Source organism: Eubalaena glacialis, chromosome 13 (assembly GCF_028564815.1).
Source record: "Eubalaena glacialis isolate mEubGla1 chromosome 13, mEubGla1.1.hap2.+ XY, whole genome shotgun sequence".
Taxonomy (NCBI): Eukaryota; Metazoa; Chordata; class Mammalia; order Artiodactyla; family Balaenidae; genus Eubalaena; species Eubalaena glacialis.
Window position 1 is genome coordinate 14,857,722 of NC_083728.1, and position 69,162 is coordinate 14,926,883.

General features: G+C 51.1%; 2 protein-coding genes across 7 annotated transcripts; both read left to right on the top strand.

The window, feature by feature from the left end:
* The first annotated feature begins 9,938 nt into the window (after positions 1 to 9,938).
* On the top strand, positions 9,939 to 48,202 carry ELMO2 (engulfment and cell motility 2). 4 transcript variants are annotated; one of them, XM_061209966.1, is made up of 21 exons: positions 9,939 to 10,015; positions 21,133 to 21,256; positions 21,594 to 21,634; positions 22,100 to 22,172; positions 22,547 to 22,597; positions 26,015 to 26,196; positions 27,758 to 27,857; positions 28,960 to 29,111; positions 31,641 to 31,719; positions 34,871 to 34,921; positions 38,908 to 39,030; positions 39,347 to 39,481; positions 40,078 to 40,182; positions 40,277 to 40,385; positions 40,727 to 40,863; positions 42,283 to 42,446; positions 42,557 to 42,669; positions 42,858 to 42,965; positions 43,721 to 43,803; positions 45,423 to 45,500; positions 46,676 to 48,202. In XM_061209966.1, the coding sequence occupies exons 2-21, from the start codon at positions 21,179 to 21,181 to the stop codon at positions 46,874 to 46,876; spliced, it is 2,163 nt and encodes a 720-aa protein (XP_061065949.1). In that variant the 5' UTR covers positions 9,939 to 10,015; positions 21,133 to 21,178; the 3' UTR covers positions 46,877 to 48,202. The 4 variants fall into 4 exon arrangements, with proteins under 4 accessions (XP_061065949.1, XP_061065950.1, XP_061065951.1 ...); XM_061209967.1 differs by having other exon boundaries at positions 27,764 to 27,857; XM_061209968.1 differs by lacking the exons at positions 21,594 to 21,634; positions 22,100 to 22,172.
* A 1,628-nt stretch (positions 48,203 to 49,830) lies between these two features.
* SLC35C2 (solute carrier family 35 member C2) lies at positions 49,831 to 62,119 on the top strand. 3 transcript variants are annotated; one of them, XM_061208247.1, is made up of 11 exons: positions 49,837 to 49,910; positions 52,883 to 52,962; positions 53,580 to 53,962; positions 54,344 to 54,494; positions 55,456 to 55,519; positions 56,173 to 56,245; positions 56,777 to 56,945; positions 57,022 to 57,105; positions 59,416 to 59,591; positions 60,714 to 60,843; positions 61,180 to 62,119. In XM_061208247.1, the coding sequence occupies exons 3-11, from the start codon at positions 53,843 to 53,845 to the stop codon at positions 61,311 to 61,313; spliced, it is 1,101 nt and encodes a 366-aa protein (XP_061064230.1). In that variant the 5' UTR covers positions 49,837 to 49,910; positions 52,883 to 52,962; positions 53,580 to 53,842; the 3' UTR covers positions 61,314 to 62,119. The 3 variants fall into 3 exon arrangements, with proteins under 3 accessions (XP_061064231.1, XP_061064230.1, XP_061064232.1); XM_061208248.1 differs by lacking the exon at positions 52,883 to 52,962 and having other exon boundaries at positions 49,831 to 49,910; XM_061208249.1 differs by lacking the exon at positions 55,456 to 55,519 and having other exon boundaries at positions 54,415 to 54,494.
* The last annotated feature ends 7,043 nt before the right edge of the window (positions 62,120 to 69,162 follow it).

Here is a 69,162-nt window from a genome sequence, read left to right on the forward strand (position 1 = left end):
AAATGAAGACATAAAATCTCCAATGGAAGTGGGTGAACTTCAAAAGAGGATTGGTCAGCCATTGAAGACTGGACCAGCGAGAGCCAGCAGCACAAACCCCAGCAGGACATCCTCAGCAGTGACAAGAGGACAAACCATCGTCATCTGTAGCCTGGATGACCGTAAAGAGCTCTGTTGGAGGATGAGCCCACCACTCAGTATGGCAACCAGCTAGATTTAGTGCTTCCTTGTGTACAGGAGCACATGGCTGCTCAGCATAGTCTCATGAGCAAAGCAAACGGTTAATCTTACACAGGTTTGGGGAAGAGTTTGCTTTGGGATTGCGTTGGTTCCAAAAGCGGGAGTGGGGTGATGCCAGCCTTAGAAGCATGTTCATTTCAGTGAATCCACTGCAGATTGGCTGGTTTTCAAAGCACAGACTGTCACTGATTGGTTGGTTTCAGAGGCAGGATAAGGGACGTGAGTTGCCCTTGACCTGTTAGACAGGTTGAAGACCAATTCTGTTGTTTATTTATTACTAGGACTATAGAAAAATCAGTCTTTTCCTAGGAGTGTACGGGCTTTTTAATATTCACATCCCATTTGGTCCTCCTGCTTCCATCTTTGAATCCTACCAGCCATTCTCAACACAATCTGATCACAGCACCCAAGAGATCTTTTTGCAAAACTCAAATTGGATCGTGTCATTCCCCTGCTTCCAACCCTCTCATGGATTCCTGTTGCACGTAGAACAAAACTGAAGCTCTCCACAGCAGAGCTGACAAGACCTGCATTAGCTGGCTTCTCCCTGCCCTTCTCTTCCCTTTGTTTGATCTAACGACCCAGTTCAAGTCAGGATCTCTCCTACCTCCAGCGCTTCCCACATTGCTGGCCCTTCTGCCTGGAACACTCTCCCCTTCACCCTTCACCTGGAAAACTCCTATTCATCCATCAAGTCTCAATATAATCATCACCTCCTCAGAGAGGACCTCCATGACTGTGCAGTCCTCCTGCTTTAGTTGCTGAAATGGGAAATGAGCCTAATCATTCTCCTATAACATTTATCCCTGTTTATAATAACACATTTTTAAATTAATTAATTAATTAAGCTAGTTATTTGCTTGTTTGTTTGCTGTCTCTCTCCCCTGCAGGGCTATGAATGCTCTGAGGGCAGAGACCACGTTTGTTTTGCTCACCGCTATACAACCAATGGCTGGCGTACACCAAGCACTCAGCAAATATTTGTGGAAAGAAAAGATAAACTCTCAAGTAGGAAAGTCTTCCTACAATAAACAGGAGCCCCTCCACATGGTCTCCTCCCCCAGCCAGACCTCCACGGCCAGGCCCTCTAGCAAGATTAATTTTCTGGCCACGGCATGCGGGATCTTAGCTCCCGGACCAGGGATCAAACCTGCGACCTCTGTAGTGGAAGCATGGAGTCTTAACCACTGGACCTCTAGGGAAGTCCCAAGAGTGGGTCTTCATTTCTTCTATCATGGCCACCTCAGCTTCTCAAGAAACAGGCACCTGCTCCAGACAAACCAGGCCAGTTCAATAACACTCATGGAGGTGTTTAGGGAGCAAAGGAAGCACCGGCCAATACAGGAACCCTCACCCCACACTCAGGCTCTGATCTCTAGGGCTGGGCTTACAATTAGAGGGATGAAGGCAAGGGATAAAGAGTCAAAGGGGCCCTGGGTCAGCAAGGCTACCTCACTCTCCCCCCACACCCAACACACACACACACCCCACATCTGTTTGGCCATTAATAACAACCCCCAATGACTGAACGCCTACTCAGAGCTACAAGCAGAAACTTTACTTGGCTTTACCTCATATAACTCCCTCACCAGCCCCACGAATCAATTTCTAGTATTATCCCTATTTTACAGATGAGGATAATACATTTCAGAGAGGTCAAGCAAACTGCCTGAGGACCCACGGTAAAGATGGCAATACTCAGCCTGCATAGCCATAGCAATCGTTAAAGTAGTGAAATTCCCACGCATTATTAGCTGGTAAATAGTAGATGCCTCAAACCCCTGAGCGTTTTCTCCACTCCCGCAGCAGCCCTGACCTCTCCTGCCACCTTTAACCCCTTCACCTCCCCACATTCCAGTAACTAAAGGGTTAAAGCAAAGTGGCCCTGGAAGGGGCAGAGAAATCCTCTAGGAATCTTCTCCAGGAGCTGTCTGTTCTGAGCCGGCAGTATTCATGCCTCACTGGCTGCTAAATATTTCACATCATTATTTAGGATGCTCTGCTTCTGTTGTAACTAAGATCTTCCCGCTGGAGAAGTAGATCCAGGGAGCCCAGCTTCGCGTTGGCCAGAGGGCTTATCTCCGGTTCAGAGGGATGCAGTGGGCTGTAAGAGCAGTCCCCCGCCCCCTTCCGCGCCCCCGCTTGAGTCCAGAAAGCAGCAGATTCACCACCAAATCCTAGTATGCTTACCATTTTCTAAGAAATGATTGAGCCATTGCTGTGTGTCCGCTCTCAGTGAAGCCATTTACAGGGTACTTGCCGGGGCGGGGCGGGGGGGGCGGGGAGGGCGCTCCGGATCTAAAGAATGGCCATTTGGTGGTTTCCAGGGCATGGACGCCAAGGTTAGCGTCCACTTGCTCAAGCCCCAGACCTGCCACTGAAGAGCCATAGAGCAAATGACTTAACCTCTCTGTGCTTCAGTTTCCTCTTGTGAAAAATGGGAGTAATAATAATAATAATTCTGACTTCAGCGGGTTGGGGTGAAGGTTCAATTAGATGCAGTATGTAAACGTCCGTAAGACTAAATAAAATTAATGTAAAATCTTTAAAACAGTGCCTGTCCCTACCCTAATGCTATATTGGTAAGTGGTAGCTATTAGTTCTGTTTACTAGGTGTGCTAGCCATTTTGCAAGTCTCACTGAATACACTGAATACGGTCCCCTGATGCCCTGCTGCAACACGCGCCCGCGCGCACACCCACGGAGCTACGGATGCTGGTAGATGATTTCCTACGCCAGCAGAGGGCTCCGGGCTCACACAAGCGGCTGGAGTAGGTCCCTGCTGGGGCTGACAGCTCACAGCTCACCAAGGCCTCCACCTCCCACGCCCTGCTCCGCTTCCACTCACACAGATACAAGATAAGCCCCTCGTTCCTGGAAGAATGATCTTCGCAAATTAAGTTATTGTGAGTTATGTGAACCCCCAACCTGCAAGAGCTGAAGCTAGACTTACTGTCTGCCTCCTGCCCTTTGCTTCCCACTGAAAGAACCAAGTCACCATGACTTCTCTTAATGACGCTTTAGTCGCCTGGTTTAGTCATTTTTCTTCTCTTTCTGAGGCGGAGAGATGTCTTAAGGGAGACAGCGCGATGTTGCAGGAGAGACCCAGGTCTTGAAATTAGAATTGGATTTAAATATTGGCTTCACCACTCCACCAAATAACCCCGGGCAAATGGCTAACTCTCTGTGCCTCAGTTTCTTCATTTGTATAATAAAGGTAATAAGAGTATGTACCTCATAGGAATGTGAGGATCGAAAGAGATAAATCATGAAAAGAACTTAGTGCAAAATCTCATATGTATCTGGGCCTAACAAGTGTTTGACAGAAAGAGTGAAATGCCTAGGTGTATTGTTTTCAGTGATGAGTATAAAGAGAAGGTCATGTACTGTGAGGTCAGACTGACTTGGGTACCAAACAGGCTGTGTGGCAAGTTTCTTTGCATTTCTAAACCTCAGTCTTCCTCATCTGTAAAATGGGCACCCTGGGGCTTCCTTGGTGGTACAGTAGTTAAAAATCCACCTGCCAATGCAGGGGACACGGGTTTGATCCCTGGTCCGGGAAGATCCCACATGCTGCGGAGCAACTAAGCCCGTGTACCACAACTACTGAGCCTGCGCTCTAGAGCCTGCGAGCCACAACTACTGAGGCTGTGTGCCACAACTACTGAAGCCCACACGCCTGAGCCCGTGCTCCGCAACAAGAGAAGCCACCGCAATGAGAAGCCTGCGCACCGCAACTAAGAGTAGGCCCTGCTCGCTGCAATGAGAAAAGCCTGCACACTGCAACGAAGACCCAATGCAGCCAAAAATGAAATAAAAAAATAATAATAATAAATAAAAGGACACCCTAGAGCTCCATTGGAAATTGGCAGTTTTTTTTTTTTATAAATTTATTTATGTATTTATTTTTGGCTGCGTTGGGTCTTCGCTGCTGCACATGGGCTTTCTCTAGTTGCAGTGAGTGGGCTACTCTTCGTTGTGGTGCACGGGCTTCTCATTGCGGTGGCTTTTCTTGCTGCGGAGCACGGGCTCTAGGCCCACGGGCTTCAGTAGTTGTGGCTCATGGGCTTAGTTGCTCCGCGGCATGTGGGATCTCCCTGCACCAGGGCTCGAACCTGTGTCCCCTGCATTGGCAGGCAGATTCTTAACCACTGTGCCACCAGGGAAGTCCCTAAAATTGGCAGTTTTAAATGAGATCATGTATATAACAGTCCCCAACATAAGTCTTGGCACATAGTAGACCCATAATAAATATGGGTTCTATTTCTTTTAGCAGATAAATGTAGGTTTCGATTTTTATGAGCCACCATATCAGAAATCCTTCTGATATGGTGGCAGGAATTGTATTTCAACAGTAATTGTTTGTGAGAAGGGACATGCTTAACTTATGAGTGTTTAGGAAGATTCAAACATAGCATGAGTCAAGTTCATAGAGACCAGTTATCCATGGTGTCTTTTTGTTTATTTGATGGTGCAATACATAAGATATTGACCATGTACTATGTACTAGATATGCTCTAGGTGCTGGGAATATAGCCAGGAACAAGACTATCAACATCCCTGCTGTCATGGAGTCTATAAGTAATGTGGAAGTCAGAAAACAAAGTAATATGACATCAAGTGCAATAAAGGAGATTGGAGCAGGATAAGGAAACAGAGTGGGGTTGGAGGGGCTGGATCAGAGAAGACAGGGTGGTCAGGGAAGACTTGCCTGAGGAGGTACTAGAGCATGACCTATTGAATAAAGTGAAGAAGTAAGCCATGTGATGATTGGGGAAAGAGCATTCCAGGAGAGGGAACAGCAAGTGCAAAGGCACAGAGGTGGGAAGAAACTGTTCAAGGAATGGGAAATTAGACCTGTAAGACTCAAGCAGAGTCAGCTACGGGAAAGTGGAAAGTAGTCAAGTGCCAGATCATCTGAAGTCTTTTAGATGATGGTGACAATTTTGTCTAAGCCCCCCAGCACTCTAAAGATGGACCACAGTACGGCATAGGTAGATGCTGATAGGAATAACCAAAGCATCGATTTGTAGGGGAGAGGGGATGACTGCAGAAGCAAAATTTCTAGGTAGGTGAGAGGAGATGAAATACACCTGCACCTATAGGATCGCCCTTACGGAGAATCAGAGAAGGTGCATTTGTAACAGGAAGAGATGCAGAACACTCAGGCTCTGATCCAGGTAGTTCGGTGGATTTGCAATGAGAAGATGAGATTGTTTTCTTCTTATTGTTTCTTTTCTTTTCTTTTTTCTTTCTTTTTTTTTTTTTTTTGTCAGAGAGATAAGAAGGTCATCAATTAAGAGTAAGGAGTTGAAGGCAGAAGAGAGAAGATTCAAGATAGCCTGTGGGTGAGTGAGAGTGAATTGGCCAGGGAAACAGGTGCTGAAGGATTTCCCCATGATGGGGAGGACCCATTTGAGGGTCTGTATTTTTCTCTGGCCCCAGTTAATTGCTGGGCACAGGTGTGACAGGTGGTGATTTAGGTTTAAGCAGAGTTGGGATTCTGCAGGTGAGTAGATGGAGAGAGAAGGGGGCACGGGAGTGGAGGGTGAACAAAAGGGCGTGATGATAGTGAAGAACAGGGTAAGGCGGTGAGCTGGGTAAGGGGGGAAGTGAGGCCACAGAGGGCAGACTACACAAATGTGGAAGTCAAAGGATTGGAGAACTGGGAGAAGTATTTTGATATGCTCCAGTTTCAGATGTGATTTTAGAGGAACTAAAAAAATACAATGAATACTTATTGAAGGCCTGCTATAATTATTAAAAGTACATACAATTTATTGAGCACTTATTATGTGCCTGGCACCCTGCTAAGTATTGGACATTTACTGTAGCTCATTTAATTCTCATGACAATCCATCAAGGTTGGTACTGTTATTATCCCCATTGTACAGATGAGGAGACTGAGCCTCAGAGAGATCTAGTAACTTACCCAGGAATGCACAGCTGGTAAGTAACTGTATGGTTAGGCCATTCAAGATGGCTGTTTTCTTGCTCTCTCTACATCCCCTGCTCAACCAGGTCCTGCTTCACTCACATGACTATCCAATTCTCTTAATTATAGGGCTTAATTAGTCCCTGGTAACTTATGTGCCAATTCCCCCTATAAACGGTACCCTCCTTCTCCCCCAGGTTGCAAAGGGAGACTGCTGCCATGTCTTGCCCACCATCTGCCACACACAGTGGGGTGTCACTCTGGAACCCTTTGTGTAAGAGACCCCTGCCCAATAAGCCATTGATGTCTCTGTCTCTGTCTCCGGACTCTTTCTTCGGTCTTAGGGGCCTGCGAGGAGCAGTCCAACAGTTACAAAGGGCTCTGTATAATTACAAGGCCGAGGGATCGTAACTATTTTGCCATACCAGCTGCCAGACACTGTGCTGGGTTCGTATAATGATAACATTCAGCTTCAGGTACATCTCTTAGTTGATCTCAGCCTGAAAACAGGGCATCTGGCCTCAGTTGCCCAGGGGTAGCAGCTGGAAGTGGAGGTAGAGGGATCTGGAATTCTTGTCTTCTGTAGTAGTCTTGGTGGAGCTGTCAGTCAGGGCGCCTGCCTTCCTTAGCTAAGGGGAGGGCATGTTACCTGAGCTCAGCCACTGGACTCTTGCTCCAGGGACCTTGACTCTGATCAAAGAAAGGTCTGATCAAGAAAGGGGAGAAAAGGATGGAACTAATTCATTTTGCCTACTTAAACGCCCAGAGCATCTCCAGGCTCTGTCCTTTTCTAAGCCTAGTCCTCCAGCTTCCTGTCACCTCTGTGAATTAGCTACTAGCCTGCCAATATACTCCTTTTCTGCTAAAATTAGGCAGAGTTGGTTCCTGAAACTTGCAATTAAAAAACCTGCACTGGCAAATCAGGCGGGGAAAGAGACAAAGTATTGTAAAGCTAAAGTGAATGATTTATTCCTTGGATAAATGTGTACTGAGCAGGGCCAGGACTAGGGTGAAGCAAGTGAGATACCCAGGGCACAAAATTTAAGGAAGCTTTCACTTAACCCCCTCCCCCACAAAGAAATCAGTGGCTTAAAGAACAAGGACTACTTCTCTTTCACGTGAGAGTATGAAGTGATCTAGAATTGTTCCAGGTCAGCAGGTAGCATTCTGCTCCGTTCAGGGACACTGGCACTTTCTATTTGGTGATCCTATCATCCCCTAGCACATTATCATCATCACAAGGCCGGGAGAAGGGGTTTTGGCGGACAGCTAGCAGACTCCATGGAAGTCATTGCCCACGTGGAGCCTATTTTCCAGCAGATTCTATTCTTAGTAATAAAAGGCTGCTGGGGAAACATACTCACAGACTAGAGAACGAACTTATGGTTACCAGGGGAGGGGAGGGGGGGAGAGTTAGAGAGTTTTTGATTGACATGTACACACTGCTATATTTAAAATAGATAACCAGCAAGGACCTACTGTATAGCACAGGGAACTCTGCTCAATATTATGTAAATATTATGTAAATAATATTATTCTTTTCCTAAATGGGAAAAGAATTTGAAAAAGAATAGACACATGCATATGTATAACTGAATCACTTTGCTGTACACCTGAAACTAATACAACATTGTTAATGAACTATACTCCAATGTAAAATAAAAAGTTTTTAAAAAGTGATAAAAATATAAAAGGTTGCTAGGTATAAGCCCTTGGGGGTTCAGGGAGGGAGATGTGTTTATGGGCTGCAGTAAATGAGGAAGGCAGGAAGAAGTGGGAGAATGTTCCCGAAGAGGGGAACTACAGGAGTTACCCCTGGAGCCTGGGAAAGGTAAAATGAACTTGGCCTGTCATCTTGCAATGGGGCAGGAAAAAGATCTGCTAGACGAAGGTGGAACTCTCATGCCTTCTCACAACCCAGTTTTGTAGTCAGAAGATGAAATTGGGAATGAGGAAAGCTGGACCTGAATTCTAGTTCCTGAAGTGACCTCAGGTATACTCCTTAACCTTGCCAAGCCTTTGATTTTTCTTTGTAAAATGATGAGGATGATAACATCATCAACAATAATAATTCGGGCTTCCCTGGTGGCGCAGTGGAGAATCCGCCTGCCAATGCAGGGGACACGGGTTCGAGCCCTGGTCCAGGAAGATCCCACATTCCGTGGAGCAGCTAAGCCTGTGCACCACAACTACTGAAGCCCGTGCTCCGCAACAAGAGAAGCCACTACAATGAGAAGCCCGTGCACCACAACGAAGAGTAGCCCCTGCTTCCTGCAACTAGAGAAAGCCCGCGCACAGCAACGAAGACCCATCACAGCCAATAAATAAATAAATAAATTTTATTTTTAAAAAACAATAATAATTCATTAATAATTAAAAAGAAGAGTATGAATAATAACAATGTTGCTGTGAGGATTCCACAAAGCAATGGTCTGTAAAAGGCTTTGGTAACCAAAGCACTGTAGACGGGGGGTGGGCAACTTACAGCCACAGGCCAACGCCTATTTATTTTGTAAATAAAGCTGCATTGGAACACAGTCACCCTCATGGGTTTACATTGTCTGTGGCTGCTTTCACACTACAACAGCACAGCTGAATAGTTTTGACAGAGACTGTATAGCGAAAAGCATTCACTATCTGGATATTTATGGAAAGTTTGCTGGTGACTTCTGCAAGGGCTGTAGTGATGTTAGCTATTACTAAGCCTCAACCTCCGTGAGCATCGTTGTATTCACCAGTAAAAGAGGACTAATAAATACCATCTTCAGTTCCAAGATGTTTTGAGGATCAAATGAAACAATATATGTAAAACTGCTTTTCAGATGCTTTGCAGACTGTGAAGTGCTATATAAATGGCAGTCGTTATTTATTGTCTTTGCTGAGTATCAGTTTCATCATTTAGTCTCTCCCTTGAGCATCTATAAAACGGACAACAAAATACCCACCCCTCGGGGTGGTTGTAAGGATCTGTGAGACAAAATGGTTAGAGCATAGACTTTAGAATCAAACAAGCACGGGCTGGCCTCTTGCTCTGTCCATCACTAGTTGTACGATCAGGGGACCCACATAGCACCTACATCAGAGTTGCTGTGAGTGTAAAGGGACGTGGCACGAGTGAGGCGCTGGCGCAGTGCCCGGCCTTGTTCCGATCTGCAGGTGCAGTGACGAATACCACCTCCCACGGGTCCCTACCAACAGTACAGCTGAGCTGTACCCCTCTGCCTCTGCTCCGCGCCCACGGTCAGCTCTGGGTGCCGGTATAATTAGCTCCGGCTCGGTGGTGAGCAGCCGCGGCTGCTCAAAGCCTCTGACACGACTGTCACCTCCCACTCAGTTCTCCAAACCACAGTTATCCCACTGTTGAGTGCGTTACATGCCTGCTGGGCACCGGGCTGAGTGCCACCAGAGGACATCTGAGCCTTCAAAACCTCTGATTTATCACAAGGAACACGGGCTGTGCCAAAAGAAAAGTTTCGGGGAGCGATGGGGGGGATGCGGGGGAAGAAATGCTGCCTCTTGCGTTTGCTGAGAAATCCCATTCTTCCAAAACCCAGAGCCCGCGGCGGGGGAGACAGACTGTGTCTTTAAGAGGCCTCCGCTAGCAGGGCGGGGACCGGCGGCTCCTCACTCCCAGCCCCGGCAGCTGGTCCCGCCCTCTTTTGAGTGACAGGCAACCAACCCAATTGAAGAAGGAGAGTTCAGCGTGACGGCGAAATGGAGCAATAGGAGCCCGGGTCGGCCTGCGTGGGGCGGGGCCCCGGGAAGGCGGGGCGGGCGGAGGCTAGTGGAGCGGCGGCTGGGAGACCTGGGCGCGGGAGCTGGGCCTAGGTCGGTTCACTGGTGAGTGTGGGACGCGCCGGGGGTCGGGGCGCGCCAGGCCGCGGGGACGCAGGGCGGAGAGGCCGGGCCGGGAAGTAGTCGGAGGGCTGCGGCCTGCTTCTGCCCAGGGGCCTGGGGGGCTGGAGAGGGCGGGCCTGGGATGCACCGCGCAGGTTCGACAAGCCCCTGAGGGGTCGCGGCCCAAGTGGGTCCGCCGGGCCTGAGGGTCACTGGGTCCCCGACCCAGAAGGGTCGACGACGGGTGGGGAAGAGGGCGGACGAGGCCTAGAGGAGCGGGGGCTGGGCCGGGTAGGGGTCGCGGGGTAGGGGAGGAGGAGGGTGGGAGGATGGAACCCGGGGGCGAGACGAGACGGTGCGGGGAGGGAGGGGACGGGAGAGGGACCAGATGGGAGAGGGCTCGATAGGAGCCCAAAGAGTGTTTGGGGCTGGGTGGCACCCATCCGAAGCCTCGGAGTCTCCCTTGACATCGCCACCCCCTCCTACACACACAGACACTGCTCGTCACCCCGCCCCGTCGATCCGGCCGGCTCAGGGACCCCCCCCCCAAACCGTCTACTTGCATCTCCGCCGCTTCCCCCTCAGTTCAGGCCTCTCTCGCCTTTTACCTGGATTGATGCAGTGTCCATAACCGATCTGCACACAGGCACTTGCGCCGCTCCCCAGCGGGCCTCGCACCGTGGTCAGAGGGATCTTTTCAAAATACAGATTAGATCCGGACGCTCGGCTGCTTGTAACTGGCTGGCTTCCACCTCCTGCAGCGCCAGCCCCAGATCCTCACCCAAGCCCTGGAGATGGAATCCCACCGACCTCTCCTCCCTAGTCTCCGTCTACTAACCCCTCTTGCCCAATTCTCTTGTCACACTGGCCTTTTCGTGTTCCTTCTACATACCAAGCCCTGGCCCAACTCAGGGTCTTCACCCTTAGCCTTACTGCTCCCTGGGCTTATCTTCCCCGCCTGACTTATTCCAGTCAACTCGTCTTTATCTTTCAAATCTCCACTCAAGTATCACTTCCCCAGGAGGAGTCCCTGGTCCTCGATTCCCCCACCAAGTGAATTCCCCACTTACATCGCCCTCTGTACTTCTCCTTCACAACACTTGAAGAGCTGCAGTTTTACATTTATTTATGAAAATATTCATGTCTGTCTGTTCCCATCAGATAATAAGGTCCACAAGGAAAAAGATAGTGTCTGCTTTTGCTCCTTGTATCTCCAGCATCTTGCCCAGAGCCAGGCACTGTAAATATGTACTAAATGAATGGAGGACTTGGCTCTGGCAGGAGGAACAAGGTGTGAGTCGTCTCTGATGTCCTACACAAAAACTGTGCCAGGCTCTGTGCTAGAATAATGCTGTCCGATGGAAAGATAATGCAATATATGTAGTTACAAAATTTTTAGTAGCCACATTAAAAAAGCAAAAAGAAACAAGCGACATTACTTTTTGTAATATATTTTACTTAACCTAATAGATTCCAGAATGATATTGTTTTGACACATACTCAACGTTAAGAACATTATTAATATTTCACATTTCTGTGTGTGTACTAAGCCTTTGAAATCTGGCCTGTGTTTTACACTTAGAGCCCATCTCAGCTCATGGTAAACACATTACAAGTACTCAATAGCCACACGTAGGGGTGAGCAGTGCTAGAAGCTTTACATACCTGTGACATTTAATTGCCTTTAACCTTTTGAGATAATTACTGTTGTCTGCATTTTACTAATAAACATAATGAAGCTCCTAGAAGTCATGTTGCCTACCAGCAATCATCCTAAAGTTTGTGAGTGGAGGAGGCAAGATGAGGACCAGGACCTCCATCTGTTCATCTGGAGTTTGGTCTTTCTGTACCCTATGCTGCCTCGAGGAGGTGCCAGGGGAGTTTGGGGGTGCAGGAAGTGGGGGCTAAACTTCTAGAAAACAATGGCACCTGTGGGTATATGCATATTCGGTTTCATCCATGCAGAGACAGTGTGTCTGGGTGCATCAGTACCACCTGCCTAGGTGGCTCAGGAACAAATGGATTTGATGCAGTTGAAGAAAAAACCTGCAAGGCCAGTGCTTCTTGATCCAGTCACCAGAGCTCAGCACGGTCAGCACCAACTCAGCCTGGTCCCAGGACCTGGGTAGAAAAATGTACCCAGACCACAGCATCTTGTACAGGGCCTGAGTTAGCAGTCTGGCTGTTCAGTTCAGCAGTTGCTCACTGAGTTGAGGTCCCCACTACCGTGAGGCCAGCACTGTTCTAGGCCATTTAGGGTGACTGGGGAGTATAGATCACAGCTCTCATCTTCAGGATGCCTACTGGGTACTTGGAAAGACAAGACCGGACCACAAAATGATTAGATGAGGTGCAGGACACCGGGCGGTGTAATGAAGAACCGGAAACAGTGGTGTGCAGAGGCTGCAGTGGCTGTCTAGGCCACGCTGGGTAATGTGTTTCCAAGTGTGGATTTGGATTCCTCTACAGGGGTAGGGGGGTACTTCGTAGTTTGCTACAGTTCCCACATAGATGCTGCTTGGCATATTTACTTACCTGTCTGGCTGCTTAAGCAGCCAGAGTTTGTAAACCCATTAGACATACTGGTTTTAATTGAGTCACTAGAATAGATTTGTTGAGCACCTGTTACGTGCCAGGCATTGTATAGGCCACTGCTCTGGAACTGACTATGAAGCTCTCCAAGGTTCTTCTGCTAGGAGAAAAATAATAATAATAAAAATAATAATTTTATATTGATTTTCCTCCCCGGTTGCCTTCCCATATGTTCTCTCATTCTGTCATCAGTATGCTAAAGCCTGGCAGGTAGGGCTTTTTTATGCCAGGGAAACATGGTTACATTGCTTTTGCAGCTTCTTCAAGTTCACGCTGTTGGAATTCTGCTTACTCTGTGTCAGGTATTATGCTTAAATGATTTACGTATGTTATCCCACCCCATGTTCACAGCAACTTTATAGAGTAGGGTTGATTCGAATCCCCATTTAACAGATAAGGAAATTCTTAGAACTGGGATCCAAACCTAGGTCTGTTCCACTCCGGAACACAAGCTCCTTACCTTGTTAAGTTACTCTGCCTCGCTAGAAGGTCACGGTTGGACGAGACCTCACAAAGGTCTCGTCCGACCTCATGCATATCAGGACCTGAGGTCCAAAGAGGCTTGTGCTCATGGCAGAGCTGGGCAGTCAGGTCTCCTGTGCTGCAGGGGCAGGACTAACCCAGAAGGGAGGGCCGAGGCCTTCTTTGGTTCCTGACTGCTGGTGTGGCCCTGCCGGCTTCTCTGGACCTGAGTTCCCTTATTTGTAAAATGAGAGGCTTGGCCTGATTTTGCAGTGAGAACAATGCTGTGTGGCTGGGGTCAGTACTGAAGGAGTCGGGCCCCCAGCCCGGGGTTTCAGTCATAACCCAGGGCTTCTCAGTCCCGCGCACCCCGTCCCCACACGGGCTCTGCCTTCCCGCGGCAGCCGCGGTCCCGTGAAGGCAGACAGTACTTCTGGTTCATCTGTGTTTTCTACTTCAGTTTCTGTTTCAGTTCCAGAAACTGAGGCAAGTGGGCTGGAAACACAGACCCCCTTCTACCTCCATCTCGATGACTGTAGGGATTTGTAGAGTTCTAGGCAATGGCTCGTCCTCTGTCATTAGAGTTTTTGTTCTCTTTTAGAGGTGGTCAGGTCTAGGGGCATCCTGGAGGGTATTTTTGATGTGGAATTCTGTGGGCACAGCTGTGTGCCAGGCACGGTGGGCAGGGGAGTAGATGCGGACTTGATGAGTCCCTGCCCTCAGCTAGCAGCCCCTGAGCTGTGGCTCCCAGCCCTGGCTGCCCATTAGAATCACCTGGGGGTGGGGGGTGGGGGGTGGTTTGCAGTGACCTGGGGTGGGCACGGATGAGGCACAGCCAGAGCTGAGACCCACTGGTGTAGAGTCTGCACCTGGGGATCTTGTTTGAAGGCAGGTTCTGATTCAGGGGGTCTGGGCTGGAGTGGGTGATTCTGTGTTACAGGCTCCCAGGCAACATCGGTGGTGCTGGAGTGCAGATCACACTCTGAATAGCACGAGAAAAGGCTGCACATAGAGAGTTATGAATCAGTGGGATTGTGACAGTGTGTGTAAAAGACGGGAGGGCAGATGAGGGCGCAGTTCATTTTGTGTGAGGGGAGAGGACCAGGAAGGCCACACAGAAGAGTGACTGTCTGAGCTGGGCCTTGAAGCTTGAGTAGAAGTTTGGCAGCTGCACCAGGTGGAGGGAGTAATGGCAGAGGCCCGAGTAAGACTTAGAAGAGCCTGATGTTTAGGGGAACAAGGTGGTCTGCTGTGACATTCGGAGTGTCTACAAGGGCGGTCTGAAGGCCACGGTGCGACTGGAAGGAGCTGGGTGCTCTCCTGCGGAGTCTAAGCTCAGTTCTGTAAGGATGGGGACCTTGCAGAAGGTTTCTAAGCCGAAGAGGAGAGCTGCGTGCTTCTTAGGGTAGGTGTTACACGTGAGAAGAAGCCCAAACAGTTACTCTGTTCCCACGCCCTTCCTCACTGCACTTGTGGCTCTAAGTTCGTGGCTTTTAACTACGTGTTTGGGTGAGTCTTGTGTCCAACAAATTTCAACAGAAGGGAGAAATCTCAGCTGCCATTGGTATGATGGTCCTTCTCGGCGTTTCTAGCAGTAAATGTCAGGACCTGAATCTTCAAACCCAGTTTCCCTCCCTGTACCTCAGAGTCTCACCCTCATTCAGGGGTCCGAACTAAGGGAAGTTAAGTCACTTCTCACTGCAGAAGATTTCAGAGGGAGAAGCCTCTGTTGAGATTGTGCTCTTGATTAGAAAGAGGGTGTGACCTCTGGTTGCCTTCCTGGAGCGGTACTTTCTCTTGCAGGAAACATAAACCAAACTCACCCATGCCTCCCCCACCGAATCAAAAGCAAAAGAGCAGAACAAAAGCACCCGTCAATCCTTATCCTTAAAGGAATGAGGGGGGGAGAGTGCGGAGCTGGAACCTTCTGGCCTTCCTCCATCTGAATTCCTTACTAATGGGAAGGGATTGTCTTTCACTTCCTTTCTGCTGGGCTCTCAGAATCCAGCTCTCTGGAGCCGTCCCTGCAGGGGTGATTGATTGATGGAGCTTTGTGGGGCCTTTTGTAACTGTGCTGATTTTATAAGCACACCTTCCAGAAGCCACTTAAAGAACACTCATTGGAGACACGGAAGGTCCTGCTTTTCTCTTGTTTCCCCAACTTTGTCTTTGAAAACCTGGGCTTCCATTTTCCTGCCTTAGAGTAGAATTATCTTCCCCAGATCAGTGTGTGCCTCACTCCTGTTTGGTGACATTTAGAGCTTTCCCAATCATCTTTATATCTGTAATACTTGAAAGGGGGTGGGAGGGTGGGATGGAGAGTCGTTTAATCAGAAGGGGTTGATTACTTCTTTGCCTTCTGGGCCTGGATGTGGAACTACCGCTCCCTCATCCTGGCTGTTTGCTCTTGAACTCTATAGTGATGCTGAACAGTAGAGCAAGAGGCTATTTATAACCCTGAGAATTTTGCAATGTTACTGAATTGCTTCGACCTAATTTCCACTTCCTTTCTAAAGTGAAAATGAAAAGAGTGAGCAAACGAGAGCTGAAAGGGCTCCCCACAAGGAGGTCCTTTATCTGGGGACTGTTACCTGGAGAATATTATTCTTCTAGTCTCCTATCTCCTGATGTTTCCATAGGGAGAAAAGCGGAGGGATGTTTTCCCCCATCTTTTAACTACAGTCAGGGTGCTAAATCTGATTTTCCAGTGAGACACGTCCTAATGTTAGATGTGAAAACAGTGAAAATGCTATGGAGTTGGAAGGTGGTGGGTCGAGGAGGGAACACACAACCAGAGTGCTTGCTGCCTGTCCACTGCCGTGTGGAGCCGGCCCTGGTTTGTAGGAGTTGAGGAAGTCAGAGCTGTTGGATTTGAGCAGATGCTCATGGAACCGTAACTGTGTGCCAGGCGCTGTGCCAGCCAATGAAGCTGCAGGGTTGGCCTTGCCCTGGGGGAGGAGAGAGCTGTGGGAATATAAAACTATAATGGGGTGGGACAGGAGCCGTCACAGAGCTGTGGACAGAATGCCACGAGAACACGGGCCCGTCCTGTTTCACTTTGCTAGAGAAATGGGGGTGGGGTGGGGAACTAAGACCGGTACAGAGAGGAAGTGACATCTGAGCGGGGTTCTGAAGCTTGAATATGAGCTCTCCTGACAGTTGAAGGAAGGAAAAAAATGCAAAGATACAGAAGAGGAGGAGGAACATGGCCTGCCTCGTAGAAATAGCAAGTAGTCCAGGAAGGTCTGGCTAGACTGTGAATGGCTGAGCGCCACACAGGGGAGTGGGGGTCACCTTCTTTAGACAGTGGGCTCTGTTATCTGTCACAATGGTGAGCTCTTGTTGTTGGTCTCTGAGCCCCGGTGTGCTTCATCTTCAGGTCCAGCGAACCCAGATCCTTCACTGAGCGCCTGCTGTGGGAACGGTGCCACCTGCTTCTACATGGCTTTCAAACAGCCAGACTGGCTGGGGTCAGATTCCGGCCGTGCCGCTTCCTAGCTGTGTGACACTGAGCACAGTACTTAATTTTTCTGCGCCTCTATTTCTTTTTTAAATTTTATTTATTTATTTATTTATTTTTTGCTGCATTGGGTCTTCGTTGCTGCACGCGGGCTTTCTCTAGTTGCGGCGAGCGGGGGCTACTCTTTGTTGCGGTGCGCGGGCTTCTCATTGCGGTGGCCTCACGTTGCAGAGCACAGGTTCTAGGCACACGGGCTTCAGTAGTTGTGGCTCGCGGGCTTAGTAGTTGCGGCTCGCGGGCTCTAGGGCGCAGGCTCAATAGTTGTGGCGCACGGACTTACTTGCTCCGCGGCATGTGGGATCTTCCCGGACCAGGGCTCGAACCCATGTACCCTGCATTGGCAGGCGGATTCTTAACCACTGTGCCACTAGGGAAGTCCCTCTGTTTCTTGTCTATAAAACCGGGATGATACATCACACAGGGCTGCTGTGTGGATTAAATGAATTAATATGTGTAAAGCCCTTAGAACAGTGTCCTAGCACTGTGTAAATGTTAGCTAATGTCATCATCCTCAGCAAAGGAAGTATTATGTAGAGGGAAGAGAGCCAACTTTGAAGTCCTAACACCCAGTCCTGAGACCCAGTTCTGATGTGATTTCTTTCTTTCTTTTTTTGTGGGGAAGAGGTGGGAAGGAGGCATGTGGAAGATACGTTTCTCATCCCATGGGAACTTCAGTTGCCTCATCTACAATGGGATGACTTCCAGGGTTCGGGTGAGCATCAGCAGTAATAATGCTACAGACGTGTGATCAAATGTAAAGAGGCTGTCTGCACATTACTGTTACATACAGGATGACTTGCCATAAAGTCACCACAAAACTGAACTGTTTTAAACAAACCAGACTTATCTAAGTGGGTTTTGCTCTTCATTATTTCAGCCAGTGTTAATCAAGGGCCTGCTCAGTGCCATCATCTTGTGTCTGTTAGGCTGCTGTCTCTTCAACCCTCTGTTTAGAGCTCCTTCAAAGCTGGGGGGTCACCCTTCAGCTTAGGCTTTTTAGTTGCAATGAGTAGAAACGCAAGCTAGTTTAATTGAAAGGAGTTTTACTGGCAGGAAACGGGAGCTTCAGGTACCCGAATTGTAGGAGGTGTAGCCATGGAGTCTGGAAAGTCTTCAGACACAGGCTTTTTCCACCTCTTTCTGTGACTTTGTGGTTTCTGGTTTCTGGCCTCCACTCATCCACACATTTCTGGATTCTTCTTGCTGAATAGCTTCCTCTGCAAGGCTCTTGGTTTTTGCTTCTTGGTATCTTTGGCCTGCCGCGGTACCTCCTCTGAGGCTGACTGTGACCTTTCTGCTCCAGGGCCCAATGGCATCCATCTCCTTTAGTCTATGTCTTTAAGCTCAAGAGAGAGAATTGGATTAGTCCAGCTAAGGTTGAGTGTTCACCCCAGTCCTGTTGGCTGTGGCATGGGTGGGGAGAGTGCCAGGACACACGGGCTGCCTGGGCATATTGGGAAAGGGCAAAGTCGCTGAGAATGGGGGCTTATAGTATCTCTGGAATAGTCCTGGTGGTTGCAAATCCCCGTGCTTTAAAATGGATATGAATTTTTGGAACATACAAGAATCACTCAGGGCTGACTTTAATAAAGAAAGAGATAGGGACTTCCCTGGTGATCCAGTGGTAAAGAATCTGCCTTCCAATGCAGGGGACGTGGGTTCGATCTCTGGTTGGGGAACTAAGATCCCACATGCTGTGGGGCAACTAAGCCTGTGCGCCACAACTACTGAGCTCATGTGCCTCAACGAGAGAGCCCGCATGCCGCAAACTACAGAGCCCACACGCCCTGGAGCCCATGCGCCACAACTGGAGAGAAACCCGAGCAGACTGCGCACCCTAACGAAAAGATCCTGTGTGCTGCAACCAAGACCTGATACAGCCAAAAAAAAAAAGGAAAATAAATAAATATTAAAAAAAAGAGAGATAATCAACCTAGGGAATGCCATGTGGTGTCACAGTAAAGTGGAACTGTAAAATAATGAACTTTAGCTTTGTTTATCTCCGAAGACAGTATCCAGAAAGGAGTTCCAGGGACTTCCCTGGCAGTCCTGTGGTTAAGACTCCGCTCTTCCAATGCAGGGGGCGCGGGTTCAGTCCGTGGTCAGGGAACTAAGATCCCACATGCCACGCACAGAAGAAAACAGAAACAAACAAACAAACAAAAACAAACAGAAAGGAGTTCCAAAAAATATGATTTGTTTCTTAGCAGCACCATTGAAATAAGGGTGTAACTTCTTTTGGAGAGGGACATATGTACATCACCCAGACACTCAGTGATGGAGCTGTGACTAGGTCCTGAGTCCTCTGGCTCTAATCCAGATGCTTCAGCAGGGAAAATCATCCCAACCCAGCGCTCTTCCTCTTGCACCTACACTGCTTACTTATTTTAAAAAGAAGAAGAAACTAAACTAAATAACAAATGGTCTTAAGGCCATATTGTGCATTTCCACATATATGAAGTACAAAAGCAGGCAGAACAAGTCCATGGTGTTGGAAATCAGAAACAAGTTGCCTCTCGGAGGGCTGGCAGGTAGGGGGTTGACTGGAAGGAGGTAGGAGGGAATTCTGGGGGGTGTGAAAATGTTCAATGTCTTGTTTTGGGTGGTGGTTACAGGACGGTGTGTGTATTTCTATTTTGTATATATATATATATATATATATATACACACACACATATATACACATAAGCTCTGCATTTTATTATTTGTAGATTGTATCTCAGTCAAAAAAAATGATCTCACAACTGTACAGTCATACCTCCTAATTATAGCAGATTTAGATAAGGATAAGGACTCCTGCCCTAGGTATCCGAGATTCACGGTACCACCCCTGCTTTGCTGTGTCACTGGAGCAGAGCATCTCAACCAGGACTTCTTCTGATGGGCCCATTTCTTTTCAGAGGTTTGTTGTGTGTCTAGGCACATAAAAATTACATGTGAGAAATTCTACCTGGAGCTGCAGAGGTTGTGGAAGCTCTCAGGGCCGTGAGACCGGCCCACTTCACCTTTAGGCTTGATTTAGTTGCAGTGAGCAGAAATTCAGGCTAGCTCAGCCGGGGGTGGGGGTGGGTTGGGGGTGGGTAGCACTGGCCAAAGTCAACTCCATGTTCTGTCACCTTCACTGCTTATAAGCTGGGTGAATTGGGCACCTTAACCACACTGAGTTTCAGTTTTGTTGTCTTTAAATGGAGGTAATCCTGTTCTGCCTACTTCATGAGGCTGCTGGGAGGACTCAACACAATAAGTGATGGCACATTGAAAACCATCTCTTCTGTGCTGCCATGTTCTGGAAGTGCTGGTAGTTTTGACAGTCGACTTCTGAAACACCCCATCCTGATCAGGAAATGGCCAGGAAAGCTTCCCTCTTTCTGAGACCTGTGGGTTTGTAGGGGAAGGGACTTGTACCCCTGTCACTAAAGAGGTTAGTACTTACAAGGCTGTGAGAAACAACAGCCGTGTTTGGGCTGAAAAATTGATGACCTCCACGAATACCAGCTCAGCACAGCTATGCCGCGTGTTCCAGGGGAGGCGAGCGGTCTCCATTAGTGAGGCGTGCATGGTGGGCAAGTGGCTAAACCTGGGGGTGCAGGAGAAGGGCCTCTTTCGTGAAGAGAGAGGCCTCTCCTGAAGCTGCAGGCGTGGAGTGTAAACACACATTGAAATAATCTATCAGCGGGGTGACTTCCCCTCATCAGACCTTGGAGAGAGAATGCTTTAGCTACTGCCTGGAACACCGCTAAGCTCGCAGAGTTGCCTAGGATACCAGTCACGTGGGCCCATCTTCCAGACTTGTTCAAAATGATTTATTTGCCTTTATTTTGGAGAGCAGTGGGTCAGAAGTACTTCTGAAGCCTTGTCCTCCGATAGTTGGGCCTTTGTGTGAGGGTGTCCTCACCTCCCTTTACTTGTGCTCTCAGCAGCCCTTGCCTTTGGCAATTGGGACTAAAATAGCATTTCCTGTCCCGCTTCTCTCCTCCATTTTCTGAAGTCTGTGTCATCCCACACGGTGGAGGCTCCGCGTTGTGTCCCTTTGAGGGGGGAGGAGTGGCAGCAATAAGTAGGGAGGAAGCAACAGAGCATGTGGCCAGGCCCTGCTGACTCTGGAATCTTCCTGGGATGACTGCAGAGCAGAGCAGGCTGGCTCCTTCAGCTAACTGCTCAGCCAAGAAAAGGCTGTGTCTGTTCTTATCAGTCTTAGAGCATAAGCTTCTCCCTCTCAAGGTCACAGGATAGGACTTTGCAGGAAATATTCTCCTCTACTCCGGGGTCCTCCTGGCCCTTCACCTGAAGTGTCACATTGGCAGATCTTGCGGCTGGCTTATCTGCAGTTGATAGATAGGTTTGTCCCTTTTCTACTTGCTGATTTAATCTAAAGAGCCAAAATGTCCAAGGAAAGGTTGTGGCATGATCTAGAAGAATTCAGACCAAGGAGTTCTGTATGTTTCTTTGGACACTCTCTGTCTTCTGATTTTCCAAAATGTATAACAAGAGTGAAAAATGAAGGCAAACTCTGACTTTTTCCTTTTTTTCTGTTTCTTTTCCCCAGGCAGCTGTGTCTGTGTGTCTTGGAGAAGCAGGGCCCATTGGGAACGATGCCACCACCATCAGACATCGTCAAAGTGGCCATCGAGTGGCCAGGTGCTAATGCTCAGCTCCTCGAAATCGACCAGGTAAGCTCTGGAAGTGAGCAGCAGCGATGCAAGGAGAGGGGTCCAGGGGGTGCGTGGCGGGGATGCCTTCAGGGGCGGGGCCCGCTGGCATCAGGAGTAAGAACCAGCAACAGGAAAGCCAAGCCCTGTCCCAGCCTATGGAAGGCTGGTCACCGTGGCCTGGGAGAGGCTTCCTCTTCGAGAAAAGCTCTCAGAGAGGAAGTCCGTGCTCAGGCCCCAGGATGACCCTGCCTGGCAGACCCTCTCATCAGGACCTTGGTACTAGCAGGATGTGGCTCCTGGTGAAGGATCTCTCTCTCTCTCTCTCTCTGTCTCTCTCTCTCTGTCTCTCTCTCAGAAACGGCCCCTGGCGTCCATCATCAAGGAAGTTTGTGATGGGTAAGTTGAAACTGCCCTTGTTTTGGATGGTGACAGGCTAAAAACAGAGGAGCATTGCCAGACCTTGAAAGGAATTCTGCCCGAGGATCTGCAGTTAGTCGGGTCCCCAGTCCGGGGCTTTTGTGGATTGTTGTCTTACAAAGAAAGTATAGCTGGTGGGGATGTCCCTGAGACCTGTCAATCTTTAGTTTTTCCTTTAAGCTCAGGAATGCCCCACCTGAGGTCCTGGTGGGATCTGAGACCTGCGCTGAATTACATGTGCCACCTTTTGTGGTACCAGTCTTTACAGAGGCTTAGGAGGTTACTGTTCAGCATCTCAACCCAAAGCTTTGGTTTTTTTCTCCCCTGCACATCAAACAGACTGCCCAATCCCTCAATCAACTCTATTGAAAATGATTTATTTGCAGCTTCTAGACAGGCCCCCAGGCATGGCCACACAGGCTGTACTGTTTTTCTCTTACATAGGTGGTCACTGCCAAACCCGGAGTATTACACCCTCCGTTATGCAGACGGTCCCCAGCTCTACATCACCGAACAGGTTAGTACAGGGAGAAACCAAACCAACACAGGCCTTGCTCTGGAGTGAACCACCCCAGGGGCCGGCGCTGTTTGCCCTCCTTACATCCAGGGAGCTTCCACTTCCTGGGTCAAGAGCTGCTTCCTGGGCAGATCAGGGAGCATCAGCCCTTGTCCTCCTCTGGTGGCTGGAAAAATGTGGCTTCTGCTTCCTGAGAGGCGCTTGAAAAGGATCTTAGAAATTCTTTGCCAAGAAACAAGCAGGAGAAGAGGCCCTGACTGAAGAGTCTCAGTTACAACTACTTTAAAAATGACAGAAAGTTCTTGTTGATTCAACTTGCTTGCACAATTTTAATATTTTATCTTAGCTACTCTTTTTTTCTCTTTGCTACCCAGACTCGCAGTGACATTAAGAATGGGACAATCTTACAGCTGGCTATCTCCCCGGTAGGTATTCGGCTTTCCTTAGGAATTCTTTTATTTGACAAGCGTCTGTGAGCACTTACCATGGACCAGACTCTGTTCTAGAGACTAAGACTTGGAGGTTAAAAAGTCAATCTTTGCTCTCACAGCCTGGTTGGGAATAAACAAACAAATATAAGGCCTCTCTCAAGGGTCCTGAAAGAAGGTTGCCTAGGGAACTCAGAAAAGGGTCCACCTAACTCAGACTGAGGATTCCCAGAAAGCCCTTCCAGAGAAGGGGGACACTTGGCTCAGATGTTGAAGGATAATCAAGAAGCAGCTGAAGAAAGAAGAAAAGGAAACGTATTCCAAGCAGAGAGATGTGCTTTGTTTAGGGAAGGCGGGAGTGATGGGTGGCCGAGGGCCTGTAGCCATCAGCCAGAAGCCAGTGGAAGGTTCTTGGGCGGCCTGCTTATGGGTCGGACTTTATCCAGAAGGGAAAGATCATTATTGTGGGGAACGTTGAAAGATTTTAAGCAGGAAGCTATATTATGCTTAGGTTTATATTTTATGAAGATCACTTTAGTGACAGTGTGGAAGATGGGCTTGAAAAAGGAAGGTTGATGGTAGGAGGAATCTTCAAGAAGCTGATGAGCAGTGTCAACAGCCCGTGAAGGCAGTGGCCGTGGAGATGAAACGATGGGCAGGAAAAGTATTTGCAGGTGAACTTGGCGAAGAAGGCAATACACTGGCTGTGGAAGCAGTGAGAGAATGCAAGCTGGCCCCCTGATTCCTGCAAGAGCAGCCCTTCTGGGTGACTAAGGAGGCACCCACAAAGGTAGAAAGAAAACAGGTGCTAGAAATGGCTTAGGAGCTGAAGGCAGGGGGAGTGTCTGGATGGAGGACAGGTTGGTCTGCAGTGAGCAGAGAGAAGGTAAACTGAGAACAGAAGAGCGGTCCATTGATCTGGGAGGTCAGCCGGTTGCTGGGGCAGCTGGGTGGCAGCCAGATCGCAGTGGGTTGAGTTTAAGAGGTGACAAAACGGGGACCTTGTGTTCGCCACGTTATCGGGAAGCTTGGTTTAAAAGGAAGTAGATAGAGAAGGTACTAGCTCGGGGATACGGAGTTGAAAAGATACACCTTTTAAAAAGAGGTGGAACATTCACGTGTGTTAAAATCAAAAGAGTTTGGCAAAGATAACAGTGAAAGGTCTTCCTCCCACTCCTGTCCCTCACCTACCCAGCTGTCCACCTTCTCTGACCCTTCACGGTTGTTAACTTCTGTTGCAGTTTTTTGTGTCCTTGAAAATACATTAAGATGGAAGAGAGGAAGGTTGCCAGTGCGGGAAAGAGGGGGTGAGTGACGGGGGCAGGACCTTGCTGCCCACAGGACAGGGGGTGCCCACAGCCCAGGGGAGGGATTTGCCCTGACTGCTTGGCCTGGAGCAGGACCAGTGATACGGGGGGTAGCGTAGGTAGGTTTGTAGAAGGGCTGCCGGAAAACGGAGGGCGTGCTGGCCCCTGTTCTCTTGGTGAGGTGAGAGGCTGGTCCATCTGAAAGGAAGGGAGGTGTGGTGTAATAGCAGCTACATTGGCTGAATGCCTGGATTTTGCAGAATACTTTACATATATGGTATCACTTAATCTCGACAAACCCCATGAGATGAGTACTCTTGATAGCCCCATTTTTCAGACCAGGAAACTGAGACTCAGAGAGACTAAATAACCTGCCAGTTGTCGACAGCTCAAAACGCGGCGCAGCTGCCTCTCAAACCCAGGTCTGGGCGACCCCAGGCCAGTGTTCTTGGCACTGCCTGCCCCTGCTCTCCTCCTCAACTCTTCTCGTCCTGAGGACTTCATTTCTCCTCCCCAAGCTCGGCTAATTTAACGTGACGGCCTGGGAGCTGCGCGCTTTTACAGAAGTGCCGAAGCATTTTACAGGCCTCTCGCGCAGCGTAGCTGACTTTCCCAGAAGCAGGAGGCGCAAGAGGTGGCCCAGAAATGCTGTCTCGGGAGGAGAACTGACATTTGGAGTTGGAAGGCTCTCAGTGTGATGCAGACCAGTGCTCTTCAAATCGTTCCATCCTGTGACCTTTTCTCGCGGCGCACACGTCCCTCACCGTGGAGGTGAGGGAGGGTTTCTGTGTCCTCGCGAGCGGCGTGCCGTTAAAGGGGAGAGACGTGGGTAGGCCCGACTCCTCTGCAGCAGCAGTACCTGGGCTCCGTCGCTTGCTTAGCACTGGAAGAAAAACGAAGACCCCCGGGGCGCTTGTGCTCTCCGGATTCTTCCATTCCAACCGAGAATATTAAAGTAACACACGAGAGAGAGAGAGAATGATGGAACGGTAAGCTGTGAGGCATGGACTGTAGAGTGAGTAAGTTCAGCAACAGGAAAGACCAGTGAACATGAGAGGAGGGGCGGCAGCCGCAGTCGCAGGAAGGATGCAGGTGCTCCCATGGGAAAGGTTCACGTGCTCGGGGGAGGCTCTGTCACCAGCCGTCATTTTCAAAAAGCCGTTTTGAAATTAGCGGCTTCCAGCCTCTTGGTATTCTTAGTTTCCCCAGGGCTAGCACTTTGAGGAACAATGATACGGACTCTGAGGGAAAGTGAAAAAAACGTATCAGGCTTATCACAGTTTCAGATTGAAAGGGTCCTTAGAGGTCATCAGATTTCATTCTCCACCCACTGTAGGAACCCCTTCCATAGCACTTTGGACAGGTGCCTGTCCTGTTTTCCTTGATTGCTTCCAGTGACCGAGAGCCCAGTATTCAAGAGACAACCTCTTCCACTGTCTGACGGCTTTAGTTAATATCAATAGAAAACTCTTATGGTTACCAAAGGGAAAAGGGGGTGGGGGAGGGATAAATTAGGAGTGTGGGATTAGCAGATACACACTACCATATATAAAATAGGCAAACAACAAGGTCCTACTGTATAGCACAGGGAACTATATTCAATAATCCTGTAATAAACCGTGATGGAAAAGAATATGAAAAAGAAAATATACATACACACACACACGCACACACACACACACGCATATATGTGTATAACACTGCTGTACACCAGAAACTAACAAAACATTGTAAATCAACTGTACTTCAATTAAAAAAAAAAGAAAGAAAAACTCTCTGATATTGAACCAATATCTGTTTCTTTGTGACTTGACATAGTTAGCGGATTGTCATCTCCCAGATCTCTCTTGTATTCCCTCGGTGGGAATTTTTTTATTCCATAGACCAGAGTGGTACAGAAAGGATACACATAACTGCAGACCGGTCTTGTCATACTGGTGATTCCCTGATTGATCCAATAAACATTTATTTAGCAAATCTGAAGCAGTGTGAAAAGCTACTTCTGTCTCGGGCTTGGGAGTCCACAGAAGGGCCCCTGTGAGCTATTCACAGAGCAGTAACCTGCCACAGGGAGCAGATGGCATGTGTCTTGTCCCTGGTCCCACAGTCCCGGGCTGCACGCCAGCTGATGGAGAGGACCCAGTCATCCAACATGGAGACCCGGCTGGACGCCATGAAGGAGCTGGCCAAGCTCTCTGCGGACGTGACCTTCGCCACCGAGTTCATCAACATGGATGGCATTGTTGTGCTGACGCGGCTTGTGGAAAGCGGAACCAAGCTCTTATCCCAGTGAGTGTTGCTGAGGTCTCGTTTGGGAGCTCTCAGAGATTTACGACACTCCGCAGGGCATCCTATGCTCATTTCCGTTGAGTCAAATGAGCTTATTGAGCTCCTTCTGCATACAGAGCAGTGTGCCCAGCACCAGGGTCCACACGGAGGGGTATAATTCACTATTGTGGTCCTGAATCTTGTAGTCTAGTTGGGCTCTCACAAATTCAGTGACGGTACAAAACAGTACTATGCTGAGTGACGTGGACGTCGGGGCTCTAGAAGTCAAGAAGAGAGAGGTCAGCTCACGGCTGAAATCATTTCCGGACAATGACTGACCTGATGGAAGTTAGTGAGCAGACTGTCCATTAGCAAGTAGAACAGGTGTCTGTGTGTCTGTTCTTAACCACACCCCTGCGTCCCTCCCTCTCCAGTCACCTCCCCACTCCACACACAGGCTCCTTATACAGAGACACGCACGGGCCCTCCTCTGTGTTTACCAGAGCGTCTCCCCACCCATCCGCTGTCTCCCTGTCACCCATTTTCACGGGGGCAGGGGGGCGTCCAGAACTTTGCGATGCACCGCAAGTGGCTTTGTGGTACTCCAGTGCCAAGGTGAACGTGGCGGGAAACTGCCATGCCATTATCAGCAGTGAGTAAACAGATGTTTAGTTTGTCTTCTAAGCCCACGGAACCTAAGCTGGCAGAGAGGGAGTCAGAAACCTTTGAGTTGATGGATCAGCTACTGAAATTTTTAGCCAAACCGAGCAGCTAGTCTTGGGTATTTGTTTTAAGTCTTGGATCTCCGGCTGCACGGAAATCTCGAAGCCTTTGGCTGCCATCAGCACTGACCCGGACGTTCCGCGGTCTCCCGAGAGTGCAGGGTTGGGCTGGCCTTCGTCTCCTCCTCTTTAAAATGGAGGTGATACCTCCCTTGCCATATCGTCGTGAGGAGTACTGTGGATGAGAATGGGTCAGAACATGCTTTGTAATGGAAATATAGTTTGTAAATTATAGAGCACTGTTCAGACGTATAAAGGTTGACGTGTATACAGAGCAGAGACAGAGGGGAGAAAACATTTCAGTCCTCATTCTGTCAGCTCTGTGGTAGGGTTTCGCATGCACTGTCGCCCTGCCCTCACCACAGCGCCGTGAGGTTAATGCTGTGAGAGGAACTCAGTTTCACAGAGAAAGAAATAGAAGTTTGAACAGATAAAATTTGCACAGTTAGTAAGTAGTTGAACCAGAGTTGAACCCATGGCCGGAGTTCATCCTCTTTCTCCTGTGCTCTGCCGCCTCCCAGCCTAAAAGTGAACCTGGGACGTAAGCTCCCTCGGGTACCCCACCAAGTGCTAGGGTTTGACGAGGCCAAACCCAGAAGCCTTTCCTTCAGTGATCGCAGGGAAGGATCTGCTCCCCACCTAGCTTAGGTGTGTGCAAGGCGCTGGCTCACAGTGGCGTTCGCTGATTTCTCAGGTGGTGCCTAACGTTGAAATCCGTCCCTGTTGTGGCTGTCTTCACACCTGTGTTCCCCAGTTCTGAATCTTTGTATTGTTTTGTGTGTGTTTTGCACATGTCTCAGCTACAGTGAGATGCTGGCATTCACCCTGACTGCCTTCTTAGAGCTCATGGACCATGGCATTGTCTCCTGGGACATGGTTTCAATCACCTTCATTAAGCAGGTGAGGCCTCCAGCATTCCGTCTTTCCTCCCTCCGTCGCCAGTTGTTCTCTAGGCTTGAGGGGAGGTGCGGGCAACACAGCTGCTCCAGCGAGGGTCGGGTTCTATCCCCGAGGCCAGGTTTTTCATCCTCAGGCTCCGGCCTTCCTGTGGCTCCTGGAAGATGTACATTGTTACGCTCACTGGGCCTGCACTGAGAAGATGGAACTGGGCTCCCGAAACTGACTATGGCCAAAGTGGAATTGGATTGTCAGTGAGACTCGGGATAGCGTGCAGCCAGCCAGCCAGCCAGCCAGTACCATCCCTAAGTCTTCTGACCTGCTTCCTGAGCCCTGCCTCCTCTTTGGATAAAAAAAAAACACATTCATTTCATTTGCCTTCTGTTTATTAATCTGCCTTCTGTTTACAAATCTGCAAGGTAGCCTGTTTGATTGTCAGATGAACTCAGTGGGGGGGAGAAGATACTTCTAGTTTTATCCTCCTTTCTTCTAGAAGAAGGGGCAGTGTCACCTCAGAAAACTGAACTAAAACCAATGAATGCTATATCTGCTGACCTAGAATTACACCTGTCATTGGCTTGGGACATTGAGAACTTCCTGATGCTGGAGATACTTAGGCACAAGTGAAATGACCATGTGTCAAAGATGTTATAATGGGGATTGAGAAAAGGGATTAGATTATAAGACTTTGAGGTCCTTTCTGTGTCCCCGAGTCTGCTGTTCTGCGTGTGTATAGGGACAAAATGTATGTCCGGAGTACAGTACATGGAGAGCAAATGAGATCCCAGCATCAGTAAAACCCTCTGCTTTTTACACTCAGCCTTTTCATGCCTGAACCCTTATTTTGAAAACAAAAGATTAAGCCCTTAGGTTTAAGGAAACATAGTTGAGTGGATGCTGTAATTTGAAATTGAGTTATCCATGCCTAGGGACTCCCTGGCACAGTGGCCAACATAGCAGATACCATCGTCCACCTGCGGACAACTGTCCAAATGTGGGCAGCACACCTAAGAGGAGAGTCTGGGGGCGGTGGGCATCTGAAACCTAAGCCTTCAGCTCTCTCAGGCCCTGAGCTTCCTGACTGACTTGCCCTCTCTGGCTTTAGATCGCAGGGTACGTGAGCCAGCCCATGGTGGACGTGTCAATCCTGCAGAGGTCCCTGGCCATCCTGGAGAGCATGGTCTTGAACAGCCAGAGTCTGTACCAGAAGATTGCAGAGGAAATCACTGTGGGCCAGCTCATCTCTCACCTCCAGGTGTAAGTAGAGACCCTGCCCCAGCCTCCCTTCCCTGCCTGTTCTCTTCTCCCCTCTTACTCTGTTTAAGTCTTCCAATCCTACTTCTGCTTTGCTTGTATTCTGAGATGCTGATCTGCTTGTTCATTCACTCATCACCTCTTCCACACTACTGCCAGAATTCCTCCCGTAATTCAGACCTGGTCATGTCATGCTCCCGCTTGAAATCCTCTGTAACTCTCCTTGCCTCTCAGAATAATGTGAAGTTTTTCCCAATCTTCCTGTACCACCATGGTACCAGACAGAATTAGATGCTTTCTCCTCTGTGGGCCAAATAGTTTCTGTTTGTACCTATGATAATCATATTTATATAAAATACTGTATTTTTATTATCTGTCTCCCATTTTAAACTTTGAGCTGTCTGGGAACAGGGGCCAATCATTTTTGTATCCCTTGTTTTGATTTAAGTAGAAGCTCAATTAGCATTTGTTGAATGAACTCTTGCCAACTAACAGTATGCTGTTGCGGGTAGCAAGAAGTATTGTATAGGATGTGAGTTCCAATCCAGGATCTACTGCAAACTAAGTCTCTGCCCTCAGCAAGTTACCTAATCTCTTCTGGCCTGAGTTTCCTCACCTCTAGACTGAGGTTAATCATCCCCACCTCTCAGACTTGTGAGGATCAAAGAAGATAAAAGGTCCAGCATAGGGGCCAGCACAGGATAGGTATTCAGTAAATTCAGGAGGTTTTTTGTTTTTTGTTGGGTTTTTTTTTTGCTTTTGTTTGTTTTTTAAGAAGCTTATCACATCCTAAAACATTTAACAGATAGTAAACAAAAGCCAAAGACAGATAAAGCCTTTGGAGCACTGTTCGTCTCCTCCCCATTCTTTATACTTCCCTTTCAACCATTCCACACAATTTAAGGGGACTGGACTTCCCAAAACAAGGATGGGGACACTGCTGATTCCTTCCTAACCCTTGCTCCCTTCCAGCATATGGGACATTGACAGAACGCCCTGCCAGTTCCAGGGGAAGCCAGAGCTCCCAGACTTGGTTGATTATAGCAGCCTTGTCTTCACTCAGCTATGCTCTCAGCCTGTACCTTCCCACTAGTCCAAGTAAAAAGGAAGCACAAGGGGATTTACAGCTCTGATTTCTCCTTGTCACTTCTCTAAGGAATTATCCAGCCTCTGTTGTCATGCCCAAAAGCCAAAAAGGTTGATTGAAGTCAGGGGGACATTGTAAACTCCAGATGGAGAGTTCTGATTTTCCTGACCTCAGAGTTACCTCTATTTCTTTGTTTCTGCATTGGGAATGACCCAGTTACCTCCTTAGAGATGATAGAGGAGAGTGGCATTTCTTAGGGGTCAGTCTATGAACACTTTCAGCCCACTGCTGTCCCCAGAAGTCATGTCCTCTGCTGCTGGGCTGAGGGACAATTAGTGGCCTCCACTAGACCTCCAAGATGCCCCCGGCCAACCAGGACGCCCAGCAGCCCCTCTGGAAAGAGCCACAGAATGCACTCACGACGTGGCAGGTGGAGAGCTCTTGTCAAGTGCCAGCATTACAGGATTCCAGAGAAGCGTTGTAGTTATTTTATTTGTTTAAAATAAGTTCATAGTTAAAGACTTTGAAAATACAGAAAAGCACAAAACGGAAATCATTTGCCCATTATCCCCCCTCCAGACATAACCACTGTTAACAGTAAATTGACTGTGCCGCTGGGTTTTTTTCTCTGCATATTTTTAAGAAAGTTGGAATCTTACTGTACATGCTATGCGTGCCTTGACTTTTTTTATGGACTAATAGATATTGAACATTTCCCATGTCAAAGAACCTTCTGAAAGGGTAGTTCTAAATCTTTTTGTGCAGGAATTCCGTGCTGGTCTAGTGGTTAGGACTCCATGCTTCCACTGCCGAGGGTGCGGGTTCGATCCCTGGTCGGGGAATTAAGATCCTGCAAGCAGTGAGGCCTGGCCAAACATTAAAAAAAAAAAAAAATATATATATATATATATATATATATATATATTTTTTTTTTTTTTTTTGCACCCCATATGCCTTTGAAAATCCAGTAACAGTTATGGACTCTCACCTCCCTGGAAAAATATATCACATAGTCAACCAGCTACAAGGAATAATGGCTGCACCATTTCTAGGGTTCCCAGACACTCTAAGCCCATCCCTAACCCCAGGCGAAGAACCTTTATGCTAAAACAGCATTTTTAATGACTGCTTAGGATTTGAATATATATGAACAGAGTCGCTACTGTGGACATTTGCATTATTTACTGTTCTTTCTTTTTTTAATAGTACTTGGATGAAACACCTTGCCAGTAACTCACGCACAGCTCTCTGATGACTATCGTTGGATAAATTCCTGTTAGTGGAATTGCTGGGTCAGGGAGTCTGCCCACTTTTAAGCTTTTGAGACTAAGCCTCTGATTACTGTTTGATTACAGTCTGCGAGTGATTGTTTTAAACCATCTCTAAGGATCGTCTTGCTGGTCAGTCTTCTAACCTCTCTCTGCCTTCTTTCTCCGTTGACACAGCTCCAACCAGGAGATTCAGACCTACGCCATTGCACTGATTAACGCACTTTTTCTGAAGGCTCCTGAGGACAAGCGACAGGTCTGTGGTGGCCTTTTCAAGCTTTGCATCTGGGCTCTCCCAAGAGAAGACTTATCCACCCAGTCATTTTCCCAAGAGTCCTTCCTCCTGTCCCTCTGCGGCCGGAGCCCATCAGAGTGGCTTTGCTAAGGAAGACCCAGGGAAGAGCTAGGAGGGAAACCAGCTGGGTCCTAGGTCAGGGCAGGGGCCTGCAAACTTTTTCCCCTCAAGGGTGAGTAAATATTTTTTGCCTGGTGGCCCTTGTGGTCTACGTGGCAACTATTCAACCTTGCCGCTGTAGCCAAAGCAGCCTCAAACAGTAGGCAGACAGGTGGGTGTGGCTGTCTTTCCATAAGACCTTCTAGACAAAAACAGGCAACAGGCCTCATTTGGCCTTACTGCGACTACCCCTGGGTTAGAGGATCAAGGAGCAGGGAGAGGAGACCCTCTGGGCCTCCCTGCCGGGTCCCAGGAGACAGAAACAAATGCAATCCTTGCTTAAGGAAGCAAGAGTGGAGGGACTTAGCTTGAAGTTTCATTTATAAAGATCCTCTGATCCAGGTTCTAAACTTTTTTCTTCCCTATCAATTAGCTGTGTGACATGATGCAAATCGCTCTGCTTCTCTAAACCCCAGTTTCCTCACCTATAACGTGGGAGCAACATCTGCCCCATTCACTTCATCAGGATGTCATGAGAAAAAGCCAGACCCCTATTTTGCAAGTGAGGAAACCAGGGATCAGCTGGGCAGTGGAGCAAGGGCTGACCTAAGAGGCCAGGGCCCCGAGGCTGAGTACTTTTCCTGCCACTGCTGGGCAAGTGCTCTAACCCCTCTGGGTCTCCATTTCCCTTTCTGTAAAATGCAAGGGCCAGATTAAATATCGCTATGAGCCCTTCCAACACGACTGTTCTAGATTTCTCTGGTCAAAGCCCAAGTGATGTACAAAAGAAAGACTTTGTAATTCTCGGTCAATACCGTGGGCTCAGTAAGTTGTAATTCCTGTGGGATTATGTACCAAGTTCTTGGAAGATTCTGGTGGGAGGACCAGGAGCATCTGTGGTTCTGTCTGTCCTTGTCCTTCTTGGATGGCTCGCTCTGTTCATCTCTTCCTCCCTAGTCCTGTTTTGAATGTAAGCTGAAAGCTCATTCTTCCATCTGCTTCTCTCTGTGCTTTTTGCTTTCTGCCGGCAGGACAAGCATCTTAATCCTCTAGACCTGCCTGTCACTGTAAGTAGCACTGCCATATGGAAAGGGCCCCGCTCTTTTCCAGGTGGGGAGGTTGAAGCTGGGTGAGACTCTCATGATCTGATCTAGTTGTTCAGGGAGCTGCAAGACACAGGAAAAGGTTGTGTGCTGTAAATCTCATTTGTCAGGACACTTAGGGAAGTACCGCAGATCAGAGTCACATAAAGGATTAAGGGGATGCCTGCCCTGGGGAATGTGGCCCAGTCTCTCCTTTGTAACCTGCCTTCACATGGGTCTGTGGTTCAGCCAGGAAGATCAGATTCAGAAATAGCCTGTGACTTTCATCTAGGTGATGCCAGATGCATCACATTCCAGCTTGCTGTAGCCAGGAGTAAAGGTAAATCCATGCCCTTTTGGACGCTTACTAGATCCTAGGAATTGGAAAAGCTTTAGACAGTTGACAGAAGGGAATTTGGATACTCGTTTCTTGGTTAGAGGGAGCTGAAAGAGGTCAGCTCTATGAGGATATGAAAAAGGATGAGTGCTTCCCCTGGCACCGCAGAGAAGCCTTTGGTTGAAGGCCTTTATATTCCAGCAGCAGACCACTGTCAATCACCCACTTTGTGAGTTGTCGACAGCAAGATTTAATCGTGAGTCGGCCTCCCATAGCCACCAGAGAAGTTTCTAGTCCGCCTTCCTCCTCTGCCAGTCAGTGTGTGCTCAGGGGACGCAAAGTAAAACTTAATGTTCCTGGCAGCGTCAGCCATTTGGAATATGGCTAGAAATCTAGAAGCGAGAGGGAAAGGCCTTCCAGCTCTGAGAAAAATGACAACACTCACGGATATTGCCCCATAGGAGAGGTGTGACAGCTCCCTCAGGCCCATTGATTTAGAATTATCTGTGAAATTAAATTAAGGCAGCAATTTAGAAAGTGAAGTCATACTAATTAACATTATAAGAAGTGGTGGCTGACATTGGAAGGAAGAGACAGAAGAATTATGAAAAGCTGTCAGAAAAATTAAAAGCATAGTAATCTGGGACCATTTTGTTTAGGGGAAAATAGCTCCACATTTCAGACGCCCCATAGGGTATTACAGTGTCACAACACAGAATAATAACTGATGTGGTTTTTGTTTTTTTTTTTTCCTGATGAAGCCAAGTCCTTGGCAGTGATTAAATTATTATAATCATTGTAGTCTCTTCAGAAATACAGAAGTGTATATATTCTTAGAAGATTAGCATAAGAATGGTCAAAATAACAGTTCTGAGAGGACCCTTAAAGCTTCATTCCCTGGAAGATTCACTTAACGTAGGATACTTTATTTCCTGAGTGAGCTAGATAAATAAAGTGTTACTGTCAAAATCTGAACCAAATAAATAAAAAAAGGTGACCCTGTTGTGAAAAATCACTCCAAAGCACCCAACACATTGTTCTCTAAACTGATCAGGAGTGAATCATAGACCACCTACTGTTTCAGAGCATCCCACCCCAGCTCCGTCTGCTGGCGTGGTGCTGGGGGGGTGGGCAGTGGAGGAGGATGCTGGGGCCCAAGCCCTCTTGCTCGGTTTGGAGTCAGTGTTTCATTAGAGTCCCTTCCAGCCTTGGCAGTGGTTCGGGCCTGGGATGGTGCATGTGGCTTGGGAACCATCATGCTGCTCTGTGCCCTGTGCTTGTCCATCTCCTGGCATCCTTGTAACACAAGTGTCTCGTCCTGAAGCAGTCTTTGTCCCTCTTTGAAGATGACACTGTTGATTGTACCACTGGGAAAGGAAACCCTGTTTGCATTCATGTGTACTCACGAAAGAAAATGTGCGGGAATTTTTCAGAGTATTAAAATACGTATTTGAAGGTCTGTGAATTTTTTTTCATTTGAAAGGAAAAAAATTAAGAGAAAAAGCCCCAGAGCTGTGACATCACCTTCCTCTTGATAGTTGTCACAGCTGCATGCCTGCCACCTTGCCTTATGTTCGCTTCTTCTTCTCAATAGGATATGGCCAACGCATTCGCACAGAAGCACCTTCGGTCCATAATCCTCAATGTAAGTTCCCAGACAAGCTATATTTTGTTACTGTTATTGTTTTGTTACTATTAACTGCAACTACCACTATTATTATAGTTGTATTATTATTATTGAAATCACTATGGAGTGGGATGGGCACTCAGAGGGACCTTACCGATAGGTACTAAACACTTCCTAAGCTGGAAAGCTTATGGTTTCTGGTCCACTGTAAGCAGGGCTGTCTCTAGGAGGCTGTCCCACCAGGAATTGCAGAGCCTCTAAGGAGGTACTTAGCCAGCTATGCTGTTTGTTGCCTCACAGCTCCACAAACTTTTATCCAGAGGGAATGTGTTAAAATAGGCAAAGAAGAGGAATTCACTCCACTAACACCAGTCATAACCCTGAGTTGTGCGGGGCACTGGGAGGGATGCTGGGCCTGGGAGATTGCAGAGGAGGAGCTGGCAGTCCTGCTGCGAAGGAGAGGTGTCAGGAGGCCTTAGAGGCGGGTCTTCAGGGAAGGCTGAGGGAAAGCCAGCTGACCCGTCAGAAAAGAGTTCCTGCATGGGGAAGGGGGGCACCTAGGAGGAGTGCGTGGGCCGGTAGAGCGTGAGGTGAGAATTTGTGACAGGCTGGAGAGGCAGCCAAGACCAGATCAAGTAGGGCCTTGGTCTTTTTCCCAAAAGCAATTGAGAGGCTTTAATCAAGATTGTGAAATAACCAGGCTGGCGTTTTAGAAAGATCACACTCCATTAAGCATTAACTAAGATCCGTGTTTCCTGAGGGGTGTGTGAGGGAGGAGGGTAGAGCGGGAGTTGGGGGTGGGGGGGGGGAGGCGTCTGGAGGGAGGCCTCAGCCCCTGTTCTGCATCGGGGAGGGGATGTGGGCGGGGAGAGAGCTGAGGTGGGAGGTGAGGGCCGGGAAGGAGAGTCAAGGCGCTGGGTTAAAAGGAGGCCATTTTATCAGTTGTCCAAAACCAGGTGCAACTGGGAGACCACAGTGTAGGGAACAAAATGAGAAATCGAGAGTCAAGTGTGAAAGGCTTCATAATTCTGAACGTGAACTTTGGAGTTGGCAGCCCCCGCTCTGCCTTTAACCAATCTTTGATCTTGAGCAGTTCACTTAACTCCTGTGGGCTTCCGCTTGCCCATCTGGGTGTGAGGACCAAATGAGCTGATACATACACACAGGGCTTAGCAGGGGGCCCGGCACTTGGTGAGCACTCTGCTCACGTGGGCAGTTCCTTCACCGTAAACAAGATGCAGAGGTGACAGAATTCAAGAAGTAACCGTGGGCACCTGTGAGGTGGCGCGATCAGCTGCTCTAAACAGGCAGAGCCCACCGGACTTCTCGCAGAACGAGCTCCTGCCTGCGGGCCATCTCCCTGGTCACACAGCCCCGCTGCCAGCCCGGCAGGAAGGGCCTGGCCAGACGCTTCCGCCCTCTGCCTGCCACACAGGTTCCCTCATTCTTGTCTCCGTGTCTGAGCGGTTGTGTGGGGCGCCGTCCTCTGCATGTGTGGGAGTGGGTGCCCTTCTCAGAGAACTTTAATGCATTTCAAGGCTTATTATTTACCTGAACGGGATTAGAAGTTCAGCTCATTTCTGGACAAACCTGGTGAACAAGCGAAGATTCCATCCACTATAGAAGACAGTTTGGTGTCAGGACTCAGGCTGAACCGGTCTGCTAGGAGAAGGTTAACGTATGCTCACTTAAGTCCCGGGATTGAACAGAGTTGAGCCAGGGAGCCGAGGCCTCGAGGTACCTGACAGTCAAATAAGACTTCATCAGACTGGCGCTGTTCTTCTTTAAGCCATTGATGACTCGAGGAAGTACCCTCCCGCTCTGACGTCTCTGAGATTGAGAAACGGGGATTAAAGTGAATGAAAACCACTATCACATTAACTTTAACCTCTCTTCAGAGTGGTTTTATGAATTCTGGAGAGAGGTGAGGAGAGAGGAATAGGGATAGAAGGGTAGGGAGAAATCAGAGTGGCAGAGGGAGGGACGCAGAGAAAGGAAGAGGCTCAGAGTGAGGTGCAGGGGCAGAAGCGGCCGAAGCGGAGAAAAGACCCTGGGCTGAAAGAGGCTGGGTGGAGGCGGAGGGGGAGCAGAGCAGACCTTGAGAAGGAAGCTTGGGAGGCGGAGAGGAGGCTGATGAGAGAGGTCACGCCCGAGGAGAGGGAGCTGGAGAGGGCGTGGGGAGGAGGTGAGGGCAGGGCACACGCCAGGGGGCGAGCAGGAGCAGCCCTGTCCGCTGTCCCGTAGAACTTGCTGTAGTTGTGGAGGTGTGTGCAGAAAGGGCGGCCCAAGCCACGTATGGCTGTTGAACGCTTTAAATGTGTCTGGTGTGGCTGGGGAACTGAATTTGTAGTTCTTTAAAGTTTCAGTTTAAATTTAAATGCCCACGTGTGGCTTGTGGCTACTGTATTGGGCCTTGCAGATCTAGGGAAAGAAAGACAGAGAAAGGAAGAGCTCTCTGGAGTTGCACCGGTGGGGAGAGGAAGTCTAGAGCAGCGCCGTCCAGTGGAAATATGATGCGAGCCACTTGTTTCATTTAAGTGTTCTAGTAGCAGCATTAACTAAAAAAGGAATAGGGGAAATGAATTTCAATAATATAATTCATTTAACCCGGTATATCTAAAATACTATGATATCAACATGTAATCAATAGGAAAATTGTTAATGAGATATTTTACATTTTCTGTTTTCATACTAAGGCTCTGATATCCAGTGTGCATTTTACATTTACAGCACATCTCAATTTGGACTGGCCACATTTCAAGTGTTCACCAGCCACAGGTGGCTGGTGGCTACCAGACTGGACTGCACAGATCTAAAGAGATTGATCCCGAACCAGAGCAAGCTCTAGAGAGAGCTGATCTAGAGTTAGAAAGCTAAGTATTTTAGAGTACAGCAGAACTTTCTGACATGTTCCACTTCTACTCTATCATTGGATGTAGCCACTAGCCACTTGTGCCTCCTGAGCTTAAAATGTGGCTAGTGCGACTGAGGACCTGAACTTTTAACTTGAATCAATTTTAACTGACTTAGATGCACGTGGCCACATATGGCTAGTGGCTACCATACTGGACAACACAGCTCTAGAAACGAGCTAGACCGAGTAAGAGAACACGAAGGGCACAGAGGGCGGTACATGTGGGAAACTGGGCAAGAGTCTCATTTGGGCTAGAAAAGACCAAGAACGACAGGATTCTAGATGGTGAGTGAGACAGAGGGAGCGAGGAATGCAAGGGAGCAGGCAGGAAAGAGCAGGAGGCTCCTGCGGGCGAGGGAACAGGACACCGAGAGACAGGACGGGAACCAGCGTTGGTCGGCCTGGAGGACAGAGGGGGGATGTGGCATGTAGAACAAGACAGAGATGGAGCATGAGAGGTGGAGAAGGACCTAAGGTGGGTGGGCGTCAGGGAGGAGGTGGTGAGCTGAGGGGGTGGGGAGGATAGAGGTAGAGGAGGGGAGAGGGATGTGTGGGGACATGGGGAGGGGGACATACCCAGAAGGAGCAGAGGGAAGGGGAGGGACACCAGTAGTCGAGAAGGGGGCCGGACAAGGAGCATTAGATGCCCCTCTTTGTGTAGGTGTCTCGAGATGATTGAAAGAAAATGATCTTTTCAGAACCCCTCTACCTGGTGAGGCCATCCAAAACATTTTATTTTTCTGAGGGAAAACAAAAGAATTGTACTGTCCAGTTCTACAAGCGACTCTTCACGCACACTCTGTTGTCTGGATCGATTGGAATGAGGTCCAGCCGCTGATCTCCCGCATCGTAATGTTACTTCCGTGGCCAGGGGCGTGCACAAAAAAAGATGGTGCCCTTGTGGCCTGCAGTGAATCATCTCTGCCTGAATCAGGCCCATTCATGTTGCATCCCCTTCTGGAACTTGAAGTCCCTGTGTGGGGGAGGAAACCCTATCCCCTGCCCAGCATACTGTCTTTTCACCAGCATGGATGTGACTCTTCAGTAAAAATCAGTTCAACCCTCTGCTCCCTGCCTTTGCTCTTTCCAGCATGTGATCCGAGGGAACCGCCCAATCAAAACCGAGATGGCCCATCAGCTGTATGTCCTGCAAGTCCTGACCTTTAACCTTCTGGAAGAAAGGATGATGACCAAGATGGACCCCAATGACCAGGTAGGTTCTAAGTGGGACAGAGCTTTCCTGGCTGGCATCGTGTGCTGTTTGATGTGGTGCATTCCACCCTGTGTATTGAGCACCTGCTGTGTGCCAGGAACTGTGCTTAGTTGTGTCAGCTTTGTGCCTCACCATGATCCCTTTCTGCTGGGTGACTGGGCCAAGCCCATCTCTGTCCTGCGATGCTAGAGGTGATGCCTCCTCAAAAGATCGATCGGGGCCAGAGTTCTGCCCGGGAAAGCTCTACCCACTCTTTCTTTTCCTTGTTTCCCTTGATTAGCTGATTCACCTGCTGACTGTCTATTTCACCTCCCAGGCTCAAAGAGACATTATATTTGAACTGAGGAGGATTGCATTTGATGCAGAGTCTGACCCTAGCAACGTCCCCGGGAGTGGGACTGAAAAACGCAAAGCCATGTATACCAAGGACTACAAGATGCTGGGATTTACTGTGAGTTTCCCAGAGCATGGACACTGGTAGACCTTCTCCCCTGACAGGGAGTCAGAGGGCCACCCAGACAGAACCCTGACAACCCTCTCTCATAACATGATGGTGGCCCTGGAACAGAAGACACTAAGAAGCTGGAGGGGCCTTGACACTTGGTTTGCTTTGGCTATGGCAGGTTCACAAGTTTATGGCAACATTTGGCCCCTTGAAACAAACCCATCTGTAGGAGGGCCCAGGAGGTCGGCCAAATGAGTGGAGAGGGGATCTCTCATGAAAGCAGCTAGGTTCTTTGAAAATCTGGAGTGGATATTTTGTGATAGGCTACAGCTTGAGAATGGAGCTAATTCAGTTAAATACTTACTGGGCATCTACTCAGCACCCAGCAGTATTTAGGCATGGGAGATGTAAGATGAGTCAGCCACAGTCCAGTGGCCGTGAGCTCACAGCCTCGTAGTAGAGATGGGCACGTGACAAGAGCTACAACAGAGGCAGGTGTGACGTGTGGGAGGCATATGGTGGAGGGGTGATTGGGGTCCCCCTCAGGTGAGCTCGCACGCAGGGTCTACCGAGTCTCAAATCAGGTGTGTTTATTTCTACAGAACCATATCAACCCAGCAATGGACTTTACCCAGACTCCTCCTGGAATGCTGGCCTTGGACAACATGCTGTACTTGGCGAAAGTCCATCAGGACACCTACATCCGGGTAAAGGCTGGGGACCAGCTTTCTCTGTGTTGATGCCACATCGCTTGCCTCCCTCCCTCCCTCCCTCACCCTCCCTTTCCTCTTCCCCCCACAGATCGTCTTGGAGAACAGCAGCCGAGAAGACAAACACGAGTGCCCCTTTGGCCGCAGTGCCATTGAGCTCACCAAAATGCTCTGTGAGATCCTACAGGTTGGGGAACTGCGTAAGTCTGTGTGGCTCCCCCCTTCCTTCAGCCATTCCTTGTACTCAGGAGCCTGGTGAGACTCGAGGGTATAGAGTTAGGTGTCCATGGGACTGGACAGCCTTATTGTACTTTTTAAAAAATTACCAAGAGAGCTGTAATCCGTCTCCAGTTGTTTATGGGAGTCGTGGCTGTGGCTTGTTTGAGCTGGTGATTTAGCATGTTCAGTAGCTACGCCCCCATCCGCTACCCGTCTTGGTCGTCAGTCTGGTTTTGTTCCTCTGGACTTTGGTGTGGAGGATCCCAGGTTTCTGGACATGGGCTCCCAGCTTCTTCCTTTCCCTGTTTCTCTTCTTCCACAGCAAATGAAGGGCGCAACGACTACCACCCGATGTTCTTCACCCATGACCGAGCGTTCGAAGAGCTCTTTGGAATCTGCATCCAGCTGTTGAACAAGACCTGGAAGGAGATGAGGGCAACAGCCGAGGACTTCAACAAGGTCGGTGTCACAGAGCTCTGAGGCCTGTGGGCTGAGACCATCCCAGGACAGTCTGTGACAGCTGGCCAGAGCCTGGGGAATACCTGAGCTGGAGGGCAGTGTGGTCTGCAGCTCTGAGTCATAAGACGGAGGCATTGAGAGCATCAGTCCCCTCTGTAACCCTGAACAGGTGTCTCCCTGCTGGGCCCCTCATTTGCCCAGTGGACCAGTACTGGCCCCTCCCGCCTTCCTTCGGGGGCAGGAGGATAAACATAACAGTGATAGCTGTGGGTTACTGAGCACTTACCTGTGCAGGCACTGTGGCAATTTCGTGAACTGCAGATGTTATGGAGACTTCGGGGTGGATCCGCAGTGAAGTGCGTGTCAGGGGTACTTACTAGTAGCCATTTCTGGATGCTTTCTGAGTCCACTCTCTGACAGCACCGCTAGGCCCTCAAAAGCTGATTATCTAGGAGTTGGCTCTTTTGAAGCTGCTCATCTCATTGTAAAGAATTTGTGAAATATAAAGAAGAAAAAGTTATCTATAATTCCCCTATCCAGCGACAATGACCATTTTTATGTTTCCCTCTAGTCTTTTTTTTTTTTACTATTTGGTTGTGTCGGGTCTTAGTTGCAGCAGGAGGGCTCCTTAGTTGCGGCAGGCAGGCTCCTTAGTTGTGGCATGCGAACTCTTGGTTGCAGCATGCATGTGGGATCCAGCTCCCAGACCAGGGATCGAACCTGGGCCCCCTGCATTGGGAGCACGGAGTCTTATCCACTGTGCCACCAGAGAAGCCCCTCTGGTCTTTTTTTTTGCTGTAGATTTTTCCTTCATTGGTGGGGAGCTGACTGGATGTGCAGATGGTGTCCTGCTTTTTACTTAGCTGTTGTTGTTTTAAGGGAACTAACACAGGTTTTGAACACACTACAGTGTGCCAGGCACTGTGCATCCAGATAGCGTCTCATATGCTTGTGGCAACCTCTATCGAAGATGTGTCTTCCTTTCTCTAGCTTTAAGGATGAGTAGGTGGGGCCCTGAGGATGTTGAGTGACTTGCTCAAGGAAAAGATTAAGGCACAGAGTTGAGATCTGAACCTACTTCTCTCTGACTCCAGAATGTATGAGAAATAAAGCACTTGTCTGGACGTCCCTGGCGGTCCAGTGGTTAAGACTATGCTTCCACTGTAGGGGACACGGGTTCGATCCCTGGTTAGGGAACTAAGATCCTGTATGCCCCATGGTGCAGCCAAAAAAAAAAAATCCATTTGTCACCATCCATCATTTGTCCTACGTAACTAAGAAGAGATAGTAGTAGAGAATCAGTGCTCTTACTCGCCCAGCGGATGCCTGTGGTACCCACCGTGCTCAGGACCGCGGAGGGCAGAGCCTGGCATCCGTTTATCAGACCAGGGCTGAGGCGGCTGCCTTCTTCTGTCTCAGGTTATGCAGGTAGTCCGGGAGCAGATCACTCGGGCTTTGCCCTCCAAACCCAACTCTTTGGATCAGTTCAAGAGCAAACTGCGGAGCCTGAGCTACTCGGAGATTCTGCGACTGCGCCAGTCCGAGAGGATGAGTCAGGATGACTTCCAGTCCCCGCCCATTGTGTAAGTGCCGTGATGGGGGAGGGCGGGGGGCGGTGTGCCAGCTCTGCCTCCCTTCAGAAGGCCTGCTGTCCCCGTGACCTTCTCCTTACTCCGGTGCACGTCCACCGCAGGGAGCTGAGGGAGAAGATCCAGCCCGAGATCCTTGAGCTGATCAAGCAGCAACGCCTGAACCGGCTCTGTGAGGGGAGCAGCTTCCGAAAGATTGGGAATCGCCGGAGGCAAGGTGAGTTGAGGGCCTGGGCGCTGGGGCCGTCTGTCCCTACTGCCCGGAGCCGCCGCACTTGGGGGGCACCTGCCCGGACAGTCCCTGCCGGGAGCAGGCAGGGAACGAGTCGTCTTTTTGCCCCTCGTGTGCCCAGGCCTCTCCCAGAAGTGTCCTTGCTCACCTGCCTGGCTTCCCTTGTGTTCCAGAGCGTTTCTGGTACTGCCGCTTGGCCCTGAACCACAAGGTCCTGCACTACGGTGACTTGGACGACAACCCTCAAGGGGAGGTGACATTCGAATCCCTGCAGGAGAAAAGTAAGTTCATTTCTCTGTTGGGGTGTCATGGTAGCTGGACTTGCTGTCAGGAGACCTGAGTTCTGGTCCTGTCTGCTTCAAACTGGTAATCTGGCCTTGGGCCAGTTATTTCTCTGAACCCACTTCCCCATTGGTCAGAGGTCATCTCCACCTGGCCTACCTCAAGGGGCTGTTTGGAGAATTCAGTGAGATCACAGATATGGGTTTTGCAGGTTGTAAAGGGTGATACAAGACTAAATTGAAAGGCGGTGGTTAAGAGCAGAACCTCTGAAGCCTGACTGCCTGGATTCACATCCTGGCTTTGCTGTTAATTCTAATTAATTACAAGTTAATTCTCCCCTCTGCCTTGGATTCTTCTGTAAAATGGGAATAATAGCCACGTTTCCCTCATCAGAGGATTGAATGAGTCCTATATGTAAAGCACTTAGAACAATGGCTGGCAGGGGGTAAGAGTAATTATTAGCTGCCTTTGCTCTGGTGGCCGTTGTCATCTTTATCGCCACGAAGTGGAAGTGAGGTGAGTGTCTGAGGCCCCCTTCCTTAGGCAGACAGTGCAAAAGCCCTGAACCCACCCCCAGTTAGACTTGACACAGCGCAGCAGGCCAGAGTCCAGGCAAAGCGACCACGGAGCAGGGAACCCTCCCTGAGCTCATACAGCCCTGTGGGTCTGGGGGCTGGGCCGTCCCTTCCAGCACTGATGCAAGGACCAACTTTCAGCATAAAGTTTCCAGAAACTAATTCCCCTCATTTATCAGTTCCTGTTGCAGACATTAAGGCCATTGTCACTGGGAAAGATTGTCCCCACATGAAAGAGAAAAGTGCTCTGAAACAGAACAAGGTGAGTGGAGAGGCAGCCCCGAGTCTGAGGTGCTGTCACAATGATACGTGGAGCGTAGTCGGTGGTGGTTGCTTTCTAGGTGCGTGACCTCTCGCCCCCATGCTGTCTCACTTTAAGTTCATCCTGAATGTTTTGCTAAGAACGATTTGAACAGACACCAAGATAGATAGAACCCCCATAGACGCCTCACCCAGCTTCATCAACCAGGGCAAAGTCTACCCATCCACTTGTCCCTCTTCCCTTATTTCTTTGAAGAAAATCTCAAGTATTACATCGTTTCTTCTGTAAATATTTAGAATGAATCTCTAAATTATAAGGACTCTCTTAACATAATCGCAGTACTATTTGCACACCTAAAAGGAAATAAAAAGTTGTTATTTAGTATCAAGTATTCCATTGATGTTTGATTTTCCACTAATTGTCTTAAAAATGTCGTTTCTCTATATAAAAATATATGTGTTTATGTGTATTCTCATGCACAGATACACACATGCACGCACTCATACCCACTTTGTTTGCTAAATCAGAATCCAAATAGGGTCTCTGCAGTGTGATTAGTCTTTTAAGTTTCTTAATTCATAAGTTCCCCCTCCATCTTTTGCAGCTCTTTTTTTTTCCCCTCTCTTTGCAGTTTATTAGTTGAAGAAACCGGGTTGCTTGTTTGGTAGTTTCCCAGAGTCTGAAATCTGCTGATGGTCTCCCTGTGGTGTAGTTGAGCCCATTCCTCTGTCCCAGATCTGTAAATTGGTAGACAGATCTAGAGACTTGATCCAGTTCAGGCTTGACCTTTTTATTTTGGCCAGACTCCCTCCTAGATGGTATTCTGTTCTATCAAGAGGCACATAATGTCTGGTTGTCTGTCTTTTTTGTGATGTTAGCAGACTCTGGAGGCTCAGTGCCTCGTTTCATTAGTAAATTAAGGTTTGCAAACTAGTGATATTCTAGGGCTCTCATCCCTTTTATTAGTCGAACTACTTCTCTAAAGAGAAACTTGCCATCATCTACAGTGGTTTCCCAGTGGTACAGTTTATAAGAAGGGAGGATAAACACTTGATTCTTTTCTTTTATGTACCTACGTTTAAAACAAGGACTTAGTTCCCTCGTATCATCCAACAGTGACCTATTTTGTGCATGTGTTTTGCTTTGTTTTTTAGTGGTATTGTGAACTCATGGATTTAAGCCTATTACATTTGTTTCAGTCATTACAGTTATGTTGTTGATGCTCAAGTCGTCCCATTTTTGGCCACAATTTGTTTTTGTTGTGGTGGTTTTTTAAACTGTTAAGACTTTCAGCTTAATTACCCAGACATATATATAAGGTAATATACAGTCGTGGACTCTGACATTCAAAGGTTCCGAGTGTTGAGAAATGATTTTTCTCCAATCTTAAAAAGTATCACCACATCCTAGGCATGACTTAGGTGGGTTAGTGAGGGTTGATTACTGGTGACCTCATCTCCAGCCACATTTGTGCATGAGCCCTGGGACCTTGATGACATCACATCTGAATCAGCATATTTGGTGATGGTGCCAAGTCACTAGGACTTTGACCAAGCTCTTGGTATGTAGGGCTCAGGCCATTCCATTGCTCCAAATAACTGAAACCCTTTCTCCTTTAGGAGGTGCTGGAGTTGGCTTTCTCCATCCTGTATGACCCCGACGAAACCTTAAACTTCATTGCACCTAATAAGTATGAGGTGAGCAGCGTGACGCTGCCTTGGACAGCCAAGCCTTCTCTGTGCCTGCAGCTGGAGGGGAGGAGTGGGCAGAACAGAAACATCCCCCTAAAGGCAGGGACCCCAGAGGGTGACGAAGGCTGCTGACACCAAGGATCTGCCACGCCGGGGGTCCTTCCCCCTGAGCTGGGCTCTCCAGGTCACTCTTAGCGGCAGTGGTAGGTTGTCATTAGAAAGAGAGGATCAACTAGGGATAACTTATTTGCCTGGAACTAGGAAAATGCTCCTCTTTTCAGTTTCTGCATGGCCACCCACCCAAGTGAGCCTGACAGATCCTCCCTCTCCAGGGCTCTGGGGCACATGTTGTAGTGGATCTGACCTGGGCTTTGAAGCCAGGTGGATCTGGTCCTCTTTACACGGGGACTGCAGTTTCAGCTGTAGCACTAGAAGATGCTAGATATTGAAAAGCAGCTGTGGTTGAGAGCATACATGTCTGGTGAGCTCTGAGAGCCAGTGGAGGGAACTGGAGGTGGGGCTTCTGGAAGAGGAGACCCTTAGGCAGGGCCTGAGCTGCCAGTGGAGTTTGATTGGGAAGAAATGAAGAACTAGCAAGTGGGAGACAGGTGAGCAAAGGCAGGAAAAAGATGGAACAGGAGGAGTTAGGGAGGGATGGGTTGAGAATTCTCTGTTATTCCCTCTTGTCATGAGACCCTCAAGTTCAGTTTTTCTAGTACTTATTTTTAACATTTATTGACATGGTTTTTTTTTTTTTAACTTTTTTTGAAACAAAATTGAGATTCTACAGAGATTCCTTTTGTTTCCTGCCTTTTTACCTAATATGTGTTTCCCCCGACCATTACAAATTTCGGGGGCAATTTCAGGTTTCTCTAAAGAGAAACTAGTTGATGTCCCTGTTCTTAGTTCTTGTTTTGCTGTATTTATTAATTGCATTTTTAAAAATCACACTTCATATTATCTTAGGGAGTTTAAATGTAAATCCCTTATAAAAATCAAAAGGTCTTTTGAGAAAGTGAACGATCACCTCCCAGTTTACCTTTGCTCTTATCCCAGATAAGTCCTGCCTGTACTGAATAGGGCCCAAAGAGGCTGTGTGAGCCCTGTCAGCAAAGCGACTTTGGCAGGACCTCCCGCTGACCAGGGGCCACCAGTGACATTTTGCAACTTGCTTCCCACAGTACTGTATCTGGATCGACGGCCTCAGTGCCCTTCTGGGGAAGGACATGTCCAGCGAGCTGACCAAGAGTGACCTGGACACCCTGTTGAGCATGGAGATGAAGCTGCGGCTGCTGGACCTGGAGAACATCCAGATCCCCGAGGCCCCGCCGCCAGTGCCCAAGGAGCCCAGCAGCTACGACTTTGTCTATCACTATGGCTGAGCCCAGAGCCGGAGCTGACGGTACCCAGCAAGGGACTTGCGGCCCAGGAGGAACACTCACAGTCTGGTGCCTTGTCTTTTGCTTGTACAGAATCTATAGTGACCGTGGGGGCCAGTCAATGCCAGTCACTCCTCAGACCCACCTCGGGCCACCCAGAGCTTCCTCTTGGTCCCTGCCCACTCTGAGTCGTGAAGGCAGGGTGCTCTGCCCTCCCCATCACCGGGGAGCCTGGGGTCAGGCCGTGAGGAATAAACAGCAGACGCCCTTGCCTTCCAGGCCAAGAAACTGCTTCTTGAACCGGAGTTAACAACGGCCACTCACCTTTTCTTCCTGAGCCTGCTCGCCAGTTGCCTGGATCCCCAAGCGGGCAAGAGCTGGCCCAGGAAAGGCTGCCCCAGAGGACAGACGTGCTGGGCATGTTGAGAGCCTTGGAGAGGCTGCCTTCGGGTGACCCGGGCCTGTGTCTCAGATCTAAGTGGAAGCCTTGGCCTTTGCTCAGTAGATGCCTTGCCCTTGCTTTTGCCGTCTTCGTGAGGGCTCACCTGGCCTCGTCCAGGGCCAACGTGCTGCTGAGGTTCATCTCTGACATCTCTGGTCTCCGGAGCCACCGGATCCTCTTGCCCACGCAGTTGTCTGGGCAGATGGACGTGTCTCCCTACAAGCTCTGTCTCTCATCCTGGCAAGTCAGAGACATGCAGGCCAAGTCCCACCCTCTTAGTCTCAAGGAAGAGCCCAGATGAAGCCTGGGTCTAGACTGTGGTGAGGTCACTAGATTCCACTCCCCTCCCGCCCCATTTATATCTTTTCCTTCCGCAGGGAGAAACCTCCCACCTCACCTGAATTGCGGCCCCTCTGGTTTGCTTTCCTTTGGCCTTCCAGACATCGGGAGGTTAGCCTCCCTTGCTCCCTCCCCCAGTGCTGTGGTTTCTGCCATTGGCCATGATTTCAGGGAGCCGGCTGGGGCCAGTGGAGGCCACAGCTGTGCCAGTGAGTCTTCCCTGGTGCTGTAGCACTTGTAAACCACACGCACAGCCCGTCTCCTTGGACACGCGTGGACACAGTGGCATTCAGTATTGGTAGCCTAGCATGGTGGGTACTGCCCAATGAAGAGTGTACTATATATTTTCTTTACTATAGGCCATACTTATACAGACATGTATATATATTTATATAAGATCTACCTATCCTAGGATGCAACGTTTGAGGGAAAATAAAATGGGAGGCCAAAAAAAAAGAAAAAGGTAACACTTCCAGTTGTGAGCCAAGATTGTAACCTGAGAGTGGCCAGGAGCTTCCTGTCAGTAACCATGTTTTCAATAAATACTCTTTCATGTACAAACTGGTTCCCATTAACAGCTGTTTCTCTGTACTTGCTCCCTGCCCAAGGGAGCTTTCACCTTGACAAGCGTTCATTTCACTGTGTCTGAGAGACGTTGGAGAGCTCCAGCTAGAGCCCTCAGCCGCCTTCCCAGAGCCCCTTCCTCCTCCTCAGCGACTCTGCCCCACCACGCACATGTCTGCACACACACGTACGCATACACACCTGCCTGCTGGTTAAGGATGCTCACAGACTGTCACACCAGGACAAAGTGCTTTCCACTCAGGCCCGCCTGGTATAGCAGGGAAAGGCATACTGTACACCCCCGAGGACATGGCCTCCCTCTCCTCCCTGCCAGGGACACAGCCAGGGAACAGCTTGAGTACTTGTGCCTGACAAAGAAGACATGTTCTTCACCCTGTGTGTTGCCGGTGCTTAGTGCCCAGCCTGCCAGCTGGTGTTCTACACTGTCTCTGTCGCTCAAACCTCAGCCTTGGTAGCCGGGAGGCTTGAATGAGGGCGGTGATGAAGTAGATACTTTATCTTGCCTCTGAAGGAGAAGGGGGTGAGGACAAGCGCTTTCAAAAGGCATAGAAAGTACATGCAGCCTTGAGGACTCAATAAAGCCAAGAGCTTGGGTGCCATTGTAGGTGTTGGTAAGTGCCGAATGAACGAATGCCTGGTGATGCCAGCTGGCGGGGGCGGGGCAGCAGCGGTCTGCATAAAGAACTGCTTACACTCTGGCCTTGAGCCTTCTGTTCAGAGAGGCCAGGGAGCCCAGCTGAGTCACTTGCAAGGACTCCTGTTTGCAGCCAGCCTTAGAGCCACAGATCCAGGAGAGGCAAAAAGTCCCAAACTGGGCTTCACTCTGCAACCCTAGCCTGCCCTGGCCTAAATGGTTCTCTCTCTCTCGACCTGCTCTGCCCCTTTTAATCCATCCTGAAAGATGAGTAAGACCTCAACTCCCTAGCTGGCATTTTGGGGACCACTGCAACTTGCCCCTTGGCTACTTTTCCAACCATGGTTTTTGTTAACTCTCCTTATAAACAAGTGGACTCCAAGCCAGGCTCCAGCCTTCTCCTCGCCTCCTTATTTCCTCTTGTCCGGGATGCTCTCCCCTTACTCAACTTAATGAAATTAAGATCATTCTTATAAAGTTTTCAGGCACACGGAAGATGTTTCACAAATGTTTATTATTTATTCCCTCCCATGGATCTTGTAAGTCCTAAAATTTAATGCCTCTGACATCACTCCCCAGCTGGTTTGAGCTCCCAGAAGAAAAAGCCCAGGAGCGATCCAGCTCGGTGTTTCTATGGTTGCCCAGCACTGGGTTGGAATACGGTAAATATTTAATTTGTAAGTAGGTGATTGTTTTCTGGCTGCCCGCGATGCGCAGGGCTCTACAGCAGGCACCGAGGCTCCAGACCGAGACCCTGGTTGAGCGCAGGAGACACTAACAACCACCGAACGAGGGGGAGCTCGGCGTCGGGCCTCAGGGAGCTCCCGAGCAGCGGAAGCGCACAGCGCTGGGCTCCGCAGAAGGCACAAGAGGACCGGCCCCCGAGCGCCGCCCCGCCCCCGACACCGCCCCCGCTCGGCCCCCGGCACCGCCCCCGCTCGGCCCTCAGCGGCTTCCGGCAGAACTGCTCCCCCGTGGCGGCGCTCGGCCTCGCACTTCCGGCAGGAGAATCCGGGCCTGGAGCGGCCGCGGCCGAGGTGAGTGGGCGCGCGGCGGCCCTTCCGCGCGCTCCCGGGGTCGGGGGCTGGACCCGGGCGGGGCTGAGAGCGGGGTCCCGGCTTGGCAACGCGCGCCGCGGCTCGGGGCCCCCCGGGGAGCTCCTCATCCCGGGCCTCAGTGTCCCGGTCGTAGAGGGGCCCGGGCCCCCGCGCGCGTGCGCTCCCCCCGGCGTTTCCCGAGCACCCGCGACGTTATCCAGGCGGGCATCACGCGGACCCGGCCCTGCCCTTGGAGAGGCCGCATCCCGCGGTGGGGTGGGAGTCGGGGATGGGCAGTGAACACGTGGACAAACAAGGAAACGTCAGGTAGTGGGAGGTGCCACGAGGATTAGGAGGGCTCCCCCTCGCCCAGGATGTTCAGCCAAGCACAGGTCTGTGGAAGAGTGTACTGGGCAGAAAGAACAGCAAATGCAGAGGACACAGGCTTGATGTGTTGGACAAACGAGGGGCCAGCGTGGCGGGTGGGCGGGGGCGAAGATGAGGTTGCAGATATGGGCAGAGGCCAGAGGGTGGAAGGCCTTCCTCTTGGGCCTGCTGAGGAGTCGGGGCCCCCAGAGGGCCTGGTCTGCTTTCTGTACTCAGGCCACCTCTGGGGCTGATTGGTGGACTCCAGGCTGTAGCGGGGGAGAGGAAGCAGGGACGCCAGTTAGGAGCCTTCTTAACTTTGAGAAGGTGCTCCGTGTGGGCTGGGGTGGTCATGGGGACTTTCTGCAGGTGGGGGACCTGGACTGGCTCGTTGAAGGAAGGGTAGGGTTTGAACGGTGGAGGGAGGGCATGGCAGTGTTGGAGCAGGAACCACACTGGAAGCCAGAAGGTGCAAGAAGTCGATTCACAGGAGAGTGCAGACTGCCCTGGCATGGGAGCCCTGGGGGAACCACAGGGAGGGAGTGCCAGGCGAAAGCTCCCTTAGTGCCAACACGCCCCGTGGTTGCCTGTGGGACATCAGCAGTCGATCTCAACAGGGAGCCGTTTTGCCCCCAGGTAACAGCTGGCGACACCTGGAGACATTTTTGGTTGTCACAGCTTGGGATGAGGGGGAAGGGATGCTACAGGCACCTAGTGTGCAGAGACCAGGGATCCAATGCTTCTCCCAACAAAGAATTATCTGGCCCCAAATATCAATAATGCCAAAGTTGGGAAACATTGGTATAGAGGAAAGAGCATGGGCCTGAAGTTCTGTTGGATGTAGGTTTGGTGCCCACGTGCTCCACTCTCTGGCTGGGGGAGAGGAGTATGACTGTGAGGGGTGCAGGCAGAAGCAGAGAGGACCATATAGGAGACCAGTGCATTGTGTAGGGCAGGGAGCATGGTGACTCGGATGGTAGTGGTGGAGGTCAGGAGATGGTACCTTATTTGGGATATTTTTTCAAGATAGAGGTGACAGTATTTGCTGATTGAATGTGGACCGAGGGAAAGAGAGGAGTCAAGGGTGAGAACAAGATTTCTGGCCTGAGTAACCAGGTGATGGTGCCCCTGGCTGAGGTGGGAAGAGGAGGTTTGGATGAAGGGTGGATGAAAAACAGGAGTCAGCCCTGGACAGGCTATGTGTGAGACACCTGACGTTAGACATTCAACCGAAAAGGACAAGAAGGCAGTTGGATATTCTTGTGGAGTTGAGGAGGTCGGAGAGAGGGATCCACATTGGGGAGATGTAAGCTCACATTTCAAGGAATGGGACCACATGAGATCACCTAGCACAGCGGTTCTCAACCCACTAGATACAACACCTTCTTTTGAACGACAGATATTTCAGTAACAGCCCCCCTTATTATTCGCAAAGGAAATTTATGGTTAATGAAAATGGCTTACACATAATTTTTTTTAATTGACAATGCCCTAACCATAATATAAAAGAGAAATAAAAGGAAAGTAATTGATAATAAAATGTTTCAATATGTGAGTTCCTGGGCCCTGCGATACTGGAAGCTACAAAGAAGCAGTGGGCTCTTTCACCTCTGGTAGAACCTCTGGGAGTGTGAAAGCCACAGTGCAGGTGGCTGCAGCCATGTCGCGTTGGCAGCTTGAAAACCATGCCTGCTGTGTCTGTAGATGAGGTCGTTTTTCCAAACTGGGAACTTGTGGTACCGTTTTATCAAAAACAGTTCAGTCTCCCCTCAGTGTACGTGGTATAGGTATTATTGGACATTTTAGTGCCTAGGAGACCCATGGAAAATTTGCTCTGTGTTACATGTGAAACAGAGTTGGGTTGTAAGTTCAGGGAATTATAAATAGATCCTTCACCTCTGTGAATGTTGAAGTTATGCAGGGTGCCGAACAGTTCTTAGTTATGTGGACTGTTCTCCCATATTCCCGACTCACTAAAAGCTAGGAGAGTCTCCCCAAAACAGCACAGGTTTCCAGAGTTTCCTGAAGAGAGCCACAGCCTAAGGTGTCCTCTGGGCAAAGCCTTGTGCCAGCTCCCAGTTTGCCTTGGGGAAGGAGACACGGTAAGCCAGGTTCCAGAGTACAGAACTGAATGTGATTTCTCCTTTTAGAAAGGACCGGGGGTGGGGGAGGTAAGGTATGTCTGATCGGATGGTTCTAGGAAGGCTTCCAGAAGGAGGTGGCATTTCTGCAAGGGGGGAATGTCTCAGAGGAGGAGATAAGGCAGCAGGTGGGTCACACTGGTCCCGAGTCCGCCTGGTCTCCCCGAGCCTGCGTGCTCTGGACACTCATTAGGCTTGGCTGGATTGATAGGGAGGCAGGGAGTGGTTCCCTCTGGCAAGACCCTCAGGCAGGCACTGCCTCCATGGGAGTGGTTGTTAGAGGCTAGGGCATGGGAGGTGTGGCTTTTCCGGTTCGGTTTTTGTTTTGTTTTGTTTTGTTTTTTTGGTCATGAATTTATTTTTCTGGTAAAGGATGTAAACTATGGCATATAGACTTAGCTCAAATTCTGACTGACTGGTAGTTGACGCCCTAGTACTGACCAGTTCGTTTTCAACGCCTTAAAGCCCAGATCCGTCTTCTGAAAATCACGTGCCCTTTCTTGCATCGAGCCATCAAACCATACAGGGAACGCACAGTGTGCCAGGTGGGTGTAAGCTGACATGGACACTGTGGCTCTGGTGTGCTCGGAGCGCACAGCCCCTTGGGGGACACAGCCTCACACAGGAATGATGAAGGAAAAGTAGGGGAGCCATGGCAGCAGCCTGTATCTCAGGGAGGCCCATGGTGGGTGGTGGGGCGGTGCTCCCTGAGGAAATGCCATTTGAGCTGAAGATAAGTAGGATCTGCTGAGGAAGGAATGAAGGGTGGGCAGAGCGTTCAGCTCCCTGGGGCAGCAGGAAAGAGCCCGATGTGTTTGGGAAAAGGAAAGCCCTGTGGCAGGACGAGGACACCAAGAGTCCGGCAGGGCGGAGCAGGCCTTCTTAGCCAGGGAAGGGTTTTGGTCTTTGTCGTAAGAGCCTGGGAGCTACTGAAGGGCTGCAGTCTTCTCTGACATGATCAGATTTACATTTTTAAAAGGTCACTCTGGTGGAAATTCATGGAGAACAGCTTGAGGTGACAGGAGAGTGGACGTGACAGGGAGCTGTGAGCCCTGCAGTCCTGTCCGCTCCACTGCACTCCCCGCGGGCCAGGGCTAGGGTGGACACGTGGGGTAGCCCTCCCCCTGCCAGAGCCACCGGAACGGCCTTTTCCTCTTTCTAGCCTCAGCCCTGGGATCCGGCGAGTCGTGTACACAGTTGATCATGGAGAGGGTCGGCTCGGGCCACCAGCCCCTTAGGTGAGGACAGAGTCTGGGGCTCAGGGGGACGCTTCCCGATCATGGAGGCAGCGAGAGCGCCAACCAGGAGACGCGCTTGTTGAAAGTCGCGGGTCCAGCTCGGCTGGCCCTTCCTGCGGACCCTGCGAGCATCTTCAGGAGAGGTCCTCCCCCACTGACCAGAGCCGGGGAGCTGCAGCTTCCACGGATGGGGAGGTGGACCCTCGACGTGGCCTTCGTGTGGAGGGCGGTGTTGACTCTGGGGCTGGTCCTTCTCTACTACTGCTTCTCCATCGGCATCACCTTCTACAACAAGTGGCTGACCAAGGTAACGCGGGGGCCCTGCCAGCCCGGCCAGGTGGGAGATGGCTGCGGCCAGGACTACAGCGCCCCCCAGTATTTAACAGCGGGAGGCACGGGCTTCAACAAGTCACACTGGAAGCCACTCACACCAGTGACGCGACAGGGCCACGCCAGGGATTCCCCTTAAATGTTGGGATGGAGGGGAAATCAGGAGAGGGGGAGACACTGAGGATGAGTTGGGGAGACGTGGGGTTCCTAAGGCCCCTCGTACACTGCGGCGCCCTCGTGAGCTGCTGAAGCAGCGCCCCTCCACCAGGTAGAGGCGAGGAGGGAGGCAGGAGCGGGGGGGCCGGCGGCAGGCAGTAACAGCGCCGCCGTCTGTGCTCTGTGCTTGGGCTCCGTGCAGAGCTTCCACTTCCCCCTCTTCATGACCATGCTGCACCTGGCCGTGATCTTCCTGTTCTCTGCCCTGTCCAGGGCCCTGGTTCAGTGCTCCAGCCACAGGGCCCGCGTGGTGCTGAGCTGGGCCGACTACCTCAGAAGAGTGGCTCCCACAGGTACGTGCCCGCGGGCTGGTCCGGGGAGGGCCCTGGAGGCAGGAGGAGGGAGCTCGGGAAGCCAGAGGCCCGGACCAGAAGGAAGGAAGCCTCTGTGGCTTGAAGCTTAGGCCCTCCCCTCTTCGCTCCTCTCGGCCGCCTCCCGCGCCCGCCCCGGCTGCTGCCTCTTACTCCAGCCGCGCTGCAGGGCCAGGATGGGGGACCGGGGTGGGGATGGGGGACCGTGCAGCAGTGGCCGGTTGTTCCCGCAACCTTGAACACACACACCGAGCAGGTACCAAGGCCTGGAGACAGTAGTGAGCAGGGCACAGGTGCCTGCCCTCGGGTGGCAGAGGGGGTGCCTGGGGGCCACGGGGCACAGGGGAGGGAACCGGCTGGCGGCCGGGTGCGAGGGTTTCGGGAGCAGGGGCTGAGCGGGCTGAGACCTGGGGCGGGAGTTGAGGGGAGGCACTCGTGTGCCTGGGTCAGGTTGCTGCGTGGGTCCGAGAGGGAACTGAAAGTGTCTCAAGAGGCTGAGCGCTCAGCGTTGGTAAGAGGAAGGGGGAGAAAGGCGGCCCGAGAAGGTGGCGGTGCCAGATCATGGAGGGCCAGGTCCTCCGCAGTGTGTGTTTCACCCTGAGGGAGGCGGGAGCCACTGCAGGGCTTCCAGTCGGGGAGCCTCAGGGTCCGATTGACACCGCTCCCTCCTCAGGGGGATGTGCCAAGTATTCAACAAGTGGGGGCCGCAGTGGCTGCAACCAGCAGGTGGAGGATTGCCGCCTCCTCCCCTTCTGGGGGGGGGCCAGGGGTTAACCCTTCAGTTGCTGGGTAGAAAGGAAGGCGGGGAGGACCCCAGAGAAAGGTAGGCCTACAGGCCAAGGCAGGGGGCACTCAGGTGCCTCACAGAGAGGTGTGCTCACCGCTGGCACACCCGTACCGGCCTGCCCTGGCTGCGTGTCCGGTGGGGCCCGTGTCTCTGCAGCACTGGCAACGGCGCTTGACGTGGGCTTGTCCAACTGGAGCTTCCTCTACATCACCGTCTCACTGTGAGTACCGGCCACGCCCGCCACCTCCCTGGGGGCTCATTCCAGCAGCGTGTCTGTGTGCCCGGCCGACGGGCCAGCCGTCACACTGCCCTCTGGGACCCAACCCCCTCGCTCTCTCCGCGCCTCCCTGGCACCCAGCAGCTCGCCTGGAAGTTGCCAGCCTCAGCAGTAAGCCAGGCACGGAGGGGGTGTTGTGCCTCCCTGCCAGGCGGCCTGGGGAAGCCGAGGGCTCAGACGGAATGGTGACAGGGCAGCGGAGAAAGGGGCACAGAGGGGCAGGCGGAACAGTTATTTCTTGTCTCAGATTTTGCACTTCAGTGAGCACTGTCTCTGCTTTCTCTCTTTCTCCCCTTCTCTCATTCTTCCCGCCTCATCCTCGTCTGCACTGAGGGGTCGGTAAATAACAGGACTCAGGAAGCTCAGTTTCTCCCTGGTGATAATCAGAGGCCTCTTAGGCATAGATTTTTTCCAATTAAAGGTCAGGTATCAGCCCAGATGACTCAGGCCGCCTTCCTTTGGTCTTTGTATCCAGATTGCCCTGCTGCCCTCAGGGAAGTCAGGGGTCTCCCCCTGACCCTTTCCAGCCCACTGATTGCGCTGTGGGTCCGCGCCCCCAGCTCCAGCGGTATGTCATGGGTAATCTTCCCTTGCAGGTACACGATGACCAAATCCTCGGCTGTCCTCTTCATCCTGATCTTCTCTCTGATCTTCAAGCTGGAGGAGCTGGTGAGGCCCCAGCTTTTCTTGTGTTCCTCCTGCCCCCACAGATGCTAAGAATAACAAGGGGAACCTGAGCAGTGGCTTGTCACTGCGTGTGACCGAGGAGATGAGCCCAGCCCAGGTGGCGGTAACTCGCTGAGGAAAGACCTAGACACAGGGCACTACTGAGAGTATTTAGAAACTGGTATGGCAGGAGCAGTGACCAAAGGAGACAGGGTTCAAGGGGCAGCAGGTCCTGCAGGCTCCCCACTGTACAGCAAGAGCCCTTTGCTTCCTGGGTCCCGGGGGGCCATTGGGGCCACATGGGGACCTAGGACAGCTGTAGGGAAGCACTGCCGTATTTCAGGATCTTGGTACATGCTAGCTGGATGTCAGCCCTGATACATCGACGGGCAGGGGCTGGCCAGGACCCCAGGGTGGGGCAAGTAGAAGGGTGTCTCGCCCCAGGGGCAGCCAAGGTGGCTGCTGGCCCCCAAACTCCGGGTGCAATGAACTTGAGACCCCCAAGGTGGTTGCAACTGCTCCCCGTCCTTTCAGCGTGCGGCGCTGGTCTTGGTGGTTCTTCTCATCGCCGGGGGCCTCTTCATGTTCACCTACAAGTCCACACAGTTCAACGCTGAGGGCTTTGCCTTGGTGCTGGGTGCCTCGTTCATCGGGGGTATTCGCTGGACACTCACCCAGATGCTCCTGCAAAAGGCGGAACTTGGTGAGTGAGGGGCCCAGGCACCAGGCGGGGTGGAGGCGGGCCGGGCCTGGTGGCTCACCCGTGTCCCTTTCTGCAGGGCTCCAGAACCCCATTGACACCATGTTCCACCTGCAGCCACTCATGTTTCTGGGGCTCTTCCCTCTCTTTGCCGTATTTGAAGGTACGTGGGGTCGTCCACCTCGGGGGCACCTCAGTGCAGCAAAGCTCCCATCCCCGCTCCAAGCCTATCACTGTGGTAGCTGCAGAGGTTACGGAGATCAGAGATGGTAGTCTCTTCCCTGGCAGTGCCTGGTTTGGGGGCTGGACAGACACTTAAACCAAATGGCTGGAATCCAGCACAATAAATGCTACGTAGAAAGCGCATGTAAAATACACCAGGCGGTAATGATGGTGAATGCAGACAGCCCTAAAGGTATGCCAGGGCTGTTCTGATCAATTTAAACATATTAACTCCTTTAATACTCCCCCAAAGCCTGTGTGCCAGTGCTGTTACTGCCCCATCGTGCAGATGAAAGAAACTGAGGCAGAGAGAAGTAGAGATAGCCTTGCCCAAGGTCCCATGGCTCATAAACACACCTGAATTTGGATCCAGCAGCTGGCTCTGGCGTCCTTCCTCCTAACCATGATGTGTTCTTTCTTTTAGAAGGAGCACAGGGTCATGAATTGCTCCAGGATGGTGGGGTGGAAAGGCAGGTCAAGGCTTCCCAGACAGTGCATTTTGGAGAATGAATGGGATTTTGACAGCCTGATGGGGGCGGGCATCCCAGGAAGGGGGAACAGTAGGTTCAGACGCGTGGGGAGACGTGTGGGGGATTGGCCTCGGCCGAGTGCACGTTTCTGGGGCGAGGGGGAGGGGAGAGGGCGGCACACAGGAGCCCAGGCAGGTGAGCAGTCCCCTTTGGCTGTCGTCTCCCAGAGCAGAGGCAGGATGATGTGTCTAGGCTGGGGGACTGGGGGAAGGGGAGGCAGGCGGTGCCACCGCCTTCCTTTCCCCAGTGTTTTGGAATTAGTCTTCGTCCCCTATCTGTTTATCCTTCCTCTCAGAGTCCCTTCTATCCTTGGGGTCATTACAGAGAATTCCGTCCCACATCCATTTAAGTTCCAAGCAGTGAAGTGTCTCAGACCTCTCGGAGAAAATTATTCTGCAGCTCCTTTGTCCAGGAAACTTCTTTTCTGCAGCCTCATTTTTTCTTCCCTTTTAAAATCTCTCTCCATTCCTTCCTTATGCCCCCTGCACCAAACGCCACACTCTCCCTCCCTTCCTGGGTGTTTACACCATTCCCCACCATTCTCTGCAAACCCTCATCCCAGAGCCCCTGGTGGTCATCACTTAGCAGAGCTGCATGGATTTAGCTCCTTTAATCTTTTCTGGTAAATTAATCCCCCAAGCGCCTTCATTACTCATGTTGCTCTTCCCCAAATTGCCTTCAGTTTGCCAACGCTTTCGCAGTACTGCTGAGCCCAGCACCAGACAAGATGTCCTACCTCGGGAGGCTGTTTGCCCGGGGGGACTGTCCCTCTGCATTTCTTTGGCGCTTTCCTCCAAAAATCTCACTGTACTCGGCCAGTCTCCTGCTCCCACAGGTGTCCATTTGCCCAGTCGGGGGTTCAGCTTCACGCCTGCTTCTATACCAGGGGCCCTTCCTGCAGGGAAAGGAACCATTCTCTCAGATGGCCAGTGTTGGAGGGCCAAGGGTCCTCTGAAAGTCTAAGTGCAACTTGGTGCGTGGAGGCCTGTGTGGGTGTCTCTGGAACAAGGGACCGCGGTTTTGTCATGTCTTTGTACACGTGTGTGTTTACTTTTTGAGAACTGTTCATCAAATTACATTGTCCGGTCTAGTCCCAACCCTTTCATTTAATCAGTGGGGAAACTGTGGTCCAGAAAGGGGGCATGTCTCAGCTAAACCCCACAGCTATGTAACTAAATGGAGAAGGTTTGTACAGATAGAGTTTCATCCCTGTTTAGAGGTGACCCACCTGAAATTAAGGTACTCCTCCAGTGGCCCAGGACATTGACAGTCCTCATGTGATGGGCTGTCCCGTCTCTCTTTGGCCCACTGGGTATCACAGCTGCCAAGGCCACATGAAGTCACCCTCCCCCACCCCTGCTCCCCCAAAGACGGGTAGGTACATGACGTATGAAGGAGCAAGGCGCTTGTGCCCGATTTCCTCTGCAGTGCCAGCCCCCTCTACTCTAGCCCAGAGGTTCAGAAGCCTCCCTATCACTCCCTATAAGGATCTCTGGCTTGTATTGCCCCGGGGCTTCCCTGGTTTCCCCAAGTCTCAGGCCACCTCCGTGGGATTCTCTGACACCTTCCGTCCTTGTGCTCAGGGCCTCAGACAGGCAGCAGGTGTAGTGAGTGTGCAGTGCAGCAGTGGCAAAGCTCACCCGGCCACTGGGTAGGGTGAGGCCGCCCAGGCAGGCACACCCAGGACGTGGCCTCCCACTCTCTCCCCCCGTTGCTTCCAGGTCTCCATTTGTCCACATCTGAGAAGATCTTCCGTTTCCAGGACACAGGGCTGCTCCTGCGGGTACTTGGGAGCCTCTTCCTTGGCGGGATTCTCGCCTTTGGTTTGGGCTTCTCTGAGTTCCTCCTGGTCTCCAGAACCTCCAGCCTCACTCTCTCCATTGCTGGCATTTTTAAGGTACAGTCTCGGAGGTGACTCCAGCCCTGTCTTAGAGGGGAGACCCCTGAGGGTGTCCCAGCTCCTACATCCCAGAGCCCTGCAGAGAAGAGACGGAAGTGCCTAGCTAGGGTGCTGCGCGCTCTGCTGTCACCTGCACTCCTTCCGTCACCATGGCCCTCTGAGGTGGGGATGCACATCCCTGCTTCACAGATGGGGAAACAGACATGAAGAGCTGCTCGTACCCAAGGATATACAGCTAGGAGGTAGCCGAGCTGGGATTCAAAGCCAGGTCTGACTCCACTAGGCCTGGGATGCATTTACATTTTACCAAGAATGCCAACTCCGGTCATTTGGCAGTGGCCTGGAGCCAGGATTGAGAATCCCCCAGTCAGACTCATTAGCGTAGAGTTCTGTGATTGATTGGCAATGTCTGCCATGGGCACAGTAAGGGATGGTTTTATCACGCGTGCCTTGCGTTCGCCAATCCTGCCTTTACTGCTGTCCAGCAGCACCCTTACCCTCTCCTCTCATCACGTCTCCCCTTCCTTCCCCCACCCTCTCTCACTCCTTCCTGCTCAGGGCCATGGACCAGGCAGACACTGATACTGGAGCAGTGTTGCCTAAAACCAGAAGTATAGGGTTCCCCGAGAGTCTTGCCAACCAAATGATGAGGCATAAGCTGTGCTTCTCAGAATGAATCATCTGACAGGTCCCATTTGCAGTCAGTGTGTACGAAAAACCCCGTGACCAACGTGTGTCCTGTAGAGCCCAGTGTGACTTCATTCCCCTGTGGCAGCAGAGGCTCTCCGTCCGCAGGTGCCTTCTGGAAGGGCAGCTTCCTTCATTCCTGTGGGCATGGCTGTGGGCTTGATACCCTGTGCTCCCAGCCTGGATTTGTTTGCTAATCCTGACAACCCTGTGAAAAGCACCTCCTCCTGCATCTCAGTAACACAAAGGGGGAAAAAGCGTCACAGGCTGGTTCGCTGAGCTTGGGGAGGCTTCCGCCTTTGCCTTGCAGGCCAGCCTGCCCAGGCCCCGGGAGTTTTGGCAGGTCTGGCTCTACCCTGTGGGTGTGCCCGGTGCCCCTGCCCTCCACCTCCTCCTCCTGAGCACGTCCCCTTCCTGCTTCTCTGCCCGCAGGAAGTCTGCACTTTGCTGTTGGCAGCTCATCTGCTGGGCGATCAGATCAGTCTCTTGAACTGGCTGGGCTTCGCCCTCTGCCTCTCGGGAATATCCCTGCACATCGCCCTCAAAGCCCTGCATTCCAGAGGTAACCAGAGCCCGTCTCCTGATGACATTTTCCCCGTGACTCTTAGCCCCACAGGTTCCCCTCCGCCAGCCCTGCCAGGAAGAGGCAGGTGGCTCTTGACTCCCCAAAGCAGTTGCGGTCTGGTCTGCACAGTTCAGCTGCCTCTGCACCGGCTGTTCCTCTCATTGAGGAAGTTTGCCTGGTGATTCGCCACTGCCACTCCTCGGAGAAGTCACAGGGATCATCTCCAGGGGGTGGGTGGGGGCCTGCGGGCCTGGGGGCCTGAGCACATGCTCACATCAGGCCACACCAAGAAAGCCGGTCCTGGGTCTGTAACTGGGCTGCCTCTGTCCGCAGGTGACAGCGGCCCTAAGCCCCTGAAGGGGCTGGGCTCCAACCCCGACCTGGAGCTACTGCTCCGGACCAGCCAGCCGGAGGAAAAGGACAACGAGGAGGAGGAGGGGTACTTTGTGGCCCAGGGGCAGCAGTGACCAGCCAGGGGACCAGCTTGGAAGCAGGCTGCTCCCCAACCTTCACACCTGTCGGCAGCCTGGGGACCCGGGTGGCTCCTCCCAGCCACTGGGGAGCAGCAGGCCGGGGTCTCCCAGGCTGGGCCTCGAGAGCATGTGACCACGTGGTGGGCCAGGGCAGGGAGCTGGTCAAACAGGGGTGAGCGCCAGGCCAGCCTCAGACCTGGCCGGAGCGGGGCCCAAGCGGTGCTGGCGTCGCAGCCACTTGCCAGGCTCTGAGAGCCAAGGTGGTGATTTCAGAGGTATAACGCGTTTGGACTGCGGGGCAGTTAGGAATGGGAGATGGAGAAGATGGGGCCTCATCGCCTGGAGAGCATATTTTCTCAGCAGATCTATTTATAGTTTGGAAATAAAGGGTTTAAGGTCCGCTGGCCACCTTGTGTTGCCTGGAGGTATGGGGGCAGGCAGGGCGGCGTGAGCCTGGCCTCTCCCCTCCTTTCCCTGCCTGGGGCCTTCCTGGGGGGACCGGTCGTACTCCAGACCTCCCATGTCTCTCGTGCTCTTGTTGGAGCCCCAGTGCCCTCTCTTAGGGCCCCACCACACCTGCAGGCAGGAAAAAATAGGTACTGAGTTTCATATTCTGGGGACTTTAACGCTTTCACAGCCTGATTTGAATATTGACTCTGTCACTTACTAGCTGTGTGACCTTAAGCAAATTACCTAACCTCTCTGTACCACGGTTTTTTCATCTGTGAAATGGGGATAATTATCTCAGAGTTGTTCTGCGGATCAAGTCAATATTGGTAACATTAAATGTCATTTAAGTATGTATTTTGAAAATTCTTTAACAGCCACAGGACCGAGACCCTAAATGAGCGGCCATGCTAGGATTCACGGCCAGGACTGCATGCCTACGTGCTTGTCCATGGACCATACACAGAAGGGTTCTGGGCCTCTGGGGCCTGGGCCTTCTGCTAACCTACCTTGGGAAAGCCGCACCACCCCTCTAGACTGCAGTCCTCTTTATAAAATGGAGAGGGAGGAGGTGAGATCCCAGCTCTGATGTGCGATGGTTCTGAGGCCTGGTCTGCTCCTGTGAGCTGTTGCCCTGCCTTGTGAGAGCTGCTGGCCAGTGGTCCTTCCGGGCACAAGTGCTTTTAGGCACTCACAGCAGGTGGCGCCATTGCACCATGCTTCGGCTCCTGAAACTGCCCGACCTGCCACCACTATCCAAACTCAGGCAGGGGTCATGGGAGGAGGACCCACCCTGGTGTCTTCGGGTAGAGAGACTAGGATGGGGCTTGTTGTGAATTGTTCTAATCAGATCTGAGCCACACCAGCCCAGTCCATCAAGCCTAGGAGAGTGTTAATACTTTAGAAATGGGTCAGCAAACTTTCTCTGTAAAGGGCCAGATAGTAAATATTTTCCATCTGGGGGCCATATGGTCCCTGTTGCAGCTACTCAGGTCTGCTGTTGTAGCGGGAAAGCAGCCACAGACAGAGATACAGAAGCAAAAGGGCACGGATGGCTGCGTTCCAGTGGAAGCTTGCTTATAAAACCAGGGTTCAGCTTGTCGGCTGGAGTTTGCCAATCCCTGCTGTGGAAGAGTCCTTAAGAATGACTGACTCCCACTCTCAGTCTTACAGCTAGGGAAACTGAGGCCCAGGAGGGCGCAGTGACTAGCCGGAGGTCTCCAGAGCCTCTGGCTCAGGAGGAGTTAGAACCAAGGTCTCCTGCGACCAGTTCAGCTTCACAATGCAGACTTCTCCTGCAAATGGAGGTGTGACACCCAGGACTCCTCTGAGTGGTGTCTTAGACGGTTCCCGCACCTCTGCCCGCCTTGGATTCTGCCAGCTCAGAGGCTAGGATTAAAGGAAGCTTGTGTTCTACACCGGATGACATGGGGAGAGCCAGCAGACGGAAAGAACCGGGGTCCCCCCTGCCTCTGCCCGAGAGGCTGCTTGGGATGCAGGATGCTCCGGCGGTGGGGAGAGGCTGCCAGAGCCCCGCTGGCTCAGGTGGATGAGAGCTTCCTGTCTGCTCCTCCCTCCATCTCCCTCTCCTCGCACAGGGGGCAAGGTGCTGTCTGGTGCAGTAATTATAGGGTGCAGAGCGGGGGGCCCCCACTACCCGCATGTTGGGTTCAATGACAGCCCCTCACTTAGCAGCAATTACCAGCCAAGCCTGGAGGAGGGCTCCCTCTCCTCCTCCCCCACCCAGCCCGCCCAATCGCCTGGCCTCCAGGGCCAGACAGCGTCACCCTCAGCTTTGAGCCCTGGAAGCACCCATGCTGTCTGCAGCCATTGCATCCCAGGGCTGCAGTGTCACCATGGCAACTTGGTGCTTGCACAGGTTGAAGGAAGCTGAGGATGTGACTTGTCTCTCCAAGGCTGTGGCATCTGTCCCCACGAAGCCTCCAGCTCCAGGAAGGAGGTGCTGACCTACAGGTTTGAGTTTTAAGTGCTTACATGCCCGCCGCCTCTCCCAGGGGCCTCCAGTGGAAGGAAGGTTAATGCCCCCAGTATATGAGGATGTCTGCAGTCGGGGGGCGTGGTGGGGGTGAGAACGAGCTGGGGTTTGCCTGTGGGAGAAAGTTGAGACATCAGGCTGGACCTGGAACACCTTCATGTTAATTCTGGTACCTCCTCTGTCAGGAAGGCTCAGGGGATCACCTCCGTCTGTTTCTGCTCCGTTCTGCTGAGAAAAACTAAAAATTCCAGTGGCTTGAGAGCAGTTACGTGGCACCAAGAGAATTGTCTTCGTGGTACTTGCCACAGCCTGCTGCATCAGGGACTAGTGACGGACCGAGTGGGATCCCCACTTTGCAGTCCAGAGAGCTGAGGGTGGGGACTCCCAGATCATCCATTTGGGTCGACAGCATTCAGTGAGCGCTAGCTGTGTGCCAGATGCCGCCGGACCTGGGATAGAGACGTTTGTCCTTGGAGAGATGGCAGATGGGGCCATCATTCCAGCCCAGGGAAGTGTTGAGGTGCAGGGGACGAAGGAAATGGGGAGGAGAACTGAGTGGACATTCACCGGGCACCTCCTAGGCCTCTCACGTCGGTTATGTAATCGCTAACAACCCAGTGCAGTAGGAATTGATTGTACCTATTTCATAGCTGTGGAAACGAAGCTCGTAGACGTTAAGCACAATAGTGCCTAAGAACACAGCCTCAGCACTCCACTAGACCCGGGTTCACATCTCCCCTTGGCCCTGAGGTGAGCTGTGCGTCTTGGGCATGTTGCTGATCCCCCTGAACCTGTGTCCTTTTTTGTAAAGATGGAGTGACTATATATATATATCTCTCCTAACGAAGCTATTGTGAAGATGAAATGAAATCGTGTATATAAAGCAGTTAGCACATACTGGGCACATAGTAATAACCATTCAGCAAATGTCAGCAATGGGGAGGTGACATAACTTGCCTGGGAGACAAAGCAAGTGAGAGGAGGAGCAAGCATTGGAGTCCTGGCCTTTTGAGGTCACCGTCCCTGCTGCAATGCCTGGGACAGTGGACACTTAATAGATATTTGTTTCATGAAGCAGTTTCCAATAGTGGAAACTAAAGTGAGGGTTTTTCTGGGTTCCGGGGACCAGTCTAACTTCTAAATGATTTGCTCTACAAGAAAAGGCTGTCCCTCACCACCACCCATCCCTGCCAGCCTCCAGCCTCCCAGCCATCCCCTTGAGCCTCCACCCTAACCACACAGCACTGACATCAGCCAGGCCCCTTTGACCTTGCTTTGTAGTAACCAATTAGCTTGACTTCTGTTCCCATGGTTATGTACACTTCCATTGGCAACTAGTACATTTCCCCAGAAACGGGCCCACAGCCCTGGTCCTGCTGGCATCCTGCCAGTGGGTTCATCTTTTTTTCCTGGATGTCTGATGAGAACTCTCCTGCTGGGACAACAGAGGGACAGAACAGAGAAGCAGGAGAAAATGCATTCAAATGCATTCAATACATGTTTCTGGAGCATCTACAACATGCCCTGCCCAGTGAGCGCTGCTGGAGATACAGGAGGCATTAAGATGCTGTTGCTGTCCTCAAGGAACTTTTGCAGGGCTTTTAAATCTAATGGGTCCCCTGGGAAATATACTCAGAGGTAAAGATTAAAGTGTAAGATGTTGTTTAGAAAGTGGTCTTGGGAAAAACACCTGTGGAATGGAGGCAAAGGAGGCAGGTCTCGGCAGAGGGAGAAGTCGAGCCTCGAGGCAGTTCCGACAAAGGCCTCAGTCAACCCCATGGGGAACTTTGGAGCTGGGATGACCCTTCAGGGTTGTCCCAAGTTGGGGTGAGAGGCTCAGGCCTTTGCACTTCCACATTGATCTGTCTTGGAATTAGGCCTACCCTGGAAGGAGGCATGACCTTGGCAGTTTTCTTCCAATCAAGACAATCTCCAAAGAGGGCTGACAGCTGAGGGCTGCCTTCCGGCCACGCTGGGGTAGCAAGTCTCTCATGCCCAGTGGGGGGATCTGAACATCCCATCACAGCATCCACCACACGTAGGGTCCACAGTCTGGCTTCAGGGACGACCAGGGATCCCTGAAGAGGGAAGCAGCATCTGGCACATATATCATTTTTCTGGGGGAGGGTTCCTTGACCCCCAAAAGATTAAGAACCACTAGTCTAGGGAAAGCCAGACTTGTCCAAAACTTCAAAACATGATCAGAGATGCACACTATTGGTGTCCAATGAATATGAATGGATGGATGGATGGGTGGATGGATGGATGCCACGTAGAAGAATGTATGGGAGGCAGAGAGAAGGGAGCAACCAGTTCTGCCTGGGGCAGGAGGAGAGCAAAGATTCCCAGGGACAGCTGACCCTTTTGAAGTGAGGCTTGAAGACTGAATAGGACTTGCCAAGCAGACAAGAGGAGATAGGCATACCAGACAGGGGCAAGAGCAGATGCAAAGACCCAGGTATGAGCGAACATGGGGATGGGGTGTTTCAGCACGGTAGGGGTTAGTTCACCGTGGCTGGCCACAGGTGCACATGGGTAAGAGGAGGGGGAGGGACGTTGTCTCCTTTAAAAAGCCCACAGGTTCCAAGGAGGTATCCTGATGGGAACCACTTCTTGAACAAGCAGGTATCTCCCCTCCCCCCACTAACACTTAACAATTGCCCCAGTCTCCAGGTGGGGGGAGTGGGAGGTCCTAAAGATAATCCCACACAAGTGTAGAGCATCTGGTCATTTACCACCTCCTTTCCCATCCTTCTTTGCTCCTGCAGTCCATTCCTGAGAGGTCAGTGTTAGCAGCCAGCCGCCCCACTTTCCAGAGGAGAAATGGGCTCCAGAGGCCAGGTGACTTGCCCAAGGTCAGTCACCTCCCTGGCTCCCAAGCGCAGCCAGGAGCCCTCTCTGCAGACTCACACCTCCCAGTGCCCTGTTTTCCACTTCTCTGCTCTGCAGCCCTCCAGTTGGAATGCGCGCAGTCTCACCTGCCTCCTGGGATTCAGCCCCTCTGGTTAGGGGGGCAGGGGACCAAGGGTCTGGCGGGCGGGTGGAGGGGGATGCAGCATCCCCCTGGCCATGTTTTGCTCTGGGAGGAATCCCCACTGAGCCAGAGCCTCCGTCCCGTTCTAGGGCTACCCCATGAATCAAACATGCCCCCGTGGTTAACTCAGTAATGCTTTTATTAATAGTTAATTATTCAATGCGCACTGGGGAAATGAGCCTCACTCAGGCCTTGTAAATTAAGGCAGTGATCTCGTGAAAGAAGCCAGTGGGAGTTCATTACCTCCTCCCGTCGCTGCACCTCCTGGCTCTCCATTTAGCGATGCTAAATAATGGGGGGCTGGGGGGGGCGATTAGGGGACAGGGACCTTCTCTGGTGGAGGTGAGAAGGGGCAGATGAACATCCTCTGGTTTCCTCCGAGAGAAAGGGCCCAAGGAGGGTGTGGCGAACGATCAGCTGGGAGGTGTGATCCCGCACCGTGGCAGTTGTCATCGGCCTGTGTTCCTTGTCACTGCTGGGGACTCAGCGTGGCCCCCAGGGACTCGCGTCCAGGGCAGGGCCACCTGTCCCAGGTGTGGGACTCCCAGGCGGAGAGGAGCCCGTCTCAGACGCTCCCGTCTCTGAGCCACAGGCCTCCCTCCCCCACGCGGCCTTTCTCATTTCACCAGTGTCAGGCTTCCTGGGCGAGGTTTTTGTTGTGGCTGAAGCCAATTTCCCGTCCTAAATTTGCAGCTGAGCTGCATAAGGGGCTTGTTCTAACCTGGTTTGGCTTTTCTAAATTTAACTTTCTCCCATGTTTTGTTTCCCTGGAGACAGAAACCCCTTTATCTTCCTGGGAAATGAAAGCCAGCACCTGCTTTGAACCTACTATGTGCCAGGGCCTGTCCCCCTGGTTTATGTTGACTCATTCTAATGTTCAGCTCTGTCTTTGGGACAGTGACCCCGCCTCCCTGGGTCTCCATTTCTTCATGTGAAAATGGAGATATAATACTCCCTAGGTCTGGAGTAATTGTGATGATTAAATGAAGTAATAGATGTAAAGTACTTAGAACCCTGCTGAACACATAGTAAGTTCTCTCTAAGGGGTAGCTGCTATTACTATCTTCTTCACAACTGCGCTGCCATTTTACAGACGGGCAAAGTGAGGTTTTACATGCGTGCTTTGGCTTTTGTTCAAGGACGCTCGACCCAGAAGTTCACGCTGCCAAAGCTCATCACTTTCCTTCCATGGAGGCAAGATGGGGAGCCAATCTCTTCTCCAGAAAAGCGCATTGGCCAAGTCCCAGGAGCCAGGAAAGATCTGCCCTTCTGTCCCTGCGTGCAATACAGAGCCTCACCAAGGCAGTCTGGGCTGAGACACTGGAGCACTGGGTCCAAACCCTGCCATACCTGCTAGCTGTCACATTGGCGCCTGCAGCCTCAGTTTCCACTTCGGGCAAAATGGGCTCCCAGTAGCACCTACCTCCTTGCATGGTCGTAAGGATTTCTGTTTGAAAGTGCCTGACACCTCGTAGCCTTCTTTGAGAACTCTCTGCACCTGGGATAACAAAAAAACCTCCCCCGCCCCGGGTTGTTGGAGGCCCCCTGGAGATGATGGGCGTCCATCCGCCGTCAAGCAGGAAAATATGAAACAGGTGAGCTCCTGGTGCCCTCCGCCAAGGCCACTCAAAGGCATGGATTTTCAGAGAGCCTCTGGGGGTTAAACACTGCCCCCGTGGATGTGATGGTCCCTGGCCTGATGAGGGTTTTCCTGGGACAGGTGATGCAGAGGATTGGGGACAGATGGCCTCCCAAAACCCATGCCAGCTGTGAACTGCCTTGCAGGTGAAGGTCGACTTCTCTGCTGTGACCTCCCCCTCCCCCAAACTGCCAGTGCCACACATGGGCAAAGAGTCTGGGGTGGGGATTGAGGAGTACGGCTCCAGGTTCGTCTGTAATATGTAGCGTCAGATTTAAATGTCACTGCTGCAGGCGGCTGACCCGGGTTCCCACACAATGGGCCGCGAGGGGCGCCTTCGCCGCCTCTTCATCTTCCTGGCGGTAGCTGACCAAAGGGAGGGAGATTTGGTTTCTTAAAAAACTAAACACTTGTTGAGCACTCTGGCGTTGCCTGGGCAACAGCCGAGGGGGGAGAGAGAAGCATCTTATTGTTTAAAGTTATTCTTGCTGTATGTCAAAGGTTGCTCTGAAAAGACCCGAATTCTCCAAGCAGCCAGGCTGGTCCTCTCTCTCAATCTCTCCCCTGGCCCGGCCGGCCGTGCAGTCCCAGCTCCTGTTCTCCCTCAGCCCCCAGCCGCACTTCCAGGTCCAGGGCTGTGGGAGGGGTCCTGGCCATGCTGGACATCAGGATCCTGGAGGCAAGTTCCCTCCATACTCCGTGCGTTCACCCCCAGGCCCAGGGGGCT

What these genes read in the sequence shown, in the direction of transcription:
- ELMO2 (XM_061209966.1), top strand. Translation starts at nt 21,179, where the DNA reads ATGCCACCACCATCAGACATCGTCAAAGTGGCCATCGAGTGGCCAGGT. An exon ending in TGGGAATCGCCGGAGGCAAG is followed by an intron (nt 42,670 to 42,857) that starts GTGAGTTGAGGG and finishes CTTGTGTTCCAG; the next exon opens with AGCGTTTCTGGTACTGCCGC. An exon ending in CGAATCCCTGCAGGAGAAAA is followed by an intron (nt 42,966 to 43,720) that starts GTAAGTTCATTT and finishes CTCATTTATCAG; the next exon opens with TTCCTGTTGCAGACATTAAG.
- SLC35C2 (XM_061208248.1), top strand. Translation starts at nt 53,843, where the DNA reads ATGGGGAGGTGGACCCTCGACGTGGCCTTCGTGTGGAGGGCGGTGTTG. An exon ending in ACAACAAGTGGCTGACCAAG is followed by an intron (nt 53,963 to 54,343) that starts GTAACGCGGGGG and finishes GGCTCCGTGCAG; the next exon opens with AGCTTCCACTTCCCCCTCTT. An exon ending in TCTCTTTGCCGTATTTGAAG is followed by an intron (nt 57,106 to 59,415) that starts GTACGTGGGGTC and finishes CGTTGCTTCCAG; the next exon opens with GTCTCCATTTGTCCACATCT.